This window comes from Polypterus senegalus, chromosome 10, assembly GCF_016835505.1.
Source record: "Polypterus senegalus isolate Bchr_013 chromosome 10, ASM1683550v1, whole genome shotgun sequence".
In the NCBI taxonomy this organism is placed as follows: domain Eukaryota; kingdom Metazoa; phylum Chordata; class Cladistia; order Polypteriformes; family Polypteridae; genus Polypterus; species Polypterus senegalus.
The window spans coordinates 134490685-134561351 of record NC_053163.1 but is presented as its reverse complement, the minus strand read 5'-3'; the positions used below and the strand labels follow the sequence as shown (position 1 = coordinate 134561351).

The 70667-nt window shown below is 40.9% G+C and overlaps 6 protein-coding genes and 3 long non-coding RNA genes across 9 annotated transcripts in view; 6 read left to right on the top strand and 3 right to left on the bottom strand.

Annotated features, from left to right (window-relative positions):
• tmprss9 (transmembrane serine protease 9) overlaps window positions 1-5122 on the top strand; it is a 22042-nt gene extending 16920 nt beyond the window's left edge. Inside the window, exons 14-16 of the mRNA XM_039766770.1 lie at window positions 587-852; window positions 950-1089; window positions 4492-5122. Of these exons, the coding sequence (XP_039622704.1) occupies window positions 587-852; window positions 950-1089; window positions 4492-4647 (562 nt within the window). The 3' untranslated portion in view covers window positions 4648-5122. The remainder of the gene's footprint in view (window positions 1-586; window positions 853-949; window positions 1090-4491) is intronic.
• Window positions 5123-9055: 3933 nt separating this feature from the next.
• timm13 (translocase of inner mitochondrial membrane 13 homolog (yeast)) lies at window positions 9056-11878 on the bottom strand. The gene is made up of 3 exons (XM_039764594.1): window positions 11631-11878; window positions 9643-9711; window positions 9056-9554 (listed from the first exon to the last, which is right to left on the bottom strand). The coding sequence occupies exons 1-3, from the start codon at window positions 11751-11753 to the stop codon at window positions 9456-9458; spliced, it is 291 nt and encodes a 96-aa protein (XP_039620528.1). The 5' UTR covers window positions 11754-11878; the 3' UTR covers window positions 9056-9455.
• A 5596-nt stretch (window positions 11879-17474) lies between these two features.
• On the top strand, window positions 17475-24899 carry LOC120537665. Its single transcript, XR_005635368.1, has 5 exons — window positions 17475-17612; window positions 17802-17960; window positions 18289-18411; window positions 18503-18618; window positions 24609-24899. It is a non-coding gene; the product is annotated as an uncharacterized LOC120537665 (long non-coding RNA).
• A 6341-nt stretch (window positions 24900-31240) lies between these two features.
• On the top strand, window positions 31241-32101 carry LOC120537662 (protein CTLA-2-alpha-like). Its single transcript, XM_039766766.1, has 3 exons — window positions 31241-31425; window positions 31743-31865; window positions 31956-32101. The coding sequence occupies exons 1-3, from the start codon at window positions 31297-31299 to the stop codon at window positions 32025-32027; spliced, it is 324 nt and encodes a 107-aa protein (XP_039622700.1). The 5' UTR covers window positions 31241-31296; the 3' UTR covers window positions 32028-32101.
• Window positions 32102-39170: 7069 nt separating this feature from the next.
• LOC120537664 (protein CTLA-2-alpha-like) lies at window positions 39171-44804 on the top strand. Its single transcript, XM_039766768.1, has 4 exons — window positions 39171-39303; window positions 41996-42150; window positions 44542-44664; window positions 44756-44804. Exons 2-4 carry the CDS (start codon window positions 42019-42021, stop codon window positions 44792-44794), a joined length of 294 nt encoding a protein of 97 aa, XP_039622702.1. The 5' UTR covers window positions 39171-39303; window positions 41996-42018; the 3' UTR covers window positions 44795-44804.
• Window positions 39216-40890, bottom strand: LOC120537666. Its single transcript, XR_005635369.1, has 2 exons — window positions 40387-40890; window positions 39216-39362 (listed from the first exon to the last, which is right to left on the bottom strand). It is a non-coding gene; the product is annotated as an uncharacterized LOC120537666 (long non-coding RNA).
• A 6212-nt stretch (window positions 44805-51016) lies between the features above and the next one.
• On the top strand, window positions 51017-55020 carry LOC120537663 (protein CTLA-2-beta-like). The gene is made up of 4 exons (XM_039766767.1): window positions 51017-51150; window positions 53720-53874; window positions 54638-54760; window positions 54851-55020. The coding sequence occupies exons 2-4, from the start codon at window positions 53743-53745 to the stop codon at window positions 54887-54889; spliced, it is 294 nt and encodes a 97-aa protein (XP_039622701.1). The 5' UTR covers window positions 51017-51150; window positions 53720-53742; the 3' UTR covers window positions 54890-55020.
• LOC120537667 lies at window positions 51063-53713 on the bottom strand. The gene is made up of 2 exons (XR_005635370.1): window positions 52594-53713; window positions 51063-51209 (listed from the first exon to the last, which is right to left on the bottom strand). It is a non-coding gene; the product is annotated as an uncharacterized LOC120537667 (long non-coding RNA).
• Window positions 55021-61151: 6131 nt separating the features above from the next.
• The window catches only part of LOC120537661 (protein CTLA-2-alpha-like), a 9849-nt gene continuing 333 nt past the window's right edge, over window positions 61152-70667 (top strand). The window contains exons 1-3 of the mRNA XM_039766765.1: window positions 61152-61349; window positions 70093-70171; window positions 70561-70667. The exon at window positions 70561-70667 is cut by the window's right edge and continues 16 nt beyond it. Coding sequence (XP_039622699.1) covers window positions 61327-61349; window positions 70093-70171; window positions 70561-70667 — 209 coding nt within the window. The 5' untranslated portion in view covers window positions 61152-61326. The remainder of the gene's footprint in view (window positions 61350-70092; window positions 70172-70560) is intronic.

The following is a 70667-nucleotide window of genomic DNA, read 5'->3' as shown; positions in this document are numbered from 1 at the left end:
ATAGATAGATAGATAGATAGATAGATAGATAGATAGATAGATACTTTATTAATCCCAAAGGGAAATTCACATAATCCAGCAGCAGTATACTGATACAACGATTCCACATAAAAGAAAGTGGTAGAAGTGATCAGTGAACCTTCAAAAGTCAACTTAATGCTATTTTGAAGTAATGAAGTGGATAAGGCTGGCAAGTTTTGTCGGGCTGAATGGCCTGCTCATCAATTTGTCTAATGTACTTGCTATGTTAATTGAATTTGTTTGTAGAACAACAGTAGGCTCTAAAGAGAAGCCATGAAACTCAGCAGTCAGCTCCCACCTGACAAACCAGAGATCCCCCTCTAAAGTGGTAGAGGAAAAAGCAACAAATAAATGAAAAAGCTTCCAGACTGGCCTAGCATTCTTACATTAGAATTACATTAATGAGTTCTTGCCAATTCTGAGCAGATCTTTAAGAGAATTAGATTTTTTTTCAATTTGAGATAATACAGAACATGACTTTCCCACTGGGATTAATCCAGCTGAGTCTGGTGTTGGATGCCTGCTATTTCTATTAATATTAATTTACCAAATAAATGCTTTACAGGAGCCGAAATCCAACCAGGTGGGCAGTGGTCATGGGGTCCCTGAATGCCACAGGCAAAGATGGTGTGCGGCTGCCTTTGCGCAGGATTGTTGTGCACCCTGAGTTCAACCGTACCAGCATGGACTTTGACATAGCACTCCTTGAACTGGTAACAATGGCACCACTCACCAATGTGATTCAGCCTATCTGCCTGCCTTCATCAACACATGTCTTCACCAAGCAGAGCGAGTGTGTTATCACAGGATGGGGTGCCATGGATGAGGGAGGTAAGTGGAATGGCAAGAAAGGAAGTAGATATAGTGGGCTTAAGACATTTCACAATCCAGGAATGGCTCAGTGTTCTATCCTAATCCCCCCAATCAGGCAAACTCCAGACGCAAGAGCTGCAGCAAGCATCCGTAGATCTCATCAGCCAATCGGAGTGCCAGGAGGCCTACGGAGGGAACATTGAGAGCAACATGATGTGTGCTGGCTTTATGGAAGGGGGCACAGACACATGCATGGTAAGAAACTTTGGATTAAAAAAAAAAAAGGCAGCATAGCCCTAGGCAAGAAGGCAGATTGTACCACTCTGCCAAAAAACACCATGGGTCTTTATGGATTTGAGGGTGCTGAATCCAACTCTGGGCGGCATGGTGGCGCAGTGGTAGCACTGCTGCTTCACAGTAAGAAGACCCGGGTTCGCTTCCAGGGTCCTCCCTGCGTGGAGTTTGCAAGTTCTCCCTGTGTCTGTGTGGGTTTACTCCGGGTACTCCGGTTTCCTCCCACAGTCCAAAGACTTGCAGGTTAGGTGCATTGGCGGTCCTAAATTGTCCCGTGTGTGTCTTGCGATGGACTGGTGCCCTGCCCGGGGATTTGTTCCTGCCTTGTGCCCTTTGCTGGCTGGGATTGGCTCCAGTGGACCCCCGTGACCCTGTAATTAGGATATAGCGGGTTGGAGAATGACTGACTGAATCCAAATCTCTGTCACAATCTGCCTTTGAGAGATAATGGTTTATAATAAAAAAATAAAACTATTTTAAAGGAAAAAAGTAATATTTTTTAAAATTAATTATTTAATTGTTTTGAGTATAATTATCCCATAAATTTGTTTTTTTCCCTCTTATAATCAATCCACTGAAGGTTTTTTATGGTGGAATGACCCAAAAGATGTCTGCTAACACAGACTCTCTCCACTTTCCACTATAACGTCTCTCTCGTGTGAGCAATGGCCTAGTGGAACTTCCCCACATCTTCATCACAGACCTGAGAAAACATCCCAATGAGATTGTAGGAAAGCAAATTTTACACATGTTGTACCCAAGTGCTAGGCAGGAAGAGAAAAGCTCCTCAACACATCTCTTGTAGTTTATTCCCAAGGAAAATATGGCACATGGCTTTTGGTGTTCACAAGAATTTATTATGAATGCTTTGAAATCCCTTCAGTTTTTTTTTTTTGGCACCACCTGGACATCTCATATGGAATCTCATTCTAGCCATGCAAGAGGTCATGTTTTTTGAGGTCCCCGCCACCCCTATTTTTGGTAATCTAGGTCGGGGGTCCTCAATCACAGTCCTGGAGGGCCACAGTGGCTGCAGGTTTTTGTTCTAACCCAGTTACTTAATTAGAAAGCAATTCTCGCCAATAATTTAATTTCATGGCCTGTTAGTGCTTTAACTCTGCTATGTCAGCTAACTGTCATATCGTAGATTTTCTTCCCCTTTCTAAGGATATCATCCAAATGATTTGAAGGCTAAAATGGAGGAGTAGTTCTCAGTCCTTCACTTTCCTTCCAAGTATTTAATTAAACCCAATAGTGCATGATAAATACACACGGGTGTAAATGGTAACAAGCTAAATGGAGAAATGCTGGTCTCTTTTGTTATTTGCATGTTATTGCTAATTAGGAGCAATTAAAAACAAGAATACAGCTGTTTAAGACTAAAATAAGCAATAAGGGTTCAAAATCTTAATGAACGAGACAACTAAAGTGAAGCAGAAGTGTCACCTGAGCAATAAGTGCGTCTTATTAAGCATTTGGGTTGGAGTAAAAACCTGCAGCCACTGCTCTAGATCCAAAAACACTTTAGGCCATTTTTAGACCATATTTTGTACATGAAATTACACCCTTAGGGTAAAGAGCAAACCAATACGTGTCTTCAGACAAAGCGATCGGTATGCCTTGAAGTTGTGTGTGCCACATCAACCAACCCCAGGGGTTCATCCCTTAATGGTATACAAGGGGTCAAAATTGCTCCTTTTCACAAAACTTCCAAAGAATGAGGATCGGTAATACAGGCATGCGGAGTGTTGTTTTATGGTATTTTGAGATTGCTGATCACAAATATGATATTTTTGATATTTAACTCTTTACTGGTGGTCCTAGCCCCCTAAGAGCCACTCCCAGAAGATTAAAAGTGACAAATTTCAAACATAAACATGTGGAGTATCACTTTAGACCATTTCAAGGTCAGTGACTAATATGAATGTAATGTTATATTTGATCCTTTACTAGGGAGTATCATTTACTGTGGACCTCTGTCAGAGGATGAAAAATGACAACTGTCTACAGTATTATAACTGAGAATATTTCAACATTAAACATTTACATTGAATGTACACATTTTAATATTTCAAATATTTGATGCAGCGATTCTTGGGGTGGCATGGTAATGCAGTTTTAACAAAGTGAGGAGCCCAGGGTTCGTATTCTTGCTCATCCCCGTGTCTGAATGAGTGAGAAACAATCCCTGGACGAGGCCTCAGCTCATCGCAAGGTGAATACAAGCACACACATACACTAGCGTCATTTTAGCGGCACCAAATCCCCAAATCTGCGTATCTTAGGAAGGAAACCGGGGCACAATTAAAGCTGCACTGTATTTGTTCATGAAAAAGAGCCAACTAAATGTATTAAATATGTATCACTTCACATCAAATGTGATTTGATCTCAAAAAGGCATTTCTGGTTGACAAGAGAACTGACTAAAGTTAATGTCACAGTATATGATTTTTCCAGAGATTTCCAGCTGTAACCTTCATTTATATAATCTCAGAGAGTCGGAGTCAACTCCAGGTAGAATGAAAAAAAACTAAATAAGGGCCAAAATGGGGGCTGAACTTGCCTTAGACGTTAACCCATCGTACAGCACCGGCTCCATCATGCAGCACGCTATTGGCTGTCACAAAAAGTGTGAGACCTGCTGTGCTAGAAGACTGGCGTGCATTCGCTCAATTTGACACGCCCAACGATGTCCAGTTGTGTATACTGTCATGGTCAAGTGACGAGATCTGCAACTGCGATGGGCAAATCTGACATTGCCAACGGATTAGACACTGTGTAATGTGACAATGGTTTAAGGGCAAATGTCCGCATTATGGGCACAAAAAGTATTTGGGTAGTTTAGTTTTCTTGTAATTGTTCAACTCGGCTCCAGCTTTGTAGGGTGCTCATGTGGAAATTCCAACTTGGAGACTTGTATTTCCCGTCAGTCCAATAGCATGTGAATGCAGCAAGACACTACGATGTAGTGTGAGATCTGCTAAACAAAAAGGGAAAAAGATAAGGGACAATTATGTAAATAGAAGAACACAGACAGTGGGGATCAAAGCCCGAGGAGAATGTGATCCAGACCACTTTCACCCAAGGAGATCATTAGAGGCATTTTAACTCCTGTGGAAGGGCTGATAAGGAGAAGCTGAACAACCTGAGACAAACTTGACCTTAAGGAGGAGTATCATTACCTTACTTGATCTGCATTTCTTTTCTTCATATCAATTAGAATGCGTTTAGCAGACGGCATCAATTTGTTGGGGTGGGACTAACAGGCCAGGAGAGATGGTGTAAACAGATATGACCTGACACTGGTCCAGAGAGGGGGAGCAAGAGATATTCTTGGCTGAAAATCTGTTCTTCTCTTTACAGGGTGATTCAGGAGGACCACTCGCCTGCATGGAGCCTTCCGGCCGATGGTTCGTCGCAGGGACCACCAGCTGGGGGAAAGGATGTGGTAGAAAAAACTACCCAGGGGTTTACACTCGCATCACCTCAGTCTACGACTGGATTAAGTCATACATTTAAAATTTTAAAATAGTGAATGGACAGTCCACCTTATCCTGAGGGGGCCCTGTGAGCCCAAATGACCAATGCTTTGACAATCCTGACCAGGAGATGGCAGAGTAAGCAAGAAAGCAGATGAACTTCATCTCCTGAAAACTGGAGCACAGACTCTTTAATTTATTTATTCTCTTATTTAAGAATTAAGATGACCAGATGTCATTGTTGGTAGCAGATGTGCCTTTGGCTACAAGAACTGAAATCAAACTTAAAGGACAAGTGGGGCACACTATGAAAGCAATGAGGCCAATACATTAGGCCTTTAAAAAATAATTCATTAGTGTCACCAATGGAAGACAAAGTCAAGGTCAAAGTTTCATGTTAAACCTGGAACAGCACCTCCTCCAGTGCCCGTCTAGTACTTATTTAATGACATTATGTTCTGATGCCATTGTGTGCATTTGTTGTTTTATGTTGTATAATAAAACCCTCACTTCTTGCCCATTGTGTTTTACTGTGTAATGAACACCCAGGGATCCATGCATAGAACAAACAGACTGAGCAACCAGCCCTAGTGTCAACACCATGGTCCCGCTGAGCCTCCGGTGATTAGGAAGTAATCCATAAGGCTTGTTTTGATCCATAATCCCTGCTTAGAAAAACATTTTAACAAAAGACAGTAATGAAGTAAAGAAAATACGGAGAACACCTTAGTATCATCAGTCTGGGCAGAGAGGCAGGTGGAGTCACGCAGGAGATGTTCAGTGTACTGTTACAAAGATATAAAGATTAAAACCATCTGAAGAACATTTTCTACTTCAGTAAGACTATTTTTGATTGTTCGTATCCACAGACCACAAGAGTGCTGGTTCAATTGATTTCTCTGAGCCAAATCACATAAACTATTGCTATTCCAAAGGTTGAAATGTGTGCATACTGTACTTGCTGTTTACCTGTAATGCATATACTACAGGGACTGGGCTCATTGTAAAAATGTAACATACCATTCTTAAACACATGCCATGTCAGCACTGACTGAAAAGCAGGCACCACGAGTCTCATTTATAAAACTTTGTGTGGATACAAGCATTAAAAACATGCAGACAGCAAAAAAAAAAAGGAAATTGTGTACGGCAAATGATATCTGGCTTCTAAAACTTGCCATAAACACATTTGCATGATATTTACAATTTATAAATCACAATCATCTTATATATGTTCGTATGTGAACGTGCCTCAAACTCCCACTGGTTTCCACCCTGAAACAACCATATATTGACTGTATTTATCTATCTATCTAATCAACTTTGTACAGTACATATAAAATGAGCAGATTTACCTGCAAGGTGAAACAATGGCAACAAAAAGAGGCGAAAAGCAGTTTGAGACAGAAGTTCTCATTTTTAAAGTAGAGGCATGCAAAGAGCCTTTACTTGATGGCCTAAGTGCAGGTATCACCAAAAAGCACAAATGTACTGAATGCCATGAGCTCAACCAGCCACACCATATCTTAAATTGAAAAAAAAAAAGGCCATTCTCAGGCGAAGAAGTGGATCGCTCCAAATGGCAGAATGTGAGTGCAACGGGAGTAGGAAAAGCGCATGTACGCTCTCTGACTTCGATCTGCGAATAGCATCTGTTATTGAAGACGTCTTCCTTTGTGGTATATTAAATCTGAACTTATCATGACTTACAAACCAGAGTCCACATTAAGATCTCAAGATGCCGGTCTGCTTATGATTCCAAGGATTAATAAAATAACAGTGGGAGGTCGAGCTTTTAGTTACAGGGCCCCAAACTGTGGAATGTTCTGCCTGCTGCTATAAAAGATGCCCCTTTGGTCTCAGCTTTCAAATCCCGTCTGAAGACTCACTACTTCAGTTTAGCATATCCTGACTAGAGCTGCTGATTAACTGTACAGACTGCATCTCTGTTGTTAGTCATTAGCACTAAAACATAAGAAACATGATTGTTCTAATTTGTTACTAACCCTCACCTATTCTGTTTCTCTTCTCTGTACTCAAATGTGGCACTTCGTACCACGGCCCACCTGCCAAGTTGTTTTGCCTGTCTAAGGTAAAGTCATCCCTGATGGAGGATCGCAGGAATGTTGGGTAGAGGGGTCCTTTCATCGGATTGGCTGGCCCAGCACTGTCTCAGCTCTGGAATGGCCAATTGGGGGACGCAGCTTGATGGCTGAGGTCTCCAGGACTCTAAACAAGTCCAAATCATATTATGTGATATCATCTACTGTTAAATTCTGCTCTGTACTTGTAATAATTGTATTTTTATACTGTATTGAGGATTACTTGCGTTCTGTTCCGTGTATTGTACTGTATTGTATTGACCCCCTTCTTTTTGACACCCACTGCACACCCAACCTACCAGGACAAGGGTCTCGCTTTGAACTGCCTTTCCCAAGGTGTCTTCCATTTTTTCCTTGTCTTCTTAGAGAGTCTTAGGAGTGGGCCTGTTAAAGCCCACTGCTACACTTTTTGTGTGATTTTGGGCTATATAAAAAATAAATTGTATTGTACTGTATTATGCCAGAGCAGTCCTGGCATTTGTCAGTCTCATCTTGGCATCACAGATGACTTGTATGTTAATGTAACTGCTCAACTTCACTCTCACTAGATGCCCTTATTGCAATATGAATGCTGTCAATTGCCTCAATTATGTTATGAAAACTGGAAACTTCGGCAAATTGCCTTTCTATATTTGCCTGCACAACACCATAATACAGAAACTGAATGCAGTGCCTTGTCAGTTAGTTAATGGCTTCCAGCTCAGAGGGTAAGATGGAGCTGAAGTTTAAGTGAGATATTTCCGACCTGTTGGCCAGTTTCCTTTTGTATATGCCTGTTGCCAGAAAACCAACCAGTGTTTAAATCTGCTTATGAACAGAAGTAGGTCAATTGAAGGTAGTCTTTCTTTCTAATGCCAGGCCTGAGCACAAAGTTCCAAAAAAAATGGAATAAACCGGCTCATAAACCAGTCATCATCATCATCCTTGGCAAAAAAAATCTCCCCGGTCCCTAAATGCTCGTTCATTTTATATGTGCCCAATGGCAGTGCCTTCAAATTGCACCAAACAAATCATGCTGTGTGAAACCATTAGGCAATGATTAGGGTGCAAGGCGTAAGATTTGGAGGATTCTGTGAATCACACCTGTGCTTTTACTTATTGAAATTATTGCCAAGAAGTGAATACAGTCATATCTAATCCTGAGAAGTGACAACAGGTAACCGATATAAACTCAAGAAAAACCCCAGTAGGTTCATCAGTGCAAATTTGCAGCATTAATCCTCTTAAAACACGACAACTATAATAGAGTTCGTACACCATATTCACCACTTTTAAGGTTTAATATGTTTGTCACATCGACTACTTGACCAAGGGCATAGCCATTTCCCACTTTCTCCAAAATTCTGTATGGGCATAGCTCGGAATTACTGTTAAGTATATGCAAGTTCTGCTGTCATGTTTTCTTTTATAAGTTCCGACTTTTGTGAGGAAAATGCACGTTTTGTACCATTTTTGTGTGTACATAAGTTTTATAATGATGAGCCCTGACCCAAGTCCCACTCCATTAGATGCCACAAGCACACTCAAACTGGGCCAATTTAGGGATGGGGAAGAAAAACAAAACACACTGCAAATGGGAGAAGACATCAACTCCACATGGTCACCTCAGCCCAGGATTCAAACCAACAACAGAGGATCAATTTAAATGCACAAGAATGCAGGGTCGGTTACCCAGCAAACGGGAAATATGAAACAGTTGTACTGTACCTGTAAAGTGACTTGTGATGTTTCTCATTATTGAAATATGCTCTGTAAAATAAAGCAAGTTCATACTTTTAGGAAAGACATAATTTCACTTAGCCTGGGGGTCTACAATATCAGTCCTGGAGAGCTGCAGATTTTTGTTTCAACTTATTCATGAAAAGTCAGTTTGAATGTTGAAGCACCTATTGCTCATACAACAATTTTTACACGTCATTTTAGTTGTCTCACTTGTTAAAAACCCCTCTTTCATTAGGGATTTTAGCCGTAAACACCAGTAAGATGCACATGACAACAGACCAAGAATATATCTAACTTGATACCATTTGCAGCTAGGTGTGTTCATCGTGAACTACCTGGTTAAATAAAATACCTGGAAGGAAACTGAAGAGAAAAAAGTGAAGGACTGAGAATCACTAATTTGCTTCAGGCTACAAATCATTTGGATGAGATCTTTGGAAAGGAAAAACCTGTATGATATATGAATGACCAGATATGGCAGAATGTAAGCCATCAAATTAAAAAAGATCTGTGATTGGCAAGGACTGATTTGCAATTCCAGAAATTGTGTTGTTTGGATCAAACACCTGCAGTCACTGCGGCCCTCCAGACCCCTTGCCTTAGACACAGAAAAACACGTTCAACTCCTCCCAACAAAATTATTTTATTTTCTCAAAACCTGAAAAGCTGATTTTGGGGATCAGATGCAGCCAGGGTCTTGTCATCCATCACATACAGGAGATGAGAAGAGTCAATGGAGGATGAAAAAGGGCAAACTGATGAGTGTATGTCATTACACTAAATGAAGGATCTAACACGGACAGGAGCTTTTTTGCTCGAGACAGAAAAGGTCAGCCCCACCAAACTAACTAACGGTCTTTTGGTGGTCTCAGCTTGGCTAGCTTGTGCCTCGGTCCCAGCCAACAATTCAGAGTTCATGGTGATGACAATGTGACTTGGTATTTTAGGCTGCTGGTAGCTCTTTGACATCATCCAATCCTCTGAAAGAGTCAGGTGCTTTGCTTGCCTCCTTGAGGGAAGGAGGCTAGAGACGCGCCCTTTCTCGCTGGAGTCGGGAATTATATGTACGTGATACCGTGTTCCATGCATCCATGTAACGGTCCATGCACATGGCAATGCATTTCTAAAACAAAAACAGGAACAAACATATGTAAAGTGTTTCATGTGCGCTTACTACAGATCAACGCAGAATCATATTTGATCCAACCCACCTGTTCGGAATTGTCCAGGCTGCTTCCAGGCTTACCGACACACTTTTTAAAACATTTATCTGTCATCCTCTGGTGAAGAAAGAAAACAAAAAGTTGTTAGGAGTTGTTTCTTTGCAAGCCATACCAGGAGAAGCAGTTGCAGTCCTTCAATCGATCCATTCATTCACAGACGGTGAATAATAAACATTAACACTGCTTTTACAAATCCCATACCAAATGGGATAAAACAGAGACATGTGTATTGCATGGTGCACTGCAAACATTAACGTGGAGGTCTACATCGATTATTTAGGTTTCTCGTGTCTTTAAAGGTTGCAGCACAGCTAATTCTTAAATAATGAAGTCATATAAAAGGAAGCCTTAAAGTACAGACAAACGTAAAAAGGAGGGAATGATTTGGGCAATTAAAGCAATACGTGTTTACAAAAATTTAAATTAATGTGACTCATCTATTAAATATTATTCTTTATTAAGGTTTTTAAAAAGATAATGATGCCAATTTAAACCCTTGAACAGGGTTAGAAACTTAACAGAATAAATCTCTGGCAAACCCAGACATTAAAAACATGTCATAAAAACAGCTTTAAAGAGACTGTTTAAATGAAAATATTCAGAATTATATAGGAATTTACTAAGTCAACAGTACTTATATAATAGGGTTTGAATTTTCACCTTTGGTATTGATTTTAAGCTGTCAAAGTATTTGTTTAGTGTTTGCACATGGCATTATAAATCAGGTAGTCCATGAAGATATCATTAAACCCTATACTGAAATCCCCCCAAGACTATAACACCCCCACTTGTTGTTACATTGGGGGGTTCCCACATCTAATTACACATGAAGCCCTGCATTCAATTTTTTCTGGATATTAACACCAGTACTAATTTAAAGGATAGTTGGTATTTAATCCCCCATGCCTGCGTGGGTTTCCTCCCACAGTCCAAAGACTTGCAGGTTAGGTGCATTGGTGACTCTAAATTGTCCCTGGTGTGTGGTTGGGGTGTGGGTGTCCTGCCCTGTGTTGGCTGGGATTGGCTCCAGCAGACCCCATGACCCTGTGCTAGGATATAGCGGGTTGGATGATGGATGGATGGATGGATGGATGGTATTTAATTGATGAATATGCCACAATCGGCACGGTGGTGCAGTGGTAGCGCTGCTGCCTCCCAGTTAGGAGACCCGGGTTCACTTCCCAGGTCCTCCCAGCGTGGAGTTTGCATGTTCTCCCCGTGTCTGCGTGGGTTTCCTCCCACAGTCCAAAGACATGCTGGTTAGGTGGATTGGCGATTCTAAATTGACCCTAGTGTGTGCTTGGTGTATGGGTGTATTTGTGTGTGTCCTGCGGTGGTTTGGCACCCTGTCCAGGATTGGTTCCTGCCTTGTGCCCTGTGTTGGCTGGGATTGGCTCCAGCAGACCCCCGTGACCCTGTGTTCGGATTCAGTGGGTTGGAAAATGGATGGATTGGATATGCCACAATTTTAAAACTGTTATTACATTTTATTACAGAAAAATAACAATGTTTATGTGAATGATTGAGGTATTTTTTCTTTTAACAAAAATGGGATTTCCGTTTTTGCCATGTCATCGAAAAAATGTTCTGGTATTGAATACAAAAACACAGGTGTCGTGACATTCCTAGTAGTACTTAAAGTAACACAAGCCTACCCCACACTGGGCAGCACCTCGCACATACACCTCCGTTCAGACTGACTGCTTACAATGCATCAGCTGTATATTTTTCGAAGCAAACACCAATATATGTTAACTTTTAATTCAAACAAAATATAGTAGGTATTATACTGCAATTATTTTTGAAACCGTCGGCTTATACAAAAGTGCAGCACTTGGAGAGTAATTCGGTTTGTGCCCATGGCATCTCTTCGCAACAGCAGCCAGTCTCACTGCCTCTACCAAAACTGCTGAAACGATCAACTCCTGGAACTCGTTGCCCCTCGGCGTGCCCTCGCCTCACGGCATCAGCCTTACCTGAAGGAGTTCTTGCGCGTTGGCTACAGCGATCTGAACCTTAACTTGTTCCATAATCGATCCGGTGTCCATTTTCCCAGACCCACCCGCTCCAGAGTAGTCGGTAGTGAAATTGTCCATCATTAACACAAAGTGGAAAATGAAAATTTAGCCCCACGTGAGTACAAACAAATACCGCACGGTGAACCTGAGCAAATGTGCCCTTGAGTAACTGGAAATCCGGCACACGCGAATTTCCTATTGGGTGGCTACTTGGGAAATGAAGTTCTTTTTGCGCCATAGGACTACACTGACGTCATCCGCATGCGTTTCGAGCGGCCGCTGAGAGGGACCGTATTGCTTCTCTCTAGCGGATGGGAAGAGTAATAATAGATGTTGTTCCCAATGAATAAACACTTCTCAACTGACTTTTTACTCCTTGGTGATACATTAAATAAAGAGAGGGCATGACGGGGGACAAATCTAATTTTTAGGTGAAAAGAAATAAGGTGAAGTTATTAACTGAAATGACACCAATATCTAATGGTAACTGCGGTAGAAATTGTTTCGTTTAACTGGAATTTTTGATGTCTATTTAGTCATGGGAGCAGTCCCATTGATTTGATAATTTTTTGCAAAAATTGTTTCTGAAATGCAAAATGTATTTAAATATACATGTACGCGCACTCACTATTAAAAAAAGTATTTTAAAGAAAAAATAGTTACGTTTTACTGTATGTCCACGTTATTCCAAATAGCTGATAACTTCTTGTATAAAAACAATATTGAAAATGAAATTGAACATTTTCTTTCTTAATAAACAGATTTTTGTCTTCCGTTATGAAAAAACAAGGCTATCTTTTTAAAGGAAACTGTATCAATTTTACATCTGTAAATTTAGTTTTTTTGGCAATTCAAGTAGTATTACGGCGCAAAAAATCAAAAATAAACACATCAAATGTACGCTTAAAAATATCAAAAATACTGTATAAAGTAGGGTGGCAATGGGTACCAACCCTAATCCTTAGAATGACAATCTCGTATAAAGCGATGTCATCCTTCGGCGTGAGTCCCTTTGCAGGCGTAATGTCACCCAATGTCCACAAGAGGGCAGAAATGTTCGATGAACAAATGGTGTAAAGTAAACAAAATGTCGATTCTTGTGGGCAGCAGTTGCTGTAGATTTTTGTTCCAACCCAGGGCTCTTGGTCAGAAAGCGGACGCCAAAAACGCCACTTGTTTTTAAGATTACGCTCCCTTACACTATTTTAAGATTAGGCACCTACTGTACATTTTTAAGATTAGGGACCCTAGTGTACCCACCTGGCCTTACCCCCACGAACCTTAAGTTCAGGGTTTTAGTAGGGGTTGGCCAGTCTAAAACAAATAAGAAGGAGATGGCGTCCGCTTTTTGAACAAGACCCCCCCAACCCAGTTCCTTCATCAGAAGTCAATTATTGCTGATGAAACGCTTATAGTTTAAGCCCAGTTTTTATACTTCATTTTAGTTGCCTCGCTTGTTATGATTTCCAACTCTTAATTGTGTATTTTAGTCTTAACCAGATGCATTCGATGTTTGCAATAGCTCCTTAGTAACATTAAGATGCAAATGACAAAGTAAACTACAGATTGTCATCTGACTCGTTCCCATTTACAACTGTGTATATTCATCAGAAGATTTAACATCATGAAATCATTAGGACATTATGATCGTGTCCCTTCTGCTCGGGAGGAATGCCCAGGCGATTACAACTTGGGTGTGTAATTACGAAGAAACGGGTTCAGCCTTAAAAAAAGAAGTGCCCAGGTAGTGTTCAAACGGCCCGCACATCAGAGAATATAAAGTCTGTTCGAGCTGCCATCGTGAAGAGCCTTCGCCACTCCGTTTGACGACACGCATCATCACTACAGGCTATCAGAATTTGTACGAAGAAATGGACAACACTTTCATGATGTTTTCTTCAAAACATAAAATGAATATTGAATGAACATTGATTACCGTCATTAATCGCATATCCTGTACAATACATTTCATCGTTAACTGTATTTTGAAATGTGTTTATTCGTGCATTTGAAGACAATTGAAAATTTCCCGTTTCCTGTGCCACCCTGTATCAAAAGGTTTTCAATATTTCAAATCAGTACGGAAAAATTAAAAGATTGCAGACAGATATAACTTAAGTGAGCTCATCGTCACCCATCTGAAACTTACCAGACCACAGAGTGTATTAAAGGCTCTTTTGTATCAGTGAGTCGGTGTTTACAGAATCTCCAGATTAAGTTTTAACATTTGTCTTCTTCTCAGTTAATTCCTGTTCAGTTCTGCGTGCTTCCAAATCAATGATCAGAATGCACTTCGAATATCAAAAACTTTCGCGGTGGGAAACGTAAGACTGGCACATCGTGTAAACTTGTGCATCACTATATAACTGTAAAAAAAATAACTTTTAAATGAACATGTATCAGTTTTAATGACCTGTATCTTCATGCCTTTTTTTAAATTAAGAACATTTAGAATTTATTTGGAAAAAGTAGTAAAAAAATAATATGACCCTGCTTAGGATGAAGTGGGCTTAGAAAATGGTATGGTGTGATATGGTATTGTCACACATTCCTGGATCAACTGAGGTATGGTGTACCACCCTGGGATGATAGAGGGTGCTGTCGCTAACAGTCCTGTCTCCTTTTACCCTCACAGCATTGAGAAAACGCCCCTTGAGGGCTGAAGAAGCAGAGAAGCCCCGCCCCTTCTGGTCCACTGGTATTATAGGGAGACGTTGCCAGAAAGTTGAGTCTCATTTGGACCTGACAGGGTGACTCACAGGAACAATGCCAGACAAAAAGTCTTTTATAACATCACCAGAGCAGCTTAGGAGGCATCAAGCTGCCAGTTAGTGTAACGCCTTTGAGTGGGTGTTTTTCATTTTTCACCTTTTTGTTCATGTTTAGCATGGTTTGCCCACTTGGTACCTTGCCTCATCACTCGCCCTACTACAGTATGTCTACATCAACATGAACGATAAGTACTTCAAATTATGCATAATCACAGTCAGTTCCTACAAATATACATATAATAGATAAACAATGGCGGTGCATTGGAAGTGCTGCTGCCTTCAAAGTGGAGACTAGCCTTTGTGTCCAGCGTGTTACCTGCACAGAGTTTGTTCATCCAAGTGGTCCCCTCTGCATTATCCCCTGGGCTTACTGTGACAAACTAAAGGACTCCTGCAACCCCTCTTAGGGTACATGGGTTCGGAAAATGGATGGAGAGAAAAATTAAGCAGCATTCTAGAATAATTTTACAATTTTTGTTGGTACTATCACATGTATAAATGCTCTTTTTATTCAAATAATAATGTAGTATTATGAATTGGCTATGTAGACATAAATATATTTATTGAATTTTTAGAGTAGTAGGGTATTGTACTGTGTTAGCCATTATATAGATGCAATGAATAGTCAAACAAAGTGACACCTTTCATTGACTAAATGAACAGATTACATACGCAATGTTCAGAGGAAACCGAGGCCCCCATCTTCAGGCAACACAGATACACCATACATTTATATTAATACATTAATAACTTTTAGGTAAGATCTGCATTCTTTAAGGATTTCACTTTTTAAAAATGTTTTAATATGTGAAAGACATTATGAATACAAGGAGTATCTGTAAGTTAACAGTGTTTTACCACTTTATTTTGACATAATAGAAATTACTGTTATTTTAGGGGTATTCTATTTTTTTAATACGGCAAGCAACTGTCCTTTTTAGGTTTTTGGTTGGCACCCTTTGCTGCCATACTTTTTATTGTATTTTTATATTTTTGGTTTTTTTTTTTTGCAGTGCAGAGAGATGTCCACGCTGCCACACTCACTGACACGCTCAAAGAAAGTGATGATATCTGACATCTCGTTTACAGTAACCTATCAGGGCACATGCTTGATGGAGAAGGGAAAAAAATGAACGGACAAGCAGACACTCACATCCATCACAACAGATCTGTAAATGTCAGCATTAAGTCAGCCCCGGACCAATATGTTTGTCTATGCAGCTTGCTTACTTCATTTGACTCAAGCTGTTTAGTTTCCAGTTAAATATTACTGAAGTTGTTTTTTAACATACTTGATTTTATATTATTGTATACTGCAACTGATTGTATTGTATTGTTAAATCTTCTGTTGAGTGATTTCTTATGGTCTCACTACAGTGTAATATACGTAGAAGTAATGTGTGGACCATTCTATCCTGATATTTCAATGTAAAAGCTGCACTAAGCAGGCATTGCGCAGACCTGAAAAGGGCAGACAAATATCTCTGCAGCCCAGAGCCTCCACCTTGGAGCTCCAAGTAGGCGGAGTTGACTCCAAAGGGCACCAATAGGGTCTAGCTGTAGACCTCCAGAGCTCCGCCTTTTTGCACTATATGATTAGGGTTATCTGACTCAAAAAATGCCAAGTACTGTCACCTAAGTTTGCTCCACCTACTTCATAAAGGGAGACTTAGTCAATCTAATAATAGAGACTTTGTCAGTCACCAGGTAGGAGCTCCGTCCTGCAGTGTGCTCTTTTACAGAGTGACGCCTCCTTACTAGGTGGAGGAGTGGAAGGGGCGGTGTGTCAAAAGAACTCACTGGGTGTCTTCTCGTTACTGTGCAGGGAACAGAAGAGGACAAAGTCTGTGCCAGTGCCCCCCCCCCCTCTCAACCCGGGGTGGTAGTACATACCTCAGATGAGCCCAGAGAGTGATCCACTGATGTGTATGTGTGACAATGTATAAGTGCTTTTATAAACTTCCACCTGGGTTTTCCTATTTTTTTTTGTCTTGGGACAAGGGATGATTAACTTATGAAAATTTGAAAAATATAAAGTTATGATACTCAGTTCAGATAACACTATTTACATCTTTTGTTATGGAACCTGTGATAGAAACATACCTTGTAGCTGTCATTTTCAACATTTTAATAAAAGAATTGCTCTTTCCACCAATTGTTTGTTAGAGAAATTAACATTATTATCTCACATATAAGAAAAACTTGCAGGACATCCACAACACATTGTAGAAGCATTGTCAAGCAGAGTTGGCCTGGCCATGAATTGCCACCAGTACGAGCTGGCATTCCATCAGTCAAGTGAGCAGCTTCAGAGTCAGCAGCAGGGGAAACTTTAAAAACAGAAAGCCTGCCAAAGTCCAAAAGAAGTCCAGCTAGTGCATTAACAGCTGCCCAGTGTTTGTTTGTGCTTTGAGCGCAATGCCACTTGGGGTAGGCTCCAATCCCATTTCTCCAACCACCTCCAACCTAGGTCTGGACTAAGTGGGATATAAATGACCTAAACGCTTGCTTTTTTCTATTTCTTGCAGGCTTAAACAAAGGCAAGCAATTGGGATCAAATTGGAAAGCCGGGCACTTGGGCCAATGGGGGAAAGGAGCAGCCACCCCTTTCTGCACGTCCATGGATTGGCATCATGTTCCATGTTGGCCCTCTAGTGTGACCCATGCTGCTATATTATTATCGAGGAATTAAAATGTTTGGCAAATGTGGGGAGAGATGAATAACCAGCAGAATGTTGCTATGAAGATTCAAAGCCACTCTATCATCTATTTCAAAAATTCATATGGATAATTTGATACCACTGAAGGCCGTCCACAATTATTTTTCTGCACAAATCGTAAACTCCCTGACTATTGATTGAAAACACAAACACATCGTTCCTTTCCATAGTAAACACCACCCTTAGACAGTGCTGCATGATCTGGGCATGATGCCAATGTCGCACTTCTCCGAGTTGCCAGGTTGTTCTCTTTCAGTCCATTCACCCCATCAGCTTTGTTAATGTTTTGTAGATGAACACCCAATCTGTCCCACGACACAGGCGCTCTCTTTGGTGGACAGATCTGTAAACCTTTATTCCACTCACTTCCACCATCTGTCCTGCCACTTCAGAGTTCAGAAAATATAAAAGCACATCCACCATTTCAGTCTTTGACCCACCACAGACTGGTAAGTAGACTGCAGGCAGCTGTTGGCTCACAGGTTTCTGTTTGTGTTGTACGCATGAAACATTAAACTGAGGAGAAGTGTAAGGAAGCGGAGGGACAACTAATGGGATCTCCTGGTTCTCTTTAACTTCTGAGAGGTTTGGCCTCCTAACATTTTGTCTCTTAAATCAAATGTTGCTAATCTTTTAAGATCATAGCACGTCCTCCCTGCACCTACATCATGAAGATGCTGCTCATGTTGACCTGCATGGTGCTTGCTGCTGCCTGTGCTTGTGTACACACAAGGAATTCATCACTGGACAATGCCTGGGAGGAATGGAAGCACATACATGGAAAGCAATACTCAAAGGTGACTGATGCAGTCATGGGGTGTGGGATGGTGACATTGGCAGATAACCTCAACCAGACCTGTTAAGTTTCTAGTCATGTCAGCAGTCTTAGTGTAAGGGCTGGCTGGATGAAGGCACAGATGCTCTGAACAGACCTGTAATTCCCCTCAAGTAGGGGAGCATGAAGATGTTTGGGTTATCGCCGCCCTTTATGTGTGTCTCCCTGGGTTCCATTTTTTTCTTGTGTAAGTCTGTCATTGAAAAACAAGTTGGGGCAGGTAGGGTGATGCTTTGATTTCCCAGTAGGCAACACTCCACTTGACTGAGCACTTAATGTGTGTTCTGAAGGAGCAAGAGATCTACAGGCGGATGGTATGGGAAGACAACCTGCACCAAATTGTGGAGCACAACAGAGAATACCTTGAGGGGAAGCATAGCTACACCAAGGGCCTGAATTATTTCTCTGATATGGTACGGTTTTGGTAGCCACACTGAAGATGGGTATTTATGCCAAGTGTGGGGGTAGGAGATTTTCACCCACCTTTATGATTTTTTTTTTTAGACAGAAATTGAGTTTGAGCTGTCGATGCGGGGCATAAACCCGTTTGTGACTTGGGAGAAGAAGTACAGACAGCAGAAATGGTTACCAACATTGTTTTGATATTTGGATTTGCAAAGGTATCTAATAAAACTTAACTTCAGACTTATTCATGTACCTAATGCTTTATTCAAAATCTGCTCACCCATCCACAAATTATGGAACCAACATATTTAAGTTCAGTGATGTAGGGAGACCTGAATAGCAGCTCTGAGTTCAAGACAAGCACCAAACTTTGAAGGGGCGCCAATCCATAAATAATACATTTACACAAATTCATATGGGAAAAATATGGAATTACCAGAACAAAAGTAAGACTTGAACGTGAAATAGCCTGAACACCTTTAGGAGGTAGGAAGAAAACCAAGAAAAACACCACACAGACACAGGGATAGCATGTAGACTCTATATACTGTAGCTGGTGACAAGGCAGGGATCTGAACCCAGGAGCCTGGTATTGAGCTAAAACTGTGTCTCCCACTGTGCCACCAGGCTATTTAAACTATATTTGGGCTTCTGAGTTGCACAAAAAATTCAGGCAGGAGAGAACTGGGCAAAGAGAAGGAACAGTATTGGGGCTTTATTCAGCAAACACGCAGCAAACCTGACAGACTCCTAGTTGTCTGCCTTACTCCATGCAGTGATCACCCTTCAGGTTAGAAGATCTTGAAGGTGTCTTCCTCAGGAGCGTTCAGCTGAAGAGAGACAGGAGCTGTAGGTGGTCTGGACAGGACAAAGAGAAGAACAGAACAGCATGTAAGTGATTGGGCTTTAAAGCCTCCAAACATCGTGAGCTGCTGCCATATGTGCTACCCTCCACAGCTGATCCCACACCGATACAGTGCGTTGTTTCAGAGCCGTTTTTTCCTTTGCATTGGATTGCTGTTTGACAGGCTGAACCAGCCCCAGAAAATGAAGTGCATCACTATCAGTCACAATATATTCACATATGCATTACAGAAATGATTTTGTTCTTTACAGTTTAATGCATTCTTGCATCCCTTATTGACTGATGAGATACAGTACATCTGTCCTGCTGATTTCTAATGTGATTATCCAGTGCAAGGTCACAAGAAAGAGCCACCTGTCACCAGAAGAAGTACTTTTACTAAAATATGTTTATAGAATATTTCTGTTTTACCTTCATTTAAAATTTGCCGTCTACTTTCAGTTGTACTTCACTACATTGTCAATCACAAATGGTTAATTTTACTCTCATATGTTTTGCTGGCCACATTTGTTCGGGCAATGTTAAAGCAGGCAACAAACAGGATATGCAAATACAGTACACAAAATGAAAGTGCACTCAACCATTTATGTAAACTGTATGTTACAACTGCTTCATGAAAACTTGTGTATATGAAGATGTGCTGATGTCCACCTCTTTTGCTGACCCCCAGTCCACTAGGTAGTCATTCCATGTACACCATGCCTTTGCCTGGGCTGTGGGGTGGGGCTAGATGTCTGAGGGTGGGGTTGGATTGTGTTGATGGACAATATTAGTCTCAGTTATTTGCAATCCTGAGGATGCTGTCCTCATGGCTGTGTGGCAAACAGGCAAATGGGGGACTTGACTTTCAAACTGTAGTGAGGTGGGCTTGTGTATTCACGCGCTGTGGTTCACTCACCTCCTTATGTTTGGTGATCACATGTATTCCTGAATTATCCTGGGCTTCACAAGTCCAAAACAGAGCACAGAATACCTGAAAGACCATTCCTTAGAAGATGAAAGTCAAGGCAAAGAGCTTTATCAAAGTACCTGGTGTTGCCAATATAAATAAATAGGGAAAAACTGCTGCCTTGCAGTAAAGAGACCCGGGTTCACTTCCCGAGTCCTCCCTGCATGGAGATTGTGTGGGTTTCCTCCGGGTGCTCCAGTTTCCTCACACAGTCCAAAGACATGCAGGTTAGGTGCATTGCTGATTCTAAATTGTCCCTAGTGTGTGCTTGGTGTGTGTGTGTGTGTGCCCTGCAGTGGACTGGCGCCCTGCCCGGGGTTTGTTTCTGCCTTGCGCCCTGTGTTGGCTGGGATTGGCTCCAGCAGAACCCCGTGACCCTGTGTTAGGATATAGCAGGCTGGAGAATGACTGACTGACTAAACACAGCCCTTGATTAGAGAAAAAGATGTCATCCAGCAAGACAATGAAACTGGTATTCAGATTAGTTGAACAGAAAACACTACGTACCTGCAGTCTTTGAGGTCACACTTTGTGCATGCTGATGATGATAATTCCCATCAGTCATAGCGCACTCTTGCTGCTTGATGGGAATTTTAGTCCCTGCATCAGCACAATAATTTCAGTTGCCCTCCCTTCCATTACAACCCCTCTCCCCAACATGGCCTATATCTTATATTTTAAGTTGGACCAACAACAAGGCATAATTGGTACACTGCTCTGAATTAAGTGGGCAACATGGTGGAGGGGGCTGTCCAGAGGCTTCGTAGACTATGGGGCATCCAAACTCACCTGCAATTTGTCATGTCCCTTTTGACTCGATGCAACATAAATCGTGACATTTTAAAGATGTAGATAAATCTCCAGATATTCTACATTAATCCATATTCCCCCACAGAATAAGTTCTTTTGATTCCATCTTGGTTGAAGCCTTCATATTTGTATGGTTGCCAGTATCTTTCCCTTTATTTAGAACTGGCATCTATCTATCTATCTATCTATCTATCTATCTATCTATCTATCTATCTATCTATCTATCTATCTATCTATCTATCTATCTATCTATCTATCTATCTATCTATCTATCTATCTATCTGTTTGCTTTTTTTACAAATTAGCCATAATAAATACAAAAAGTTTAAAAAAGTTTGTTATGAATGTCCATTCATCAAGCTATAAATGTAATATGCTCCTCCCTAAAAACAGACATTGATTAGTTTCTATTCAAACAATTACAGCTCCTTGGCCAAGGACGTGCGGTCAGGGGAGGCAGATGAGTTCATCATGAAAAGTAAAAAAACTAATAATGATAACATAAAATAAATGTGTCCACTGGTCTGTGCTAAAAATTTGTTTTCTGCATGATTCCAATAATTTTGATTATTTTTATAGTCAAAATCACTGAATTGGCACATTTCCTGTTCAAATACAGGGAAAAAACGTGAGGTGCGGCAGCAACGAGCCTCACCTCACCTCGAACTGCACTCTCCCTCACATATGGTGTTGATGCATGCAATTGGCGTGTGCCTATAATGTCTGCAGACACGTTTATTATACACCCTGACTTTCCTCAGTCTGGCTAATATCTTTAATGAATGTGTGTGACATATTTAGTCTTGCTGATTGGACATAAAACCACAGTGAAAAGGCACAAGGTAAGGCAGACAGTACCGTGCCACACCGAATGGGGCACATGTGAGCCCAACAGGTGCTCATTGTTGCTGTTCATCTATGCAGAGGCTATGGGCGCCAATAAGTTAGCGATATCAGGAAGTCAATTGCACTGCAGCAGTCCTTTCATTTTTATTTTTCATTCTAACTGATCGCCAAAATGGAGGACTGAGTTTTAAAACTAAAGGAAAATAAGGAGGACTTTTACAAGACAAGAAAGTGACAGAGATTTTTGTGGAGAAGGATAGACGCTTGGACTTCATTTACAAATAAAGGTATGACCATAAACGGTTTTCAGTTTTATAAAAAACGGGATCAGACTAAGAAAAAAACAATCAAATATTTAAAAACTAAATTTTGACCTTAAATAAAATTGGTTTTTTTTATTTTTATTGTTATCCTTTTGTTGAACAGTCTGTATTAAAATTGTTTAAAGCATTAGAATTAAAAGTTTTTAAAAACAACTAAATATTTCAATTTAGGTCAAAATTGAAATCCATTTTTTTTTGTTCACCACTCAATATTTTCATTTGTACTGAATGAGTATGAATTATGGAATTGCAAAGGCAAATTTAGAACACATGAAGGGTGCAGAGCAAATGTGCTCTCTCCGCTCTCTCTCTCACCGTTATAAATGTAATGTTCTTTCTTAGCCAAATGTGTGCCTCACCTATGTGTGTGTAAAGAATGCTGATGAGCCATGAAACATAACTTGTAGTCAATGTGCACGCTGGCTGCCAACTGAATAGTGAATAAGCTACTCTTTTGAGTTCATATATTTGTAAATCTGACTGAAGGAGTCAGCGCCTCACCAGCCATGAACCTCACCGCACATCACTGCCCTTGGCAACAGTGTCAGGCTATTTTAGCCTGAGTGTCTGTGCTCTCTTCTGATCGCCTCCATTTTAACTCCTCATGTCCAGCAACGTGACTGACTTCCATGTGTTTTACCAGGTTTGAAGTGTTGCTGCAGTAGTGTACAGTCTTCTGACACATATCACATTTTGCTTCATTATTGTTCAGTGGGGTAAAATGAGTCCAAACAAATATTTGCTATCATTCTTCCTGCTTTGGCTGGTGTAGCGTAATACTGCCAGTGTGAATGCAGGACCACGAAAAGCATGGAATGAAAAGTGGTTCCCATTTTAAACAATGTGACACATTCAATTGTATCATGTTCACACAATCAAATGCTTTTAACAAATTATGTCTTATAAATGTGTATATTATTGGAAATGTGTAATATCAACACTTTTTATGTGAGCATCGATGTTTACATTTAAAGTTCAGGATCAGAAGCATCAGTACTTCAGTATCATTCTGCCCATCCCTAGTACCGAGGTATTGGTAAAGTTGTAAACAAGATAACTATGAGCTGTTACAGTGAGAAATCGGGTTATTTCAATGGCAAACTTCAATTAGAAGAGCATTTAACAAACAGTTGATTCCAGTATGGCAGGGGTCTCCAGTTCCAGTCCTGGAGGACCACAGTGGGTACAGGTTGTTCTTCTATCCTTTTCTTAGTTAGTTGCCTATTTTTGCTGCTAATTAACTTGTTTTGAATTAATTTTAATTGACTTGCTCTTGAAGACTCAGACCCCTTAATTATTTTTTTTTTCCTTAATTAGCTGCTAAACACCCGGGGGAGTAAATGCTAACATTAATTTTATTTTTATTTTTTTCATTTTTATTACTATTTAATTTAATATTGTTTCTATCTATCTATCTATCTATCTATCTATCTATCTATCTATCTATCTATCTATCTATCTAACAATAACGAGATACAAAATGAGACAAAACAGGACCAGCAAACTGTGACCATCATACAATATCTGAAAATAAAGAAAGGTGAAGGGCTCAGGAATGTTGATTTGCTCAGGTCCCCAACACAATTGACCAGTGCTCTTAGAAAAGAGAAAATCGGCAATTTCAGAAATGTATACACAATGAGAGCAGCAACAAGCCAAGGAATTAAAGAACGAGTTTAATTACCAGCAAGAATTGATGCCTAATTAAGCATCTGGTTGGAGTTGAAGACCCTGACTTAGTTGGTCTTCTGTTGGCTCACTCACTTCACATTCTTTTTCTGTTTGGGTGCCATTTAAGGAATGAAATGAAGGAATTCAGAGGAACAAATCTTAAAAAACAAATCAATTAAAATTAAAGGAAAAGGAATTAACAAGCAGCAAAACCTGGTCACCAATTAAGAAAAGGGTTAGAATGAAAGCCTGCAGCCACTGCTGCCCTCCAGGATCAGAGTTGGGAACCCCTTGCAGAATGGAGTTAACTGTTAGGGGAGAATACACAGACGCATTGGTGATTGGATGAATTGTGTTGAGGATGCTAAATTGCTGAGCTGTGGAGCACCATCCGTGAAAGGCTGAACAAAGAAGATGTTGGTGAACATTGGAATTTGACATTGCCGTTGGATGTTGTTGCAGCTGACCAACTATCAAAGCCTGCTTAACACTTACCACAACAGACTTGAATGTTGGCTTGCTTCTATTGGGAATGAGTTATTTCTGTTTGTTCTATTTGAGCGAAGGAGTCAGTCACCACATAGTGCTGCAATCGCAAGCAAGTACCAGGCCTGCAACAATTATTTGTTGTCACATACAATGTGTTTGGGAGAAGGTTGGAAGGCTCTAACAATGGTATTTCTCAGCCAAATGGGTAGTTGGTGCTGTCATCTGACCATCTCTCCTTTTGTCCCTCTGCAGACCAGCAGAAGAACCACCCAAAGAGTAACATCCCCATCAACCCTCCCTGTGATGACGTCACTTCTGTCCTCAACTGATGACCATTTCCCACACAGATCCCATTTACAGAAGAAATCACTTCCTCCTTTCAGCTTCTCTGAACCATCCCCTTCCTGTCTCCGCCATCTAGAAGTCTCTGTTTACCCTCTATAACTAGTTCCTATTTTTGAACTCAATTGTAACCACCAGTTTTCTTTTTGCTGTGACTTCAGCATATAGGGTGGCCATCCCCAAATCTTTTTGTGTCTCCTGCTGACAAAGGTTGTGGAAAAGTGATTCTGGATGCGCTGTCCCAGATTCCAGAGCCTTAGGAGGTATCTTCAATAGCCCTGATTTCGACTCGGGGTTGGGACCTTCCACTTGACATATCAGATATAGCCTGAACCCAGGATCACAGTCTGGTTTGTCTGGAGGTATGGGAAAACTCTGGGTCGTGAACGGGACACATTCATTTCCAAGAGCTCCAAGGGATATCGTATCGCTGTGTGCCATCAAAACTCGGGGGTGAGAAATACCAACTAGTCATCCCCGAGGCCCTTCTTCCAGAGTTCTTGGCTTATTTTCATGACAACCCTTTCGGCAGTCAGCTTGGCAGATTGAAGACTTTAAAAAGGTATTAGAGGTAGCCTGGTGGCCCACCATGAGGAAGGACATGTGGAGACATGTGAGAACCTGTAACATATGCCAGCAGTACAAAAACCCACCGGGGCTTCCTGCGGGACAACTGCAATCAACAAATATCACTGAACCGGAAGAGATGTGAGGAATTAACATTATGGGTCCATTGCCGCCAAGTAGGAACAAGAGTACCATCCTGGTAGTGGTGGTAGATTATTTCTCCAAATGGGTGGAACTTTTTGCTTTGCCAAACTCAACAACTGAACAGCTGTGCTCCACCCTAAAGAATGAGATGTTTACCCGCTGGGGGGTTCCAAAGATCATCATTTCCGACAGAGGTCCACAATTTACCAGCTCTGAGATGGAAAGTTTCATGAAGTATTGGGGGGTAACCCATAAGAAAACCACAGCATACCATCCGTAATCCAACCTCACAGAACGAGTGAATCGAACCCTGAAAGCTATGATAGCCTCCTATGTCGGTACCCGCCACCAGGACTGGGGATCAGCGGCTTCCAGAGTTAAGAATGGCCCTCAATTCCGAGTGGCATGAGAGTACTGGTGAATCGCTTGTTTGTGTCGGCTCTCGGAAGACAGATATTAGGTCCATTAGAGCAGCTTGTCACTCCCCCAACTCCTGATTCATCCCAATATTGCAAAGTCTTGCAGCTGGAAAATTTAAAGGATCTGGTTAAAGAGAGGTTGGTGCGTTTCAATGCTAAACAAGCCTAGTTTTACAATAAGCGCCAAAAGAAGGTTAAATATTCTGAAGGGGACCGGGTTTGGCTGAGGACACACTACATCTCAAAAGCATCATCCAGATTTACATCCAAGCTAGCGCCAAAATGGTTTGGTCCAGCCACAGTATTAAAACAATTAGGGCCCGTTAATTACCAAGTCCAATGGCAAACTGACAGTAACATGAAAACAGATACATTCCATATGACCAACATGAAACCCTACTATGCCCCAATGGGGGTCTCTGTAACGGTCAACCGAAATATGTGTATGTACCTGTAAGTTTGTACTTTTTGCCATACCTGTTTTTGTGGTATGCCTTTATGTTTAGGGCCGGCCCTTAATACAGAGAGAGGTGAGCACCTGGCTTGGAGGGCCAACAGACTGTACGGGGAGGAGCTATCCGAATGTAAATAGGTGGCGGGAAAAAAGGAAAAGAAAAGAGCTAGGAGAGAGAAGGAGGTCATAACAGAAAAAGGCCCGAGGGAAAGGATTAACACCGCTTGGATATCGTCAGGTGAACCCAGGTTCATTTCCAATCAAATTATTTTTTCTTTTGGGAGGAAGGAATACGGGAGAGGACTTGACGGGACAACACAAGGAACAGTTAATCCGTATGTTTCCTGGAACAAGAGATATGGTCGGCGTCTCATTCCCCACTACAGACTGAGCTCAACGCTCCGTACAGATAAGATTTAAAAGACTATAAATCCATTGTTTTTTTGTTTTTTTTGTTGTGTTTGCATTTGCCCAAGTCTTTATTAGTAATGTATGTTTTCAAGTGTTTGTGTCATGATTTGTGTGGGGAGGGGTAGCGCTGCAGCTCAATATTATGTATATAAGGTTTTTTGTTGTTGTTGTTACAGTGATCATGTGTATTGTCTTCCAATAATCATTTTTGCTTGACCCTGCTTTCACTGGTGTGTCTCTATAATTGAAGTGGTGAAGTAGAAAAGTAGTGTTGGTCACTCGCGCCCCTGATTATTTGTTTTCTTTTTCTTTTGCTGCTTCTCAAATAGGGCAGCGCAGATTATAATCGTGCCGGATCTGAGAGCAGAACAGATTATTGGTACTACAGTGTAGTACCATTGACATGATTTTTTCCCCTTTCTATTATTTTTCTTTTGCCAGCTCTGGTTTAATAAGAGGATTTTACTTCTTTATTTCTTTATGATTTCAGAGAAAGAACTGTTGTGTAAATATTAAAATTGTTTTCTTGGACTTAAATCTACTGAATTTATGATTTTGTGGGATGAGGGATGTAAATATGTAAATAAAAGTTCATGAACTTAAACTGAACAATTGAGCACTTGTGTGTTTTTTGATAATGACTGGCTTAGCCATAATACTAATTTGAAACGTATGTCAATTATAAAGTTAACTGGTTAAAATATCCATTTATCTTTGCCACAGAGTCTAAGTTCCTTAGATTAGTAAGCTTTAGATGAATAATTAGTTCATTAAATTATTAACACAGGTTGATTCATTAAAAGATTTTCCTGAGAAAAATAGTAGAAAACAAGAAGGTCAAATTTAGTCTTGTTATTTAAAATAAAAGAGAAAATAAAAACTGAACTCAGCTCCCTTAGTAAAGCTAAGGGGTGCTACACATGCAAAGTGCAGGAAATGCAAATGTCCAACATTTCCAAGGTTCTGCACCTTTAACTTATTTCATACAACAATTCAGGCAGTATTGTGACACGTTTTAACATAATTCCACAGTCCAATTGTCATTGTTTTAAATGTTTTTGTAAAATTTAAAGCAACACAATTCACAGAAAAATAGCAGATATTACAAAAAGAAAGAAAAATTCTTATTTAAGGAAAGTTCTGTTTAAGGCTTAGATACCTTTTTCATTTAACTCTGTGTATTTAGTACTTCAGTGGTAGTTTCAAATGTTCATGTATTCATTATACGTTGCAGACAGATCAGGAGATGGTCGAATATTTGTTAGCCAATGTTTGATTTGTAAACTAATCTAACAGTCCATGTTTCTAGCAGTGAGACTATTTCCTAACTGACTTTATTAACTCTTTTTTGACAGGACTAGCTAAGAAAGTCCTATTTCATGTTAACTTACAGGAAGTAAAAAATTAGAACATGAGCTAAGTAACTGTGAAACTGATGGTTCTGTTGAAATTAGCAGACACTCATCTGAATTTAATATTAACATTTCTAAGATTGGCTCCTACAGCCGTATCAAACTCACTTATAGTTGATATAAAGTGTGCACGCAGATGCACAAATGTATGATTTTATGTTGCACTCGAGGGAAGAACAGCAAGTCCAAAGGAGAAAGGTTGGGACGCCACCTCAGTTGTCCTCTTTTAATCAAATTAAAATAAGTCAAAACAAAAGTAGGTGTTCCAAAAACAAAAAAAGGAACTGTTAAGCTTCATTAAGGGTTTGTAGAGGCTTTGTCATTTACCAGGTAGGAGCTCCACCCTGTGCTGTACTCTTTTCACAGTTTGCTGCCTCCTTCCAGTGACAATGAGATTTATAGGTGGGGTCAAATGCACTCATTGGGACAGAAGAGGACATAGTTAGCAGCAGTGCCCCTCTCAAACCGAGTTGGTAGCACTTACCTCAGATGAGCCGGAAGAATGATCCACTGACACGCATGCGTGACAATGTTTAAGTGCTCTTCTCACTTCCATCTAGATTTTCCTATTTTTTTGCTTTGGGATACGTGGTGATTCAGATTAGATTATGGAAATTTGAAAAATATACAGTGTGGAGGATGGCCGGCCGTTTATCCCGGCCAATACCCCCAAGCCACCAGGTGGAGCCATCCTTGCAGCATGGAGGTCCCCAGAAGACCAGCAGGGCATCATGGACAATGTGGGTATTATGCACAGCCCTGCTGGATGCCATGGGGGACACAAGAGGGAGCTGCAGGGAGGACCGAGGACTTCTTTGTGCCCTATGACCCGGAAGTTCGTCATAGGAAAAGCGACGGGCTTCCGGATTGAAGAGAAGAGCTTTTACCTGACCCGGAAGTGATTGAGAATCACATGGACTAGGGATTGGGAACACTTCCGGGTCAGGAGATATAAAAGGACTGTGGGAGCTCCCAGATGACAAGCTGAGCTGGGTGGAAGGGTGGCAACGCGTCTGGGAGCTGGAGGATTGGTTTATTGTGTATTTGTGTTTATTATATGAGTATTGTGGAGGAGAGGGTGCTTTGTGCACTGTGGCGATTAAATAAAGTCGATCTGAGGACTTTTGCCTGGTGTCTGGAGTCGTGGACAGGGTTTCAAGGGAGCAAGAGCGCCCTCTATCTATCACAACAGTTACTAGGCTGACTTTGCCTTTTAAGGCGACCGACTTTTAAGTTGACCACTTCTTAAGGCAATTCAATATGTAGATCAATTTGATATTTTATACAAACTCATTAATTTGGTTATATTGCATTTGAGCAGTATTACTTTATTACTCGTAGTTTCTGTTATTTTTGTGATGAAATTTAAACTTTTTTTCTATATTGACGTCACCCTTTTGAACCCCCCTGATATTTACTACGCGGTGAGGCATTTATTTGTACTCCATCAACATTAATTATTTCCAGAGACATAATTTTGTCTATTTTTACAGCGCATCGCGCACAAAAGCAAGGGAACGTACCGCAAGCTGCAAGTAGTAAGTCTGTGATAAGCGGAATACCGCTACGCTTACACTCACGGGACGGAAGGACAATCCCAACCACTTTTATGAAGTAAGAAAGAAGAAGAAGATATCGCACAGTCTGGAGTAGAAAATCATCTTTTACCTGTAAAAACGAAACTACAAATCCCATCGTTCATTGCAAAAATGGACAGGGTGTGTGTGAAACTCTGCGCCTGCGTAGCACTCACGGGACGGAAGGACAATCCCGACCGCTTTTATATAGAAGGATGATGCTTACTTCAGTTTATAATATTCACTTATTTATAAACTGTAACCTGTGAATGAAGTACACTTTGATTGTAGCTGCCATTTTCTAAAAACAAAAAGATTGCTCTTTTCGCCAATGGTTTGTCATAACAGCATTGACTAGCAGAATTGGCCTGGCCACTGTCACAGACGGCCGGGGTCCTTGTCCGGCTGGGACGCCTCTTCACTGAGAGGACTGGGGGAGCAAGCATGGCCAGAACAGCTCCTCCCCCAGGACAGATGGCACTCCCCATGGGTTGCAGTGGTGCCTCGGACTCCCGCAGGGCTTCATGGGAGATGGAGTTGGATACAGCCCTGTTGGGATCTCGGGGTGCTGCCAGAGGGTGCTGCAACTGCTGCTGAGCCTTGGAGAGCAGTTCTTCCTCCACACCTGGAAGTGCTGCCAGGATGAGGTCTTCAAGCACCTGAAGCACTCCCGAGTGCCTTAGAAAAGAAACCAGCAGCAGTGAGCTAGAGTCGGGAGAAGGGAGACAAAGCTTGCCGAGGAGAAGTGGAGGAAAAGAAGAAAGAGAAAAGAAAGGAAAGTATTGTGTTTGTGCTTGGACTGTGTTGTGGGCTCATGGGAACGGGGAAGACATTCTTCACACGTGCTTTGGTAAGTGTGCCTCCTGTGTCTGTCTGTGTCAGGTCAAGCACTGGTATAGCGCCATCTGTTGTCAGACCACGAATCACCACCAGTATGAGCTGGCATTGCATCATACAACTGAGCAGCTTCAGAGCTGGTAAATGTGAGGACAGATGAATGTTGCTATAAACATTCTGGGTAATTTCAGAAATTCACATAGATAATTAGATACCACTGAAGGCCGTCCACAATTATTACTTTATTTCTGCATAAATAGTAAACTCTCTGACTATTGATTGCAAACATAAACACAAAGTTCCTTTCCATAGTAGACACCACCATTAGACAGTGCTGCACCGTCTGGGCGTGATGCCAATGTCACACTTCTCCGAGTTGCCAGGTTGCTCTCCTTCAGTCCATTCACCCCTTTCAGCTTAGTTAATGTTCTGTAGATGAACACCCAATCTATTCCACCACACAGGCGCTCTCTTTGGTGGGTAGACCTGTAAATCTTTAATCCACTCTCCTCCACCATCTGCCCTGACACTGGAGAGTCCAGACAATATAAAAGCACGTCCACCATTTCAGTCTTTGTTCCAACCTAGATTGGTAAGTCGCAGGTTTGTGTTTGTGTTGTTTGCATGAAGCCTGAAACTGCAGTGAGGGACAACTAATGGGCTCTCCGGATTCTCCTTATTTTCTGTGAAGTTCTGCTTTCTAACATTTTGTCCCTTAAATCAAATCCTGCTGTTCTTTTGATAGAGATCACAGCACGTCCTCTCTGAACCTACGTCATGAAGACGCTGCTCGTGTTGACCTGTATGGTGGTAGCTGCTGCCTGTGCCAGTGTGCACACAAGTAATCCATCCCTGGACAACACTTGGAAAGAATGGAAAAGTAGACATGGAAAACAATACTCAAAGGTAACCAATGTAGCCATGACGAGGCGGGGGGTTTGGGTTTGGCTGTTAATATTGGCAGCCAACCCCAATTAGACTTGTTAAGTTTCTAGTCATGTCAGAAGTCTTAGTGTAATGGCTGCTGGATGAAGGCACAGATGCTGTGAACAGACCTGTAATTCCCCTCAAGTAGGGGAGCATGAAGATGTTTGGGTCCTCACCACCCTCTGTATCTCTCAGGGTTCCATTTTATGCTTGTGTAGGTCTGTCATTGACAAGTTGGGCCAGGTAGGCTGATGCTTTGATATGAGTTGACTGAGCTCTTAATGTGTGTTGTGAAGGAGCAAGAGATCTACAGGCGGATGGTATGGGAAGACAACCTCAGCCGAATTGAGAAGCACAACAGAGAATACGAGGAGGGGAAGCATACCTACACCATGGGCATGAACCAGTTTACTGACATGGTAAGGTTTTGGTAGTAACACTGAGGATGGGTGTGATGCCCATATGTTCACCCACCTTTATAATTTTTATTTTTGTTTTTTTTTTTTTAGACAACAAATGATTTTAGGCTGTGGATACGGGGCAATGACCCCTACACGACTTGGGAGAAGAATAGACAATAGAAACGGTTACCAACATTGGTTTGATATTTGAATTTGTATCTAAAAGTGTCTAATAAACCTTCACTTCAGACTCATTCATGTACCAAATGCTTTATTTAAAATCTGCTCACCCATCCATAGATTTTGGAACCAACGTTTTGGAGTTCAGGGATGCAGGGGACCTGAACAGCAGCTCTGAGTAAAAGACAAGCACCAAACTTTGAAGGGGTGTCAATCCATAACTGATACATTTACACAATGGGGAAACAAAGTAAGAAAAACTTTAAATCACCTGCACGCCTTTAGGATGTGGGAAGAAAACCTAGAAAAACACCATATAGACATGATGCAGATTCCAGATAGGCAGCAACAAGGCATGGATCTGAATCCAGGAGCCTGGTGCTGTGCTAAAACTGTGCCAACCACTGTGCCACAAGGCTATTTAAACTGGATGTTGTCACATTTTGGTTCCTGAGTTGCACAAGAAAGACAGGCAGGAGAGAACTGGGCAAAGTGAGGGGAAAGTATTGGGGTCTTCTTGTCTGCCTTAATCCATGCAGTGATCACCCTTCAGGCTTAAAGACCTTGAAGACATCATCCTTGGGAGCGTTCAGCTGAAGAGAGAAAGGATTAGTGGCTGGAGCAGAGCAGAAGGTAGTCTGGACAGGACAGAATAGCATGTAAGTGATCGGCTTTAAAGCCGCCAAACATCATCAGACAGCTGCCAGCTACCAATACACAAATGAAAGTGCACCACTATCGGTCGCAATATATTCACAAATGCATAACAAAAATGATTTTATTTGTAAATTCAATGTATTCTTGCATCCCTTATTGACTGATGAAGTACAGTACACCTATCCTGCTGATTTCTGATCTGATTATTAGTGCAAGGTCGCAAGAAAGAGCCATTATCACCAGTGTTGTACATTAAAGAAGTAGGAATACTTCCACTTAAATATGTTTGAAGAATATTTCTGCTTTTTTCGTTTAAAATTGTCTGTCTATTTTCAGTTGTACTCCACTACACTTTCAAATACAAATGGCTAATTTTACTCTTTTACACATTTGTTCAGGCAATATTAAAGCAGGAAAAAAAAGGATATGTAATTGTTCACAATGCTTTACTTAACCATTTGTCTCAAATGCAAGTTACAACTGCTTCATGAAAACTTGTGTGTATGACGATGTACTAATGTGCATCGCTGGTGCTAACACCCAATCCTCTAGGGAGTCATCCCGCGTAGTCCACACCTCAGCCTGTGCAATAGGGCAGGGCTGGATGTTTGTAGGCGGGGCTGGATGTTGGTGATGCACAGTCTTAGTCTCAGTGATTTGCACCACAGAGGCTGCTGTGTACAGATGCTGTCCTTGTGGCTCTGCGTTAAATAAGGTGGGGCTTGACTTGAAAACTGCAATGAGGTGGGCTTGTGCGTTCATGTGCTGTGGTTCACTCAACTCATTACTTGTTTGTTGGTCACACATACTAGTGAATTATCCTGGGCTTCACAGGCCCATAGCAAATCAAAAAAATCTGAAATGCTATTCTTTAGAATATGAAACTAGAAAACCAAAGTGCCCAGCATTGCCTGCATAAATAAATAGGGAAAAGCTGCCTTTTGGAAATTCAATATGGCTAAACACAACCCTTAATTAGACAAAAAGATTCAATCCAACAAGACAATGAAACTGTTATCTAGATTAGTTGAAAAGAAAATGCTGTATGTACTTGCAGTCTTTGAGATCTCATCTTGGTTAGTTACTTCAAGATAAATTCTTCAGCAAGAACGCAGGGCAACAAATGCTAGGAAGTTTTTCTTCACACAAAGAACCAAAGACGCATGGAGTAAATTGCCAAGTAGTGTGGGGGAGAGTAAGGCTGTAGGGTTCTTCAGAACTTGTCCTGATGTTAGTTCGGAGGATTTAAGAGAACAGGGACAATGATCTTGTTGGTCTGAATGGCTTGTTCTTGTCACAGCTGTCTTAATGTTCATTACAGAATGCCTTTAAAATCTGTCTTTCTATCTGTCTGTCAAAGCATATTCTATACATTGTGGACTTGAACCCAGACACAGACAGATGGACATCGTTGGCTCCACCACACACTGTTTATTTACACTAATATTTACAGTTTTTTACGTGCACACAAACCCCAGTGCCTCCAGCACCGATCCCCCTCAATTCAGGCCTCACAGTCCAAATGCCTTTCTCCTGGCCGCCTCCCGTCCTCTCTCCAGCTCCGTCTCTCTTCCACCCAACTTCCGCGCTCGACTGAAGGGAGGCGGCCCCTTAAGTAGGAACCCGGATGGGCTCCAGCTGCTCCCCGGCACTCCTCCGCAGACACGGCCCAGTGTGGCGGAAGTGCTGGGCTCTATGGTTGTTCAGGCACCGGGGCGCCGCCTGGCGGTGGCTACGGGTCCCTACAGGGCTGGGCTTCCAAGCCCTTTACCCGTGGCCCCCAAAATAACCAGGGCGGACGCCCCCTCACAGTCTGGAGGAGGTACAAGCCCTCCTCCGGTCCTCCTGGGTGTCCCGGCCAGGCTCCAGCCCCGGCCGAATGCCACAACATACACACTGTAAATATATTGTATATGGGCACAAGCCTGCCCAATTCATCTCAGAGCATAGTATGGAAGCATTTGGCTCTACCCCTTGATAAGAGGCCAGTTATTTGTAACACACCGTGATGCACACATGCCCACAATGCAAAATATGCATATTAAAAAATCAGACAAAATAACTTTAAATGGAAGTTGTTTTGTTTGTATTTAGCAAAAAAAGAAAAATCTTCTTACAGTAAGCTAAATAATCGGAACTACACATTTTTGGATAAGTCAATAATTCTTACGATAAGAAAAACTAGACTTGATATCTTGATTTAAATACTTTTTACTTGGAGTAGATTTCATTTCTTGCAGGGCTCACTCACTTGTATGTTGTCAAGTTGGTGTTGTCAATGAACTTAACACACATGCCTTCAGGATATGAAAACCAGAGTTCACTGGCGAAAAGATCACCCCTCCCTTTTTCATATCCACTGTATTATCGTAATATTTCCCTCTACTTACCCTTTTCCTGTTTTCGTAAGGGTAAATGTTCTCGTCAAGTTCATTATCGGGTTGGTCTACTGTTGCACTTTAAGATGAACACATACATACATAGCTATACGCATACACACAGACCCTAACCACAACAGTGCCCTATGAATGACACAACACGCTGATTAACCCTTAGCACTTTAAATCACACAACAGCCGGTCACTCAGCACTTCAAGAGACTTACTTATTAATGGCACGAACAACATACGATGTTTTAGTGATATCTCAGACCTGAATATTACTTTTGGTCTACAAGAATACATTTAAACATACAAAGACTCAGCACTCTTGACTATAGGCCATTTATCAGCCAAGAATACCTTCTTTATCGTACTGTCCCTAACTTTTGTGTGGCGCCCTCATTCTCAGCTTTATAAACCCCGCAGCACAGAAATAATGGCAAAAATTCGGTTGTCACCAGGTGCTCAAAGAAATCTAACTTATTACTTCAATCACTCAGACATTGAGACAAAGCATAGAAAGTTAAAAGCAGCATGGTATTTATTACAAGAATAATAATAATACCACTGAAACAAAGAATAATAGAAAATAGGTACTGATAGGAAAATCTGAATATATATAGTCTTTAGAAAAAGCTTACAAAAAACTTACAGATGACAAGGATGAATGTCCCAGGGAGGCGTTTGATTTAGCAATCGATGTTCATGATGCCTTTCTGACGACCAGTGCCATCTTTGTCCATTCCTCTTCTTCTTCTTCTTCTTCTTTTGCTTTTCTCTGTCTCAAACCAAGGCATATTTATTATGAAATGCCATTCCTTGGTATCACAACACATGAATGTTCCATGCACCTGATTGGCTGACTGTCAATATGATGGATGAATTTTGCTCCCCAGGTAATAAAGTTCTTTGATATTGCCTCAGTTTTCCTTTCCCAGGCCGTAAACCCAAATGATGTCCCAGATGTCCATCCGTAACCCAGATGTCCATCCGCAAAGTAATAAATAGCCTGAGGTATCAGCTCAGCATCCTTTCCCAGGCTAAAACTAAACTAAATTAAATTAGCACTAAGCTATGAACAACTGTTATAAAAGTGAGGTATAAGGAAAGAAAACCTGCTTTGATTTGTCTTAGTTCATCTGTTGTCTTGTCTTGAACAAAATATAATGGAAAAACCAAAATGTTCGGATTTTATACACCATAACACCCACATATTCCTATATAGTGTCACTGTATAACGTACCCTATTCAGCATTGACTGCAAGGCAGTTGGCAGCCCCAAAGAGCACACAGTGCCATCAAAAGGGCACATTCCAACACACACCCAAATCTCTCATACAAAACCAACTTTGAGTCCACAATAAATCCTCCCGGCTTTAAGATGAAGGAGAGTAACCAGGTGGAGAAGGAGGCAATGTGCCAACTTCCTCTGATGCTGTCCTTATTGGGATTTAAACTTCTATTACTGGAGTTGTCAGGGAGCAGCAGTGCCCGCCATGCTATTTAGTAATAAAAAAAAATCATACCAAAACATAAAACTTTTCAAACCCACTTGACCCAACTCAAGGTTGTGAGGAAGCTGAGCCCATCTTATCAGCTTCAGGGGTAACATAGTAAAATACACAGGACAGGATGCTAGTTCATCACAGTGCCCACTCATTGAGGGCCACCCAGCTTACAGTTGCCAGTGAACCTAGTCAGCTCCAGTCAAGTCAGATGGCTGTATTGTCATACCATCCATACTTCATATTGCAGCATACAGTGGCCTGAAATAACATTCTCCAGGACCTCGGTGAAAAATACACATTAATACAGGACAAGTGCAAGACAAGTAAAGCACTACACTATGCTATAATAGATAAATAAAAAATAGGTAAGTGAATAGATAATAATAACTTGAAATATACGGTAAAAAATAAGTAATACATAATAACGGTAAAACTAATAAAAAAAACAACAGTAGTGACAAATGTAACAAATGTACTGTATATAAATTCACTAGGCAGATCTAAGGACCGGTGGGCAAGTCAGAATTCAGAGTCTGGACAGTCAAAGGGTAGAAGTTGTTGTAGTACCTATCAGAACTGGTTTAGATACTACAGTACCTTCTGCCTGATGTGGGGTGAGAGCGGTCCTTCATAATGCTGTAAGCTTTTCGCATACAACTCTTTCCAAAGATGTCTTCAATGGAGGATCCAGCGATGTTTTCTGCAGTGGACCCTTCCTTTTGTAAGACCTCACGGTCGTAGACACTGCAGTTCCCATACCAGATAGTGATGCAGCTGGTCAGAGCGCTATTGATGGTGCCCCTGTAGAATATGGTGAGAATTGGGGGAGGTAGTCTTGCATTCTTCAACCAACAAATTAAGTGAAGATGTGGCTGCACCTTCTTGGCTAAGGAGGTGATGTTAATTGACCAAGTAAAGTCACCTGCCAGGTGCAGATCAAGACATGTGGGGCCCTTGACCAGTCCCACCACTTAGCCCTCAATGTGCAGTGGAGTGTGGACAGCATAGGCCTTCCTGGAGTCAATAATCATCTTTTTCGTCACGTCCACATTAAATGACAGATTGTTGCACTGCCATCAGTATGCCAACCATTGCATTTCCATTCTGTATGCTGACTCACATGCTTGCTGAGGAGAACCCATCACCTACCTACCACACATTTTTAGGATGCCAACCACAGCACTGGAAGAAAATAAAACACGTACAAGGGCAGATCATGCAAATGACACACAGAATGATAGGGAGGCCTCTGGATTGGTGATATAATGTGCCATGTCACTCCAAATGTGTGAGTAGAGGTTATTTTAAATTCCATTTGACACTTTTTATATTTCTACTGTGAATATACTCAGCCATAAATAAGGTAAATGAGATATCAGCCGTAGACTGCGAGGGTTAAAAAGCACTGCACTATCTGATGATCAGTCATGGTAGAAAGCCAGTTGGCAAATGCAAAGTATTACTCAACTAAATTTGGGTCTCTGAGCAAAGCAAATAAAGAGAAGCCAAGGTCTGTTATCTTTAATAAGAAGTGAGCTGAGACCACTGGCTATGACTGAAACACTGGAGACCCTTCAATAAACAGTGTCTGGGAGAGATGGAGGATCATAGATTGGACACAATATACAAGACATGAGCTCGAAGTTAGGAGGAAGCTGTGCCGCCTGCATTTATTCTATAAGTGGTATACTGCACTGCAGTTAATAGGGTCGGGGCATGGGGGGGCTGACCTGAAGCTTGAAAAACTATGGGGCATCCAAAACTCCCTGCAATCTGTCATGCCCCTTTTGATTGTGACATTCTAAAGATTTTAAAGTTGTAGATAAATCCCCAGATATCCTGAATGAGGTCCCAGATGTGCTCAATGGGATTGAGATCCGGGCTCTTCCACTGCGAGGATGATCAGCTGTCCTTCCTGTCTCCCTGTAGCGCTGTCTTAGGCGTCTCACAGTGCGGACATGGCAATTTATTGCCCTAGCCACATCAGCAGTCCTCATGCCTCCCTGCAGCATGCCTAATGCACGTTCACGCAGATGAGCAGGGACCCTGGGCATCTTTCTTTGGGTGTTTTTCACAGTCGGTAGACAAGTCTCTTTAGTGTCCTGCGTTTTTAGAACTGTGACCTTAAATGCCTACTTTCTGTAAGCTGTTGAGGTCTTAACGACCATTCCACAGGTGCATGTTAATTAATTGATTATGGTTAATTGAACATGCATGGAAAACATTGTTTAAACCCTTTACAATGAAGATCTGTAAAATTATTTGGATTTTTAAAACATTATTGTTGAAATACACAGTCCTGAAAAAGGGACGTTTCTTTTTTTGCTAAATATATTTACAGCTCTCCTTGTTGTTTTTCTACTCCAGGGTGAGTCACCTTATGGCCTCCTGTCTACTAAGCAGCCATTATTGCTCATTGTGACCCCAAATGGGACAACGTGGGTTTCAGTGTAAACAATTTTTTATTAGACAAACATACACACCTGAGCCACTCTAATATCACTGGCCCATGTCACATTTCCCCAGATCTCTGGGCTCCTTAATCCCCACCTCTATTAATGTTTTACAGATGAACATCCAGTTCCTTGGCTGACAGCCTGGTCATCTTTTGTTTAGCCGAATGTCCAGTTGCCTAACAGGTGAACGAACACTGCCGCTTCACAGCCATAAGCATATAAAGGTTTCCATAGGTGGCTCCTTCTCGTCTGACATCATTATCCTCCTGGACTGGTGAGTAGTATATGCGCGTATGCCTGAACCAAATGGGTGATGGAGAGACACACCGTGGCCTGACAATTTAAACATGGCACATCAATATGGTCTGTGGACAACCACCATCTGTAAAGTTAGTGCATGGCAATTCACAAAAGATGTCATTACTCCTTTTAGTCCGAATTGTTTGTTTTTTTACTCATTGATATAAATTCTAAATTCTTAATTGTTAAGAATTAGGAAAAAAACATGCCAGACATTTTACATTTACATTTATTCACTGATGAGATGTTTTTGTACAAAGAGACTTACTAAAGAGGTCAACACAACTGAGTTACATCAGTTTGTTTTGATACAAGAGGTACAGGACAAGGGTACAAACTGAACATTGCAAATGAAGAACTCCAAATCAAACAGGATAACACAAGGATAGCTGCTCTATTCATAGCTACTAAGAGTCTTGCATGAAAACCATTATCAGTTAGAACAGAAGAGGAATTATTAACTTGAAGACCACTGTGTCCACATAATTTAATATATTTAAAAAAGGAATAAGAGAGAGGAAAAGCTGTAATCCATATTGGGACATTGGAATGTAAAATATACAGTTGGATGGTCTGTGCAAGTCACTTTAAAAAGTAAAGGTTACCGGAAAGAATCAGGTGGCTGTTGTAATGCAGATAAAAAAAGATAAAGAGAAATATTCTTTTTCTCCTTTAAACACCAGACCAAATAGTTAGCAGTTCACCTTGATCACTGAATAGGCAAAGCCCACCTGCTTTTTAAAATCCAAACTTCCCTGCTGCAAAAGCATCTGATAAACAGGATCAGGAGATGAATAGTAAGTTGAAATACCAAATTAATTCAAAATATGCTGTTGCCTAAACTAGAATGCTAACCAAATACAAAGTCAAAGAGGCTATTGCTAGCTTTTTAGCCAAAAATATACATAATGGCAAATATACTCTCAATTAAGGCATTACCCCAGGTGGTGGCACAGCTTGTGGGTTGCTTTTCCTTTCTAGGAAAGTCACAAAATAAATTTTGGAGACATTTTCAACAATTACAAAATGGTTCACCAGCATAGTTAAATGTTATTACCTTTAAGGTTTCTGCCTTGTAATGAAGTGTTTGATGATTCTGAAGAGCTGGTGGATACTTCCACTTCAGAGCTAGAGGTGTCCAAATCATGATATGTCCAGTGTAAGTGCCAAAAAGGATGGACTGGCATCCGGACTTGGGTCCAGGATAATTCCCCACCTGGCAAGGGGCCATAATTGAAGGGCCACAGGAGTGGAGGCATAACTCAGCCGGGGGATGAATGAGGAATGGTTAGTCTGAGGAAGGTTGGATATTGGGAAGAATTCATCCTCCATTGCTAGAAGTGGCAGTATTCCTTAGGCTTACTCCTAGCTTGGTTACTCCACATTAAAGAAGCCACTCAGAGTCAGAGTCGGGATGTAGAGGGCAAAGCTCGCAAAGGAGGATTGGAAGGACACATAGTGTGCTTATTGAAATAATCATACTGTGCTGGACCTGAGAGCCTGTGTACGGAAGCGTATTAGGGCCACGGTGAAAAAAAAAAAAAATACGGACACAGCGAAGAAAAAAAAAGTCTAAATGTCGAGATTAAAGTCGACGTGCTGACTTTATTCTCGACATTTCCACTTTATTCTCGCCATTTACATCAAGATTAAAGTCGACATGTTGACTTTATTCTCGACATTTCCACTTTATTCTCGCCATTTACATCAAGATTAAAGTCGACATGTTGACTTTATTCTCGACATTTCCACTTTATTCTCGCCATTTATGGCGACCCCTTCATTAATTAATGTAGCACATTAAATGCTTTATATTAAGTGTTCCCCGACCCAGTTTTTAATCTCTATGCGCTTCTTCAACTGACTTCCTCTTGCACTGTGAGGCGCAGGCAGCGATCGCCGCACATTGACTTCATGATGTTCCTGCTCTAAGAACATTCAGAATACTAAGAGAAATACTTGATATCTTCTTCACGATGAAATGCAATAAAGCATGTATTAAACATGGGTGGCGGGGGGGCACGAAATTTATACTGTGTTTGGTTAAATTGTGTCTGGTATTTGGTGGTCACACCAGCTTAATTACCACCTTAACAGTCAATGCTGACATTTGAACAGGTGCTGCTTTTGTGAGTGATAGCACATAATGTAGCGATATAAACAGCATAATATAGTTACACTTTTAATTATATGGTTTAGAGTTTCCTCTCCATTTGTGAAGCAAGTTTTTCCTTGCAGTACATGTTTTAATTTGGCACATTTTCTCTTTTTATTCTTTCTGACAAATAAAACAATCTTTCCAGTGGTAAAATCACAATTCCTAAGACGCTTAAAGATCATAATTGACATTGGATTGATATACATATGTTATGAAATGAAAAATTGGAAGAGTTTATCTTGTAATGTTTAAACATTATTGACTGCAGTTGTCACAGCCTGTGTTTGTCACCATTTGCTTTTCTCAGTGCGCTTTTGCTTCTGTGTGCATTTGTGCCCCTGTAATGGAGTGGCACTTGGCCTAGAGTTGATTCCTTGCTTGTAGGCAACACTGCTGGGTAAGACTGAAGATTCCTGCACCCTTGGAGTAAATGTGCTATGAAATGAATGTCTGAGTCTCTCTGCTATCTCGTGTAAACCTCTAGCAGCTGTCGTAATTGTTTTGACAGCAATCACTCTATAATCCTACACCATGAGGACACTGCTTCTACTGGCCTGCATTGTGGTGGCTGTTTACTCTGCCAGCCTGCACACCAGAGACCCCTCGTTGGACAGCGCCTGGGAAGAATGGAAGATCAAATTTGAGAAGCAATACACAACACAGGTAACCAGCAAAACCGCGGGCTTGGGGTTGGGAGCAGGTGGTGCCCAGCTAGGTCCATAAATATTTGGACAGAGACGACTTTTTTCTAATTTTTGGTTCTGTACATTACCACAATGAATTTTAAATGTAACAACTGAGATGCAGATAAAGTGCAGACTTTCAGCTTTAATTCAGTGGGTTGAACAAAACAATTGCATAAAAATGTGAGGCAACTAAAGTATTTTTAACACAATCCCTTCATTTCAGAGGCTCAAAAGTAATTGGACAATTAACTCAAAGGCTATTTCATGGGCAGCTGTGGGCAAGTCCGTCGTTATGTCATTATCAATTAAGCAGATAAAAGGCCTGGAGTTGATTTCCGTTGTGGTGCTTGCATGTGGAAGATTTTGCTGTGAACAGACAACATGCGGTCAAAGGAGCTCTCAATGCAGGTGAAAGAAGCCATCCTTAAGCTGTGAAAACAGAAAAAATCCATCTGAGAAACTGCTACAATATTACGAGTGGCAAAATCTACAGTTTTGTACAACCTGAGAAAGAAAGCAAGCTCTGGTGAAAAAAAGACCTGGACGTCCACAGAAGACAACAGTGGTGGATGATCACAGAATCATTTCCATGGTGGAGAGAAACCCCTTCACGACAGCCAATCAAGTGAGCAACACTCTCTGGGGAGTCGGTGTATCGAGATCCAAGTCTACCATAAAGAGAAGACTGCATGAAAGTAAATAAAGAGGGTGCACTGCAAGGTGCAAGCCACTCATAAGCCTCAAGAATAGAAAGGCTAGATTGGACTTTGCTAAAGAACATCTAAAAAAGCCAGCACAGTTCTGAAAAACATTCTTTGGACAGATGAAGCCAAGATCAACCTCTACCAGAATGATGGCAAGAAAAAAGTATGGAGAAGGCGTGGAACAGCTCATTATCCAAAGTATACCACATCATCTGTAAGACATGTGGAGGCAGTGTGATGGCTTGGGCGTGCATGGTGGCCAGTGGCACTAGGACACTAGTGTTTATTGATGATGTGACACAGGACAGAAGCAGCTGAATGAATTCTGAGGTGTTCAGAGACATACTGTCTGCTCAAATCCAGCTAAATGCAGTCCAATTGATTGGGTGGCGTTTCATGATACAGATGGACAATGACCCAAAACATACAGCCAAAGCAACCCAGGAGTTTATTAAAGCAAAGAAGTGGAAAATTCTTAAATGGCCAAGTCAGTCACCTGATCTTAACCCAACTGAGCATGCATTTCACTTGTTGAAGACTAAACTTCGGACAGAAAGCCCCACAAACAAATAGCAACTGAAAGCCGCTGCAGTAACGGCCTGGCAGAGGATTAAAAAGGAGGAAACCCAGCATCTCGTGATGTCCAGGAGTTCAAGACTTCAGGCTGTCATTGCCAGCAAAGGGTTTTCAACCAAGTGTTAGAAATCAACATTTTATTTCCAGTTATTTAATTTGTCCAATTAGTTTTGAGCCCCTGAAATAAAGGGATTGTGTTAAAAAATACTTTAGTTGCCTCACATTTTTATGCAATCTTTTTGTTCAACCCACTGAATTAAAGCTGAAAGTCTGCACTTCAACTGCATCTGAGTTGTTTCATTTAAAATTCATTGTGGTAATGTACAGAACCAAAAATTAGAAAAAAGTCGTCTCTGTCCAAATATTTATGGACATAACTGTATCTGCCAAGCAGTGCTGTCATAAAGAGATGGATTTCTAAAGCACCAATTCTGGTGCATAGTGCCAGAGAGATGATTTTGGAAGGTGGTCTGTGTTTACTGAAATTTTGTGTCAGAAACCAATTAATACATAAAAATAGCCACACACTCGAAACTGCATCCGTGGCCTAGATCTGTTGGGAAGGGAATGGATGGGGCACTTCCTGATAAGGTGTTGTGGATGTTCCTGAACCACAATGAAAAACTGAGTTAGTAGACTGAGATTTTAACTTATTCTTGCTAAGAGAGAAGGATAAACACACTTTTGCTGTACTGTTCTGGTGGGGAAGTCCCAAGTAGCTTCATTTATACAGTACAGAATACAGAACACAGGACCAGTCAGAAAACAGCAAACATCAGTAAGAGCTCATCACACTTAGGAAAAAATACAGCAAACTGAGTCATACAGGTAGAATGAACAGTGCTGATCATTTCCAATATGTACTGAAATACAACTACCGGTAATTTAACACTTCACAGAAAAGGAAAAATAAATGTGTTTCGTTCACAATTGCAAAGACCACTCTAACCAATTGTATGAGTTTGTCACTAAGAAGTAGATCAGGACAGTGTGGTGTTCATTAAGAGGAAGATGAGGGCAAAGTGAACACTTCAGTTAACCTTCAAGAGACAAGAAACTTAAGTATAACTGTGAGCTATGTTTTAAAGGAAGAGGAGAGCTCCAGACGGCTGGTGTGGGAGGATAGGCTACGCTGGATTGAGAAGCATAACAAAGAGTACATGGAGGGGAAGCACAGCTTCACCGTGGGCCTGAACGAGTTTGCTGATAAGGTACGAATTTCAGTGTCTGACTTATTTTACAGTCAAACAACAGCGATCTGCTCCTGCTTAATTTCATAAAGCATTCTGTTTTATTTTGCAGAAAAGGGAGGAGTTCAAGGCCTGTTCTTTTGTCGAGTGAATACAGCAAAGAAAAGAAGATACCATTGAATACCAGCTTGACTTAATAATATCTCTTAGATCCTGTTACATTTATAATTAGATTTTAAAGAGAAATTCTTCAAAACTAAATTAAAAATATAAATATATATATTGCCTTTGTTTACTCCTCTGGTTATTCATGGTATCATGTAACACAGTATATTAAGGCCATCCACAATTATTTTTCTGCACAAATCGTAAACTCCATGACTATTGATTGAAAACACAAACACAACGTTCCTTTCCATAGTAAACACCACCCTTAGACAGTGCTGCATGGTCTGGGAGTGATGCCAATGTCACACTTCTCCGAGTTGCCAGGTTGCTCTCCTTCAGTCCATTCACCCCATCAGCTTTGTTAATGTTCTGTTGATGAACACCCAATCTGTCCTCACACACAGGCGGTCTCTTTGGTGGACAGATCTGTAAACCTTTATTCCACTCACTTCCACCATCTGTCCTGCCACTTCAGAGTTCAGACAATATAAAAGCACATCCACCATTTCAGTCTTTGACCCAACACAGACTGGTAAGTAGACTGCAGGCAGCTGTTGGCTCACAGGTTTCTGTTTGTGTTGTATGCATGAAACCTTGAACTGAGGAGAAGTGTAAGGAAGCAGAGGGACAACTAATGGGATCTCCTGGTTCTCCTTAACTTCTGAGAGCTTTGGCCTCCTAACATTTTGTCTCTTAAATCAAATGCTGCTGTTCTTTTAAGATCATAGCACGTCCTTCCTGCACCTACATCATGAAGACGCTGCTCGTGTTGACCTGCATGGTGCTTGCTGCTGCCTGTGCTTGTGTGCACACAAGGAATTCATCACTGGACAAGGCCTGGGAGGAATGGAAGCGCATACATGGAAAGCAATACTCAAAGGTGACTGATGCAGCCATGGGGACGGGTGACATTGGCAGATGACTTCAACCAGACCTGTTAAGTTTCTAGTCATGTCAGAAGTCTTAGTGTAAGGGCCGGCTGGATAAAGGCACAGATGCTCTGAACAGACCTGTAATTCCCCTCAAGTAGGGAAGCATGAAGATGTTTGGGTCCTCACCACCCTCTGTATCTCTCAGGGTTCCATTTTATGCTTGTGTAGGTCTGTCTTTGACAAGTTGGGCCAGGTAGGCTGATGCTTTAATTTGAGTTGACTGAGTTCATAATGTGTGTTGTGAAGGAGCGAAAGATCTACAGGCGGATGGTATGGGAAGACAACCTCAGCCAAATTGAGAAGCACAATAGAGAATACGAGGAGGGGAAGCATAGCTACACCATGGGTCTGAACCAATTTACTGACATGGTAAGGTTTTGGTAGTAACACTGAGGATGTGTGTGATGCCCATATGTTCACCCGCCTTTATAATTTTTATTTTTGTTTTTTTTTTAAACAGCAATTGAGTTTGGGCTGTCGATGCAGGGCATATACCCGTTTGTGACTTGGGAGAAGAAGTACAGACAGCAGAAATGGTTACCAACATTGTTTTGATATTTGGATTTGCAAAGGTACCTAATAAAACTTCACGTCAGACTTCTTCATGTACCTAATGCTTTATTCAAAATCTGCTCACCCATCCACAGATTATGGAACCAACATATTGAAGTTCAGAGCTGTAGGGAGACCTGAACAGCAGCTCTGAGAACAAGACTACCACTAAACTTTGAAGGGGTGTCAATCCATAACTGATACATTTACACAATGGGGAAAAGGTAGTCTGGACAGGACAGAATAGCATGTAAGTGATCGGCTTTAAAGCCTCCAAACATCATTGGACAGCTGCCATACGTCCTACCCTCCACAAATGATCCCACACCAATACACTGGGTTATTTGAGAGACTATTTCTCTTTGCATTGGATCAGGGTGAACCAGCCCCAGAAAATGAAAGTGCACCACTATCGGTCGCAATATATTCACAAATGCATTATATAAATTATTTTATTTGTAAATTCAATGTATTCTTGCATCCCTTATTGACTGATGAAGTACAGTACACCTATCCTGCTAATTTCTGATCTGATTATTAGTGCAAGGTCGCAAGAAAGAGCCATTATCACCAGTGTTGTACATTAAAGAAGTAGGAATACTTCCACTTAAATATGTTTGAAGAATATTTCTGCTTTTTTCGTTTAAAATTGTCTGTCTATTTTCAGTTGTACTCCACTACACTTTCAAAGACAAATGGCTAATTTTACTCTTTTACACATTTGTTCAGGCAATATTAAAGCAGGAAAAAAAAGGATATGTAATTGTTCACAATGCTTTACTCAACCATTTGTCTCAAATGCAAGTTACAACTGCTTCATGAAAACTTGTGTGTATGACGATGTACTAATGTGCATCGCTGGTGCTAACACCCAATCCTCTAGGGAGTCATCCTGCATAGTCCACACCTCAGCCTGTGCAATAGGGCAGGGCTGATGTTTGTAGGCGGGGCTGGATGTTGGTGATGCACAGTCTTAGTCTCAGTGATTTGCACCACAGAGGCTGCTGTGTACAGATGCTGTCCTTGTGGTTGTGCGTTAAATAAGGTGGGGTATGACTTGAAAACTGCAATGAGGTGGACTTGTGCGTTCATGTGCTGTGGTTCACTCAACTCATTACTTGTTTGTTGGTCACACATATTAGTGAATTATCCTGGGCTTCACAGGCCCATAACAAACCAAAAAAATCTGAAATGCCATTCTTTAGAATATGAAACTAGAAATGTTAAACTCTACGCAAACAGTCAAAGCCAAAGTACACAGCATTGCCTGTATAAATAAATAGGCAAAAGCTGCCTTTTGGAAATTCAATATGGCTAAACACAACCCTTGATTAGACAAAAAAATTCAATCCAACAAGACAATGAAACTGTTATCTAGATTAGTTGAAAAGAAAATGTTGTATGTACTTGCAGTCTTTGAGATCTCATCTTGGTTAGTTACTTCAAGATAAATTCTTCAACAAGAATGCAGGGCAACAAATGCTAGGAAGTTTTTCTTCACACAAAGAACCAAAGACGCATGGAGTAAATTACCAAGTAGTGTGGTGGAGAGTAAGGCTGTAGGGTTCTTCAGAACTTGTCCTGGTGTTAGTTTGGAGGATTTAAGAGAACAGGGACAATGATCTTGTTGGTCTGAATGGCTTGTTCTTGTCACAGCTTTTTTAATGTTCATTACAGAATGCCTTTAAAATTTGTCTTTCCATCTGTCTGTCAAAGCATATTCTATACATACACACTGTAAATATATTGTATATGGGCACAAGCCTGCCCAATTCATCTCAGAGCATAGTATGGAAGCATTTGGCTCTAGCCCTTGATAAGAGGCCAGTTCTTTGTAACACACCCTGATGCACACACACCCACAATGCAAAACATGCATATTAAAAAATCAGACAAAATAACTTTAAATGGAAGTTGTTTTGTTTGTATTTAGCAAAAAAAAAAATCAAAGGGATAAATAAAATTTACTTGACATCATTTCTTACAGTAAGCTAAATAATAGGAACGACACATTTTTGGATAAGTCAATAATTCTTACGATAAGGAAAACTAGACTTGATATCTTGATTTAAATACCTTTCACTTGGAACAGATTTCATTTCTTGCAGGGCTCACTCACTTGTATGTTGCCAAGTTGGTGTTCTCAATGAACTTAACACACATGCCTTCAGGATATGAAAACCAGAGTTCACTTGCGAAAAGATCACCCCTCCCTTTTTCATACCCACGTATTCCTATATAGTGTCACAGTATAACGTACCCTATTCAGCATTGACTGCAAGGCAGTTGGCAGCCCCAAAGAGCACACAGTGCCATCAAAAGGGCACATTCCAACACACACCCAAATCGCTCATACTGGACCAACTTTGAGTCCACAATAAATCCTCCCGGCTTTAAGATAAAAGAGAGTAACCAGGTGGAGAAGGAGGCAATGTGCCAACTTCCTCTGATGCTGTCCTTATTGGGATTTAAACTTCTATTACTGGAGTTGTCAGGGAGCAGCGGTGCCCACCATGCTGTTCAGTAATAAAAAAAAATATCATGCCCAAACATAAAACTTTTCAAACCCACTTCACCCAACTCAAGGTTGTGAGGAAGCTGAGCCCATCTTATCAGCTTCAGGGGTAACATAGTAAAATACACAGGACAGGATGCTAGTTCATCACAGTGCCCACTCATTGAGGGCCACCCAGCTTACAGTTGCCAGTGAACCTAGTCAGCTCCAGTCAAGTCAGATGGCTGTATTGTCATACCATCCATACTTCATATTGCAGCATACAGTGGCCTGAAATAACATTCTCCAGGACCTCGGTGAAAAATACACATTAATACAGGACAAGTGCAAGACAAGTAAAGCACTACACTATGCTATAATAGATAAATAAAAAATAGGTAAGTGAATAGATAATAATAACTTGAAATAGACGGTAAAAAATAAGTAATACATAATAACGGTAAAACTAATAAAAAAAACAACAGTAGTGACAAATGTAACAAATGTACTGTATATAAATTCACTAGGCAGATCTAAGGACCGGTGGGCAAGTCAGAATTCAGAGTCTGGACAGTCAAAGGGTAGAAGTTGTTGTAGTACCTATCAGAACTGGTTTAGATACTACAGTACCTTCTGCCTGATGTGGGGTGAGAGCGGTCCTTCATAATGCTGTAAGCTTTTCGCATACAGCACTTTCCAAAGATGTCATCAATGGAGGATCCAGCGATGTTTTCTGCAGTGGACCCTTCCTTTTGTAAGACCTCACGGTCGTAGACACTGCAGTTCCCAAACCAGATAGTAATGCATCTGGTCAGAGCGCTATTGATGGTGCCCCTGTAGAATATGGTGAGAATTGAGGGAAGTAGTCTTGCATTATTCAACCAACAAATTAAGTGAAGACGTGGCTGCACCTTCTTGGCTACGGAGGTGATGTTAATTGACCAAGTAAAGTCAGCTGCCAGGTGCACATCAAGACATGTGGGGCCCTTGACCAGTTCCACCGCTTAGTCCTTAATATACAGTGGAGTGTGGACAGCATAGGCCTTCCTGGAGTCAATAGTCATCTTTTTCGTCACGTCCACATTAAATGACAGATTGTTGCACTGTGCATCAGTCTGCATCAGTCTGCCAGCCATTGCATTTCCATTCTGTATGCTGACTCACATGCTTGCTGAGGAGAACCCATCACCTACCTACCACACATTTTTAGGATGCCAACCACAGCACTGAAAGAAAATAAAACACGTACAAGGGCAGATCATGCAAATGACACACAGAATGATAGGGAGGCCTCTGGATTGGTGATATAATGTGCCATGTCACTCCAAATGTGTGAGCAGAGGTTATTTTAAATTCCATTTGACACTTTTTATATTTCTACTGTGAATATACTCACCCATAAATAAGGTAAATGAGATATCAGCCGTAGACTGCGAGGGTTAAAAAGCACTGCACTATCTGATGATCAGTCATGGTAGAAAGCCAGTTGGCAAATGCAAAGTATTACTCAACTAAATTTGGGTCTCTGAGCAAAGCAAATAAAGAGAAGCCAAGGTCTGTTATCTTTAATAAGAAGTGAGCTGAGACCACTGGCTATGACTGAAACACTGGAGACCCTTCAATAAACAGTGTCTGGGAGAGATGGAGGATCATAGATTGGACACAATATACAAGACATGAGCTCGAAGTTAGGAGGAAGCTGTGCCGCCTGCTTTTATTCTATAAGTGGTATACTGCACTGCAGTTAATGGGGTCGGGGTATGGGGGGGCTGACCTGAAGCTTGAAAAACTATGGGGCATCCAAAACTCCCTGCAATCTGTCATGCCCCTTTTGATTGTGACATTCTAAAGATTTTAAAGTTGTAGATAAATTCCCAGATATCGTGAATGAATCCATATTCCCAACAGACTAAGTCCTTGGTGGCAGCCTTAAAATTTGTATGGTTGCCAGTATCTTTGTATTTATTTACAGCTCTCCTTGTTGTTTTTCTACTCCAGGGTGAGTCACCTTATGGCCTCCTGTCCACTAAGCAGTCATTATTGCTCATTGTGACCCCAAATGGGACAACGTGGGTTTCAGTGTAAACAATTTTTTATTAGACAAACATACACACCTGAGCCACTCTAATATCACTGGCCCATGTCACATTTCCCCAGATCTCTGGGCTCCTTAATCCCCACCTCTATTAATGTTTTACAGATGAACATCCAGTTCCTTGGCTGACAGCCTGGTCATCTTTTGTTTAGCCGAATGTCCAGTTGCCTAATAGGTGAACGAACACTGCCGCTTCACAGCCATAAGCATATAAAGGTTTCCATAGGTGGCTCCTTCTCGTCTGACATCATTATCCTCCTGGACTGGTGAGTAGTATATGCGCGTATGCCTGAACCAAATGGGTGATGGAGAGACACACCGTGGCCTGACAATTTAAACATGGCACATCAATATGGTCTGTGGACAACCACCATCTGTAAAGTTAGTGCATGGCAATTCACAAAAGATGTCATTACTCCTTTTAGTCCGAATTGTTTGTTTTTTTACTCATTGATATAAATTCTAAATTCTTAATTGTTAAGAATTAGGAAAAAAACATGCCAGACATTTTACATTTACATTTATTCACTGATGAGATGTTTTTGTACAAAGAGACTTACTAAAGAGGTCAACACAACTGAGTTACATCAGTTTGTTTTGATACAAGAGGTACAGGACAAGGGTACAAACTGAACATTGCAAATGAAGAACTCCAAATCAAACAGGATAACACAAGGATAGCTGCTCTATTCATAGCTACTAAGAGTCTTGCATGAAAACCATTATCAGTTAGAACAGAAGAGGAATTATTAACTTGAAGACCACTGTGTCCACATAATTTAATATATTTAAAAAAGGAATAAGAGAGAGGAAAAGCTGTAATCCATATTGGGACATTGGAATGTAAAATATACATTTGGATGGTCTGTGCAAGTCACTTTAAAAAGTAAAGGTTACCGGAAAGAATCAGGTGGCTGTTGTAATGCAGATAAAAAAGATAAAGAGAAAATATTAATTTTCTCCTTTAAACACCAGACCAAATAGTTAGCAGTTCACCTTGATCACTGAATTGGCAAAGCCCACCTGCCTTTTAAAATCCAAACTTCCCTGCTGCAAAAGCATCTGATAAACAGGATCAGGAGATGAATAGTAAGTTGAAATACCAAATTAATTCAAAATATGCTGTGGCCTAAACCAGAATGCTAACCAAATACAAAGTCAAAGAGGCTATTGCTACCTTTTTTAGCCAAAAATATACACAATTTCTCACAGACAATCTTATCTCAGAGACTGAAGAAGACATCACACCGGTTTCTAACGTTTTTACCAGGGATGCTATGCATGACAAATATTAATAATGACTAGTGAAATACCAAATCTAGAAACCAGAGAGCTATATATTTTTTTCTATTACAGTATATAGTGCTTTTCCTATCTATCTATCTATCTATCTATCTATCTATCTATCTATCTATCTGTGGATTTCCTCTTGGAAGTCCTGTTTGCTCCAAAGTGCAGGCTCACTTGATTAATAAATTATAAATCAGTGTACATGTGCCAAAAATAAAGTGTGCAGAACAAAACTGGACAGCTAAAAGGTAATGGGAAAAAATATACACAATGGCAAATATACTCTCAATTAAGGCATTACCCCAGGTGGTGGCACAGCTTGTTGGTTGCTTTTCCTTTCTAGGAAAGTCACAAAATAAATTTTGGAGACATTTTCAACAATTACAAAATGGTTCACCTACATAGTTAAATGTTATTACCTTTAAGGTTTCTGCCTTGTAATGAAGTGTTTGATGATTCTGAAGAGCTGGTGGATACTTCCACTTCAGAGCTAGAGGTGTCCAACTATTATGATATGTCCAGTGTAAGTGCCAAAAAGGATGGACTGGCATCCGGACTTGGGTCCAGGATAATTCTCCACCTGGCAAGGGTCCATAATAGAAGAGCCACAGGAGTGGAGGCATAACTCAGCCGGGGGATGAATGAGGAATGGTTAGTCTGAGGAAGGTTGGATATTGGGAAGAATTCATCCTCCATTGCTAGAAGTGGCAGTATTCCTTAGGCTTACTCCTAGCTTGGTTACTCCACATTAAAGAAGCCACTCAGAGTCAGAGTCGGGATGTAGAGGGCAAAGCTCGCAAAGGAGGATTGGAAGGACACATAGTGTGCTTATTGAAATAATCATACTGTGCTGGACCTGAGAGCCTCTGAAATTGTAGTTGTTAAATAAATATTATTTATTTGAACCTTATACTGTGTTTGGTTAAATTGTGTCTGGTATTTGGTGGTCACACCAGCTTACTTACCACCTTAACAGTCAATGCTGACATTTGAACAGGTGCTGCTTTTGTGAGTGATAGCACATAATGTAGCGATATAAACAGCATAATATAGTTACACTTTTAATTATATGGTTTAGTGGTTCCTCTCCATTTGTGAACAAAGTTTTTCCTTGCAGTACATGTTTTGCTTTGGCAGATTTTTTCTTTTTATTCTTTCTGATAAATAAAACAATCTTTCCAGTGGTAAAATCACAATTTCTAAGACGCTTAAAGATCATAATTGACATTGGATTGATATACATATGTTATGAAATGAAAAATTGGAAGAGTTTATCTTGTAATGTTTAAACATTATTGACTGCAGTTGTCACAGCCTGTGTTTGTCACCATTTGCTTTTCTCAGTGCGCTTTTGCTTCTGTGTGCATTTGTGCCCCTGTAATGGAGTGGCACTTGGCCTAGAGTTGATTCCTTGCTTGTAGGCAACACTGCTGGGTAAGACTGAAGATTCCTGCACCCTTGGAGTAAATGTGCTATGAAATGAATGTCTGAGTCTCTCTGCTATCTCGTGTAAACCTCTAGCAGCTGTCGTAATTGTTTTGACAGCAATCACTCTATAATCCTACACCATGAGGACACTGCTTCTTCTGGCCTACATTGTGGTGGCTGTTTACTCTGCCAGCCTGCACACCAGAGACCCCTCGTTGGACAGCGCCTGGGAAGAATGGAAGATCACATTTGAGAAGCAATACACAACACAGGTAACCAGCAAAACCGCGGGCTTGGGATTGGGAGCAGGTGGTGCCCAGCTGGTACTATCTGCCAAGCAGTGCTGTCATAAAGAGATGGATTTCTAAAGCACCAATTCTGGTGCATAGTGCCAGAGAGATGATTTTGGAAGGTGGTCTGTGTTTACTGAATTTTTGTGTCGGAAACCAATTAATACATAAAAATAGCCACACACTCGAAACTGCATCCATGGCCTAGATCTGTGGGGAAGGAAATAAATGGGGCACAACCTGTTAAGGTGTTGTGGATGTTCTTGAACCACAACGAAAAACTGAGTTAGTAGACTGAGATTTTAACTTATTCTTTCTAAGAGAGACGGATAAACACTCTTTTGCTGTACTGTTCTGTTGGGGAAGTCCCAAGTAGCTTCATTTATACAGTACAGAATACAGAACACAGGACCAGTCAGAAAACAGCGAACATCAGTAAGAGCTCATCACACTTAGGAAAAAATACAGCAAAATGAGTCATACAGGTAGAATGAACAGTGCTGATCATTTCCAATATGTACTGAAATACAACTACCGGTAATTTAACACTTCACAGACAAGGAAAAATAAATGTAATTCCTTCACAATTGCAAACACCACTCTAACCAATTGTATGAGTTTGTCACTAAGAAGTAGATCAGGACAGTGTGGTGTTCATTAAGAGGAAGACGAGGGCAAAGTGAACACTTCAGTTAACCTTCAAGAGACAAGAAACTTAAGTATAACTGTGAGCTATGTTTTAAAGGAAGAGGAGAGCTCCAGACGGCTGGTGTGGGAGGATACGCTACGTTGGACTGAGAAGCATAACAAAGAGTACAAGGAGGGGAAGCACAGCTTCACTGTGGGCCTGAACGAGTTTGCTGATATGGTACGATATCAGTGTCTGACTTATTTTATGGTCAAACAAAAGCGAGCTGCCTCTGCTTAATTTAATAAAGCATTCTGTTTTATTTTGCAGAAAATGGAGGAGTTCCAGCCCTGTTCTTTTGACGAGTGAATACAGCAAAGAAAAGGAGATACCATTGAATACCAGCTTGACTTAATAATATCTCTTAGATCCTGTTACATTTATAATTAGATTTTAAAGAGAAGTTCTTCAAAACTAAATTAAAAATATCAATACATATATTGCCTTTCTTTACTCCTCTGGTTATTCATGGTATCATGTTATATATTAATATCTCCCACATACCTCAGCAGACATAAAATGCACACACTTATATGTACATGCAAAGTTAATGGCTGTCCTTTCACAATAAAATTTCAGATCTGTGGATGTCATGGACTTTATACATACCTTGTGACCATTAGGGGGCACTGCCAGGCACCTTAACCTCAAATCCAACTTGGCAGACACAAGTCACAGGTTCAAATGTACTCCTTTTACTAAATACAATACCTTTTAAATTGGCTTCTTCCACAACAAACTGAAAGACTATTCCTTTTTTCCCTCAAATCCTCCACTCCTCCAGGCAAGTGTTGTCCTCTTCCACCCAACTGTGGCTCACCTGGATGGGGTTGAATAGCTTCTTTTATGCCTCACCTGAGAGTACTTTTAGTGCCACCATACCTTCTTAAATAAGGCCTATTTCCTTTCTGCAGTACTCCTTGGTGAGCTCCCATGAAACCCAGTCAGACTACCCATTGGAATTACAACTCCAATGTTGCTCTCCATGTGTGTGTACCTGAGAGATCCACCTGAGGGATCCTGCCTTCCAGTAATAGTGGAGAAGGAATTGTTCTGAATACACAATATCCCCTTGTCCATCCATTATGGCATCCAAGCCAGGAAAAGGTTCTAGAAACCACCCCGGCAAGGATGCCTGCCCATCTACATGTTTCTAATACAGCCTCCCATCTGGGCAAGGAAATATCCTCCTTCCTGGTCAGGATGCCAGTCCATCAGCCCTGGCACCTACAACCTTTATTTCCATTTGTTTTGCAGTAGGATTCTTCTCTATAATGTGTTCATTTTCTCTCTCTATTTATTCTTTGATATGGGGATATCTTTACAAGAGGAAACCTTATTGATTGCTGCGCCAAAGTACCTCACACACAGGTGCTGCTTTGCCTCTGTGGGTGAATGGATTATTGGAACCCCAACAATATCCAGCTGCAGAACTCCGAGCTCTGCTCCATTGACGAGCCAATCAGTGGGTTTACATATGCAGTCAATTCAGACAAATCCTCACTAGCCTCAAAAGGTGTAGAAGTGTAGACATCTGACAAATCAAAACAAACATTTGTATAAAGTTCTTATATTTTATAATTATCTTTTATTTTGTGATGATTGGATGAAGCCTCCTGAAGCACTGAGAAGGGTCTACCTGTAGACATCCACCGTGAGAGCAGTCTATTGTTAGATTTTGAGCCTTCTTTTTGATTGTACTTGCCCTGGGTGTCCCTGTGTGGAGTTTGCATGTGCTCCTCATGTGCGTGTGGATTTCCGCTGTGTGCTCTGGCTTCTTTCCACAGTTCAAAAACATGCAGGTTATGTGGATTAGTGATGCTAAAGTTCCTCTAGTGAGTTTATGTGGTGTCTGTGGGGGTGTTCGTGTGCGTTCGTGTGTGTATGTGTTTTTCCTGCATTGCACCATAGGCTTTATGTGGTTGACACCAGCTTCATCGTGATCCTGCTTAGAATACAACGGGTTTTAGAAAATGGAGTTTCAGAGCTTCGAAAATAGTGACATCTGGTGGTTTACAGAAATCATAGCAGCCATAAACTCGAGGCAGCGGAAGAAGCAAGCGGAGTTTCATTCGGACAAATGCATTAAAAGCCTAAGCACGCTGTGTGTATTTATTTTGATCTTCCAGTAGTCTGGTGTCATTGAAATCTGACAATAAATGTATAGGTTAGATTGTGTAACAGTTTTCTACAATAAAATAATGATTAAAAGTAATGTACTTGTTGCCGTGACAAGCAACCTTTATAAATACATTGTAAGCTACTGGTTCATAATTACTATATGTGACATCTTTCTCATATGAGGAGATTTTTGCTGTGAGTCAATGTGAAAGCTTAACATTTTCCTTCAGTGTTTGGGGAATAATAGTACTAAGGGGCAAAGAGAATCATAACGGGCTTTAGGCAATGTGCTTAGGAAATAGCGAAACCATACTCCAGATTCTTGTTTAAAAATTAAATATGACTCTACGTCGCCGCTGTTTATCTATTTTGTGATCCTAGTGGGTTTCGTGCAGCCGGGCATAATACAGTCGTTCTTGTAAATAGAGAAAGTGTAGCGCCGCGCCATTAGCTTTCCACACCCACTTTGTGTGTCTTGACTTTATATGATTGGAGTAAAGAAGGACATTTACGTGTCATTTATTAAAAGGGGCGGGGTTTTTTTTAAGGCAGTTCGTCAGAGCGGTTCTTAGGAAGCTCCTAAAAATAAAGGCAGTTTTTGTTTCCGAGTCTCCCGTTCCCAGCTTCCCGTTATATATGAGTCGGATTTTCTCCAGTTTTCCTCCAACATTTCAAAAGAACTGAAGGTTAGCTTAACAACTCAAAGAGCCATTCACATAAAAAAATTAAAATAGCTCAGGTAGGTTATTATTACAAAGCACTTCACATACGATAAATTCATTTATCAGTCTTTATTTTATGTAACACCTTTTACTGTAAGTGCTTTATGACAAGGTGCTTGACATAATAAAATGGAATTAATCATTATTTTATAAAGTGTACTGTATTTCATTTAGGTCATTATCATAAGGTGCTTTGTGTACTGACAATAAATTGCATTTAGCAGGTTGGAAAATGAATGGATAGATATTTATTTATTTAGATGATATTTGCAAATCAGAAGAAAGCAATGTTTTGTATGTTTCTCCATTTGTAGAAGTGCACAAGTAAGATTAGAGATTAGAGATCTTTATTGTCACACATACTGGTAGTGTAGTGAAATTCTTGTGTCACAGTTGCAGTAATATATAAAAAATAAAGTAAATCAATAAGAGTAGCAGAAGATAGATAGATAGATAGATAGATAGATAGATAGATAGATAGATAGATAGATAGATAGATAGATAGATAGATAGATAGATAGATAGATAGATTAAAAAAGTAAATAAGACAGAAGTTTAAAAAGTGATGGGCAGTACAATTATAAATAAACCAGCGCGTGAGCACAGAACACAGTGCAGGACAGGAAGGATCAGGTTACTTGGAGTTCAGTGACCTTATGGCTTACAAAAGAAGCTGTTCCTAAACTGGGTTGAGTGAGTGGTGACGCTTCAGAAGCGCTTCCCAGAATTCAGAAGTGAGAACAGGAGGGAGGAGCTGGATGGCTGTCATAAGAAATGCAGTGGAAGGTCAACCCCAATTATTTTAAAAGCTGTACGGACACTCCTTTGGAGGAGTTTGCACTCCTGGCAAATTAGGTTAACAAACCACACCGTGATGCCATCCAGTCAGGATATTTTCAGTAACACAGCAGCAAGTTCACTAATGCTTTGGTTTACCACCCCAAAGCTCTTTAGCCTCTTCAGGAAAAGGACCCTTTGCTGAGCCTTTTTGAGGATGCAGGTTGTGCAGACAGACCATGAAACGCAGTTGGTGATCTGGACACCCAGAGCTGAAGATGCTAACTCTCTGGACATGGGAGCCATTGATGTGGCATTAAGTGTGACTGCCTTCGTTTTGTTCTGAAGTCAACAATGAACTCTTTTGTTTTGTTGACATTCAAGTAGAGGTTCATTTTATGGCACCATAAAGTCAAGTATTCCTTCCTCCTGTAGGCAGCCTCACCTTTGTCACTGATGAGGCCATTCACAGTGGTGAACTTCATGATGCTGTTGCCCTCATGCTTTGCTACACAGTCATAGAGGAATAGACTGTGAAGCGGTGGGCCAAGGCAGCAGCGGTTTCTGAACACCAATGTTGATGAACAGCATGGAGGAGTCATTTTTGCCAATCCTCAGTAACAGGAGTCTGTTTGTCAAAAAGTCAAACCAAGCCACAGATGAAGCTGCTCAGACCAAGGAGCTTTAGATTCAGGCTGAAGTGCGCAGTGGTGTTGAAGGCAGAGCTATTAGTCAATGAACCTTATCCTGACGTTGAAGTTTTTCATTTCCAGAAGTCTCGGAGCACTGTGCAGGGCAAGGGAGTTGGCATCATCCACAGATCTGTTCCGCTGGTATTCAAATTGTAGGGGATCCAGGGTAGCATCAGGGATGGGGAGCTTAATGCAATGGCCTGACACTTTTTTCAGGCACAGACACAGTTTGTGCTTTTCCTAAAATAAGACTGTGAGTGAGAGCTCTGCTCAAAAGTAGGGAATAGTATGTGAAGTAAGGCATTCTTGGCTGATAAATGGCCTATAGTCAAGGATGCCAAGCCTTTGTAAGTTTACGTAAATGTATTCTTGTTGACCAAAAGTAATATTTAGTTCTAAGATATCATTAAAACATTGTATGTTGTTCATGCCGATAATAAGTAAGTTTCTTGAAGTGCTGACAGAGTGACAGGTTGTGTTATTCATAAGGCACTTGTGTGGTTTAAAGTGCTAGTGATTAAGCAGCTGTGTGTTTGTCACTCATAGGGCACTATTGAGTTTCTCTGTGACTGTGTATAGCTATGTATGAGTGTGTTAATCTTAAGGTGCAGCAGTAGGCCAACCTGGTAATGAATCTGATGTGTACACTAACTGTACCGCTAGGTAAAGGGTAAGTAGAGGGAAATACCACTATAATCCATCCATTTTCTAACCCGCTGAATCCGAATACAGGGTCACGGGGGTCTGCCGGAGCCAATCCCAGCCAACACAGGGCACAAGGCAGGAACCAATCCTGGGCAGGGTGCCAACCCACCGCAGGACACACACAAACACACCCACACACCAAGCACACACTAGGGCCAATTTAGAATCGCCAATCCACCTAACCTGCATGTCTTTGGATTGTGGGAGGAAACCGGAGCACCCGGAGGAAACCCACGCAGACACCCCGGGTCTCCTAACTGCGAGGCAGCAGCGCTACCACTGCGCCACCGTGCCGCCCTTACCACTATAATCCATCCATCTTCTAACCCGCTGAATCCGAATACAGGGTCACGGGGGTCTGCTGGAGCCGATCCCAGCCAACACAGGGCACAAGGCAGGAACCAATCCTGGGCAGGGTGCCAACCCACCACAGGACACACACCAAGCACACACTAGGGCCAATTTAGAATCGCCAATCCACCTAACCTGCATGTCTTTGGATTGTGGGAGGAAACCGAGCACCCGGAGGAAACCCACGCAGACACGGGGAGAACATGCAAACTCCACGCAGGGAGGACCTGGGAAGCGAACCCGGGTCTCCTAACTGCGAGGCAGCAGCGCTACCACTGCGCCACCGTGCCGCCTCTACCACTATAATACAAATATCAATTCTGTAAGTTTTAATGTTTTAAAGCTAATTATTTTTCCTTTATGTTTTTTCCAAAAAAAAATATATTAGTTTGTTTTTTTTCCCAAAGTTCAGAGAATGCACTGTTTCGTTAATCCTGCAGTGCATCATTTCATGCCTGTATGGGAGTTGAGGTGAAGGGGCATCAAAACTGTAGCAGCCCTCAGATGCACTCAGCAGTCAAGCACTCCTGTGTTTCTAACTCTTACTGGTGTCACACTTGGACTATTTAATGCACCAGCCATGCTGTCAGGTACACTACTGTTACAATGTTGGATATAAGGACTTTATCACACCGTGCTACCTAGCATTTCAAATGAACCCACTCCCCATTTTGGTCTGGAGCCAGGGCTGCTAACACCCCACAGATAATGAGATCATTTGTAGTCTCACACCTTCGACCCAAGCCAGTCAAATCCACTCTTTTAAAATGTGAGCATGTACTCATTCAGAAATTAGCCTTCTCTCAGTCACCCCTTTTTTCTGGGATTATAAGATTAAGAACCACATTCTCAATATTGTACCATAACTAAACAGACCAGGCCTGGGTATTCTCTGTGTTTGCACTGCAGCTTTTGTAAAGAGGTCCCCAAATTCCTGCTCCTCCACATGCAGATCCACTTGTAACACTATGGGTGTTATATAAAGTATATTCAATTATGTCCAGAGTTATGTTTTAGGAAAGCTTTGCAGATGATCAGACACTTAATTGCTGAGCATAAAGGAATAAAGTTTCACAACATTTCCTTAGAAATGGTAAAATCATATCCTCATTGTGGTGACTTTAACCATCTCCTCCTTAAAACAGCAGCATTCCTGTTAACCTCCCCCTGAATCACATGGCCTCTGAATTTCCAGTCTCACCCTTCCTATTTAATTTCCACTGAGTCATGCAGTCTTATAAATGATGGCCTGCAGATCAGCACTCTGGTAAGCTGCTGTTTGTGGCAAGTTTCTTCAGTCCTTAAGATCAAAGCATTCTGATAACCTCAACAGGATTTTCTGTCTCGACATCTGCTGTTTGCTTCTTCTACATTCGTCATGGCCAGCAGATCAACACTGAGGTAAGCGGCACTTTGTGTCCAGTTTCTTCAAACGTTCTTTAATCCTTTGTTGCTGACTACTACTTACATGCCTACAACTTACTGCTTTTTCTCTTCTCTTCCATTTTCCAGTGCAGTGGCATGACTGGTTAATTCAAAGTCTGAGTTTGTCTCCTTGTGTTTTTTTTTTTTTTGTTAAATTTATATTTAGAAAGTGAGCTTTGCTGCTGCTGCTGCTGCTGCTTGTTCCTCACCATTGCCCCTGGTTGTGACACTGGTTTCATCTCTTTCTCTTTCTTTCCTTTCTTTTCTATTGTCATGTTTCACTGCTCCTCTTTCCACCCAAGACTTTTTTATGATATTTTCTTCTTGTCAACAGCTATTTAGTTTCTGTCACCTTTTTGTTTCCTGTTCTAATTCTGTACAGTTACCATCCGTATGCAGGTATGATATGACTATTTCTTACATTTCACCAATTGATGATCTTTATCTAAAGATGATGAAATGTCTGAATCTACGGATCCAGCCATTAAAATAATTTTACTTGATACAACACATGCTTTACCAGGGGTGTCAAAGTCAAGGCCAGTGGACCGATTCCAACCTGTAGACGTTTTTAAAGTGACCCGCTTTATCAAAATTCAAAACAGGCTACATATGGCATGCAATGACTGTTTGTTTTCTCAAAGGGCCATTTAAAGTGCCTTTCGTGTGTAGATTGTATCCGTATATAGTGGCAATTTCTGATAGACGATATAGGCAATTGACTAGAGTGGCATATTCTTGGAAGGGGGCACACCACAAAACTTGGCTGGGCTATTGCTGGATGGACAGTAATAATAGATTACAATACAATGTGTTTCTTTTCTGGCCAGTGCAAACACATGCCACAGAGAAAAAAACTACAACATGCAAATGCTACATTTTTTATATGCAGTGCCAGCCTTAGCCATACTGGTGCTCCCAAACTCCCCAACATAAAATTGAAACAATAAATATATAAGTAAAATAATAAATAAACAATGAAGCACACATCACAAACTTAACTATAACCTCCTATCATCAAGTAAGAAAACTTTAATACTTAATAATTAAAACCTGAAAGTGAATGTTTTAGTGGTTTCATATCACAATAGCACACGTTAACATTTTCTGAAGGCAAAGCCCTCCATGTGGTCATCAGATGACAGCTTCTGTGTGAGGGCTGAGTGGACGCTGATGATAGCCCAGCTGCTTGCGCGTTCCTGTGCCACAGATGACCTCAAGTAAGACTTGATGAGTTGAACTTCTGAAAAACTTCACTCAGCAGATGCAACAGACACTGAGAGGGCTGCTGCAATCCAGAGGGGAATCCGTAGATCTGGACTTTAATGACATTTAACAGCAAGGATATAGGAACTGATTTGTTTACTTCATAAATGAAGGCCTATTAGATTATTATAATAATAATATCGCTTATGACATTTGATAAAACCACAAAAAAAAACAATTTTAAACAATTTTAATACCACCACCACTACTACTACTAATAATAATAATAATATAAAAAACAAGTATAAAACAACAACTACTGCTACTACTACTACTACTACCACCACCACTACTACTACTAATAATAATAATATAAAAAACAACTACTACAACAACTACTACTACTACTAATACTATTAATGCTACTACTACTACCACCACTACTACTAATAATAATAATAATATAAAAAACAACTACTACTGCTACTACTACTACTACTAGTACAACTACTACTACTACAGTACCACTAATAATAATAGAAAAAACAAGTATAACAACAACAACTACTGCTTACTACTACTACTAATACTACTACTACTAATAATAATAACAATATAAAAAACAACTATAACAACAACTAATACTACTACTACTACTACTACTACTACTGAACATGTTTAATAAACTTACTCAATGCAGTAAATGGAGGGTCAAAATGATGCTGATGCTGAATAGTTTGCTATTTACAAAATAAACATGTGAACGTGTCATCTACACTTTTCAATTTATCTAAACTTCAGTTTGCCCTTCCAGTGACAGCAGATAGCAATAAGGCTCTAACTAAATCAGTGACGTTCGCTGTTGACATAATGAACCATCAGCTGTAGTTCATCAAGCCAGTTGCTCCATTTTTTATGTTAAAGTTGCTTCAGCCAGTAACTAACTAGTAAACAGGAGAGCCGCCTGTGTATTGGTGAAATTTAAAAAGGTGATCTCAATACAACAACACTCAGAGCACTTCATATGTCGACAGGTTAGGAGCCTTTAACAATGTAAACAGGTCCTGAGGTGTATATGGTGGTCATAAATAATCCTCAACAATGTGTCAGCTGGGTACTGTAACGTCAAATAATACAGTGCCCTCCATAATGTTTGGGACAAAGACACATTTTTCTTTGATTTACCCCTCTGCTCCACAGTTTAAAATTAAATATCAAACAATTCAGACCTGATTAAAGTGCACATTTCAGACTTTCATTTAAGGGTCTTTGCATACATTTCAGTCACACCATATAGAAATGACAACACATATACATTTATAAAGTTCACAAGCACACAGGCGGTTCTCCTGGTTTAAGCTGTGGAGCAGAGGGACAAATCAAGGCAAAACGGGTCTTTGTCCCAAACATTACGCAGGGCACTGTATCTGTTAAACACTCGATACCAAAACTATTGCACATTTTGTTATTTGTTTGTTTCAATTTACTGCTGGTTGTATTAGCGTTAATGGTATTTTATTCTGTACATGTTTAATGTAAAGCACCTAGGGGACATCATTAGTGATGCCGTTTTAAATTTGCTCTATAAATAAAATGACATCAACATTATTGTTACGTCGGTAGTACACTGCTATCTTTAGTGTAGCACTTGTGTAACATCAGCTAAATTACCGGAAGTTACACAAACACACCTGCCAGTGCAGCAGGAGCTTCTTCTTCTTTCACTTTTTTCTTTCTGTGCTCTTGACTGGTGATAACTTGATGCCATCTTTTTGCTTGTTAATGGAATGCGATCTCAACCGGTGACTGTCAGCGATGTTAAGTTGACGGTTTATGAAGCAGCCAATGGATTCGAGCTGCCTTCATGCTTTTGCTGCTTGACATAGCAGCCAGAATTACTGGAAAAGTCAGGCTTTCGACTTGGAAGTGTAATAGAGAATTGACTAGTGATGTGCAATAATGTTTAATTTTGGATTTAAATAGTGAAAGTCCAGTGTGTGTAAGATTTTAATTTATATCTGTAAATAGTTGTGTGCAATTTTAAAAATGATGGAATGATTTTTTCAATAGTATTATTTTTGCATTATTTATTACAATTATTGTAAAATTGTCAAAGCATTTAATATTACAGCTGTTATAAGTAAGTTATTGCATTTCCACATTCATTTCTAGTTTTTATTTGTATATTTATTTCAATAAATGTGGTGCATATTTTACCGCATTTAAATTAAATCCATGCTGTCATCCCTGGAGGGTGGGGGTCATGGATTTGTAAAGTGTTTCCTTCCACAGATGGGGGTGGCAGGGTGGCACCCAGGGAAGGATCTCACCTAGGGCACCAAATGTGCCAGGACCACCACTACCTGTATATCACTTATTACATTTCCACCAACTCTAGTGATTCCTTGTATTTAACTGTGCAGCTACTAACCTGTATAATCGTCATCAATACCAGTTTTAAAATGGCAGTTTACTGGGCTGCGTGGTTCCTTGTAGAAGCATTTCATTCTGTGAATGGTTCTTTACACTTGAAAATAGTTCTTTGAGTTTTGAAAAGGTTTCTAATATGTTGACAAAACAGAAATCTGTAATGTCTACTAGCCAACTAACAAATCAAAAAAACCTGAACTCAGCCTGTGTGGTGGTATGCAGAAAGAGTCCTTTTAAATTTAGGACTCCATTGATGTTTCACAAATTTGTTATCATCTATTCATGGTTATTTAAGGAAACTATTATGGACCTAAATACATGAAGGTTCTTTTGGGAGATTAAAATAGTTCCCCTAAGGCATTGCCTTGAAGAACCACTTTGGCAAATTTAATTTTAAGTGTGCAGAATGAAATCTAACTGTGTGTAATGACCCAACAAGAAAAAAATGAAAAGCCGGTGACTGATGAAGTGAGGCCTCACCTGGAGTCCAGTCTGCACTAGAAAAGGTCCAGAGAAGAGTGATTAGGATGATTCCAGGGCTACAGGGATTGAATTATGAGAAAAGATTAAAAGAGCTGAGCCTTTACAGTTTAAGCAAAAGAAGATTAAGAGGAGACATGACATGCTTTAAAGGTTTCACGGGTGGCTTTTCTTTTGCTTACCTGAAATGTGCCACTGCCTACATTATTCCATTTCTTTGAATTGATTGATGTATGTGAAGAGAAATTGCTGTTTCATTTCCACTCATGTTAAATGTGATCAATATCCATGTCTGACCAATTCAGAATGTGGTCCATGTGTATACCTTATATAGATAGATAGATAGATAGATAGATAGATAGATAGATAGATAGATAGATAGATAGATAGATAGATAGATAGATAGATAGATAGATAGATAGATAGTCTGTCAGTGAGCAGGACGGTGACAGCAGTCTGTCGCTGAAGTTGCTCCTCTGTCTGGAGATGATCCTGTTCAGTGGATGCAGTGGATTCTCCATGATTTACAGGAGCCTGCTCAGCGCCCGTCGCTCTGCCATGGATGTCAAAATGCAGTCAAGTGCTATCCTATTGTGATGTTCGTTAATGCTGGTTTAAAACAGATGTACTTTGCTGCTCTCACTCGACTTGATGTGCTGATGTCATTGTTTTTCACTCCATGCTGATTTTGTTCCAATGGCTGCTGGTAGTTTTCCTGATCCAAGAAAACAAAAGAGAGATAAATCAGTTTAAAGACAGATGGGAGGCAGAGTAAGTGATGAGCAAAGAGTTACTGGTGTGTTTTTTCTGTAAAAAAAAAAATAAAATGTGGCAGTAGTTTGCCATTATATTACGGCCAAAATAAAAATATATATAAAAATAAAAATAAATAGACTTTGACACCCTTCCTCTGCAGCGATGGTTGCTTTCCTGCCTGTATTGTGTTCTGTTCAGCATCTTTTATACACTTGTTTTTGTTTTCCATTACCTGATTTTTAATTCTGCATTCTTCAGTGTGATATTGTGGTTTATATTTCTGTTTACCAGACATGTACATTTATATTTTAGTCCATATATTAGATCTGTACAGCTTTTATTAGTTGTTTTTTTTTTATCCAGTTTCTCCATAGGCTGCAGTTCAAATTCAGGTTTAGTGTCTCTTTTATTTATTTATCTTTTATTTATGCTGATTATAGTACATCATTCTTTATTTTTGGCTTTGTCAAGGTATATCAGTTGCCTTTACTATATTCCTTGTGTTTTCTGGGTGCCCCCTCCCAAAAGGCAGGACCACCTGCCAATCTACACCAGGACCTGCCCTCCACCCTATAACTCCAGGGAGTCTCCCACAGATCCTGGTGGTTCATTGTGAATTCGCTCCAAGGTCGGGGAGTTCTTGTGCTTTCTTTTGGTGCTTTTTATGAATTTCTGTTTGCCTTGGGTTTCTTTTTTTGGCTTGTTCGCCTTTTGTTGCGCTTACTGACAACTCTTTTTTGCTTAGCGTGCTCTATGGAGCTTGTCGAAAGCAGGGGGCATACAGCTCCCCAAACCCCTAACACAATCGTCATGAAGCCCACATATTCAGCACAGCACATGTATAAGTCAGCGGGGAAGTGCTTTCCCCTCATTCCCCAAAGCACAGCACAGTACCAAGAGAAACAAATACACAGTTCCTTCTGTCTTCTTTTCCTCTCTTTTCTGCCTCTACTTCTCCACGGTCAAGCTTCATCCCTCTTCCTCCTGACTGTGACTCCCCGAGTGGAGTGAGGTGGCTCCTTTTATGTTAGACCTGGGAGTGCTGCAGGTAGCACATTAGGGTTAACTTGAATCACTCCCAGGTGTAATGGAAACCCAAAGTAGGTTCTACAGCTCCCCCTGATGGCCCCCATGAAACCTAGAATTGTCCCAAACTCCAACTCCCAGCGTGCCCTACAGGAATCCATGCTGACATAGCCAGGAGAGCTGCTCTCTAAAGTCCTGGGAAAGGTACTGCCTTGCAGATGTTCTCTTCCCCAGTCTTTCCATCCAGCTTACTTGATCGCCCATCACAAACTTCATGTACTTACAGAGCTTTTTGCGGAATAAACCTTTTTATTTTATAAAGAGATAGGCTGGGGATACACTTAACGCTACACAATATGTGTGCTTGAGGATGCTGCTGCTGCACAAGAAGCATACTGACTATACTTGCATGCGTACTTCATGTAAGTGGCATTGCGAGACATCATCATGGTGAGAAAACAACATCTGGTTTCACTGTGTTGTGAGTTAGATGTTAAAAATAAAAATTCTGTGCATTCTGATGTTGTTGCGAACGTTCAAAAAAAAAAAGATGGCAACACAGAAGATGATATGTGAGGCCTTAAAATGTATTGCAGCATTACAAAGGAGAAAATGTGACACTTATATTGCCTATGTGAGAAATGGATGAAGAAAAGCACCATGAAGACATTTGCATGTCAGCATTCAAATTTGATGATTTACTTCACTACATTGAACCATTCATCAAACATCCAAGTAAGCAGATTGGTCCTGTTGGAGGTGCAAGCCTGCCATCACATGTTGATAATAAACAGCAATGCTGACGTCACATTCCAAAACTTGAACACACACCCCACCCATATTTTTGCTGGTGCTGCAACTTCTGGTGACATGCTCAGAGAACTCGTCAAAACAACGCTAGGAACACGTGGCAGCCATGATGCATGCACATAAGCAATCTGAGCATGAAGTATAAACTTGTCTATATGGTGTTTGCCCATTATTACCAGCTGGGGTTTGATGGTAATATCTCCCTCTAATGAGCATTATTGGAAGTGCTTTTGAAACTTACTGGGACTAACATTCTTTGAGATTGCATTTCCATGACTGTTACATATGTTTTGTTTAGGTTTGGTTTGACCCACATATTTAATTATTTGCCATTTACTTTTGGGCGGCACGGTGGTGCTGCTGCCTCGCAGTAAGGAGACCTGGGTTCGCTTCCCAGGTCCTCCCCGCATGAAGTTTGCATGTTCTCCCTGTGTTTGCGTGGATTTCCTTTGGGTGCTCCGAAGTCCAAGAGACATGCAGGTTAGGTGCATTGGCGATCCTAAATTGTCCCTTGTGTGTGCTTAGTGTGTGAGTGTGTGTTTGTGTGCCCTGCAGTGGGCTGGCGCCCTGCCTAGGGTTTGTTCCTGCCTTACACCCTGTGTTGGCTCGGATTGGCTCCAGCAGACCCCCGTGACCCTGTGTTAGGCTATAGCGGGTTGGAGAATGACTGACTGACCATTTACTTTTCGTTCAGTTTATCTCTTTTTCGGTTGTTTTTTGTTTATTTTTATTGTGATGGACACCTGGGCGACAGTCTGCCCAAACCCCGACACAATCACAAAAACAAAGTCCTTTATCCAAATAAATGAAGGTTTTATTGGATATACCTCCAAAAAGTATTACACAAAGCACAAAACTCTGGTCTTTCTCTTTCCACAATATACTCTCTCACCATCGCACTGCCCTCCTCTAGTTGAGTGTTGCCTCTCTACCACCTAGCTCCGATTCGCCTGAATAAGGGAGTGTGGTCCCTTTTATTACAGACCTGGGAGTGAAAGATAGGTAGATAGATAGATAGATAGATAGATAGATAGATAGATAGATAGATAGATAGATAGATAGATAGATAGATAGATAGATAGATAGATAGATAGATAGATAGATAGATAGATACTTACTTTATTAATTCCAAGGGGAAATTCACATAATCCAGCAGCAGTATACTGATAAAAAAAAAAATATTAAATTAAAGAGTAATAAAAATGCATGTAAAAACAGACAATAACTTTGAATAATGTTAGCGGTTACCCCGGGTGGAATTGAAGAGTCGCATAGCGTGGGGGAGGAACGATCTCCTCAGTCTGTCAGTGGAGCAGGACGGTGACAGCAGTCTGTCGCTGAAGCTGCTTCTCTGCCTGGAGATGACACTGTTCAGTGGATGCAGTGGATTCTCCATGCTTGACAGGAGCTTGCTTAGTGCCCGTTGCTCTGCCACAGATGTTAAACTGTCCAGCTTCATTCTTACAGTGCCAGGGCAATTGCCCAATGGAAGTACTTCTGGGTCACACGGATGTCCATTATCAGAGTAGGGAGCTTGTTTCCCTGCAACACCCTCTTACAGCCGTGACCTCAGCAGGGTTGCCCTTCCAGACTACATTTCCCGGCATGCCCTGCTGGCTTCTCACTGGGTGTGGATATCCAGAACTGCTGCCATCTAACGTGCTGGGGGAATAACAGTTCCCTAGTGATATCTCTACTTTTATAGGGGCTGTCCGTCCATCTCTGCCTTACGGGTCTGCTTCCTTTCCTGGCCGGGATGTCCATTCAGCCTGTGTAACATCTACAATATTTATATGTGCACCTGTTTCAGTTTTGCTGATTGTTGTATTGTTTTCCTTGTAATTTTTTTTCTTTAAAATATATTATTTTTCTTTTCTGCTGTTTATATATGGGCATCATCTATTTTGATTGATATTATCTCCTGCTTATACTTAATTATAATTAAAATACTGCCATTATAAGCAGGTGTACCTATATAGTAATGACAGATGTTCTCTGTTTACTCTGGCAGCCCACGTCCTAGAGACCCTTCACTGGACAGCGCCTGGACGGAATGGAAAACCAAACATGAGAAGCAATACAAGACAGAGGTGATCAGAGGGTTGGGAGCAGTTTATGCCCAGCTGGTATTGCCTGCCAAGCAGTGCTCTATTATGAAGATGAGCTACTAAAGTGCCAGGGAAATGACTTTAGAAGATGGCCTCTCTACTGATTTTTTGTGACAGAAACCAATTAAAACACAAAACATCCCTAAATTTGTAAGTGTGGCTGGCTATGGCCTTGAGTTGTACAAAAGGAAATGAATGGGGTGTTTTGGGAATGGCAGGATCCACTCTCTCTTACAGTTATATGAGTGTGTCATTAAGAAGTAGGTCAGGACAGAATGGTGTCCATTAAAGTGAAGAGCAGGGCACAGTGAGGGCTTCAGCTAACCTTAAAGAGACAAGAAACTGAACTAAGTGTTTTGTATGTTTTGAAGGAGGAAGAGAACTTCAGACGGATATTGTGGGAGGACAATCTACGTTGGATTGAGCAGCACAACAAAGAATACTCGGAGGGGAAACACACCTACACCAAGGGCCTGAA

Excerpts from the sequence above, each read along its gene's own strand:
- LOC120537664 (XM_039766768.1), top strand. The coding sequence starts at position 42,019 with ATGAGGACACTGCTTCTACTGGCCTGCATTGTGGTGGCTGTTTACTCT. Across the intron at positions 42,151-44,541 it reads AGAAGCAATACACAACACAG|GAAGAGGAGAGCTCCAGACG; the intron begins GTAACCAGCAAA and ends TATGTTTTAAAG. Across the intron at positions 44,665-44,755 it reads TGAACGAGTTTGCTGATAAG|AAAAGGGAGGAGTTCAAGGC; the intron begins GTACGAATTTCA and ends TTTATTTTGCAG.
- timm13 (XM_039764594.1), bottom strand. The coding sequence starts at position 11,753 with ATGATGGACAATTTCACTACCGACTACTCTGGAGCGGGTGGGTCTGGG. Across the intron at positions 9,712-11,630 it reads ACGCGCAAGAACTCCTTCAG|AGGATGACAGATAAATGTTT; the intron begins GTAAGGCTGATG and ends TTTCTTCACCAG. Across the intron at positions 9,555-9,642 it reads GCCTGGACAATTCCGAACAG|AAATGCATTGCCATGTGCAT; the intron begins GTGGGTTGGATC and ends TTTTTGTTTTAG.
- LOC120537662 (XM_039766766.1), top strand. The coding sequence starts at position 31,297 with ATGAAGACGCTGCTCGTGTTGACCTGTATGGTGGTAGCTGCTGCCTGT. Across the intron at positions 31,426-31,742 it reads ATGGAAAACAATACTCAAAG|GAGCAAGAGATCTACAGGCG; the intron begins GTAACCAATGTA and ends TGTGTTGTGAAG. Across the intron at positions 31,866-31,955 it reads TGAACCAGTTTACTGACATG|ACAACAAATGATTTTAGGCT; the intron begins GTAAGGTTTTGG and ends TTTTTTTTTTAG.
- LOC120537663 (XM_039766767.1), top strand. The coding sequence starts at position 53,743 with ATGAGGACACTGCTTCTTCTGGCCTACATTGTGGTGGCTGTTTACTCT. Across the intron at positions 53,875-54,637 it reads AGAAGCAATACACAACACAG|GAAGAGGAGAGCTCCAGACG; the intron begins GTAACCAGCAAA and ends TATGTTTTAAAG. Across the intron at positions 54,761-54,850 it reads TGAACGAGTTTGCTGATATG|AAAATGGAGGAGTTCCAGCC; the intron begins GTACGATATCAG and ends TTTATTTTGCAG.